Source organism: Bos taurus, chromosome 13 (assembly GCF_002263795.3).
Source record: "Bos taurus isolate L1 Dominette 01449 registration number 42190680 breed Hereford chromosome 13, ARS-UCD2.0, whole genome shotgun sequence".
Taxonomy (NCBI): Eukaryota; Metazoa; Chordata; class Mammalia; order Artiodactyla; family Bovidae; genus Bos; species Bos taurus.
Genome location: NC_037340.1, coordinates 62,499,701 through 62,570,537, shown reverse-complemented (window position 1 = coordinate 62,570,537; position 70,837 = coordinate 62,499,701). Strand labels below are relative to the sequence as shown.

The 70,837-nt window shown below is 46.1% G+C and overlaps 3 protein-coding genes, 1 long non-coding RNA gene and 1 other non-coding gene across 6 annotated transcripts in view; 1 reads left to right on the top strand and 4 right to left on the bottom strand.

Annotated features, from left to right (window-relative positions):
- BPIFA2C (BPI fold containing family A, member 2C) overlaps positions 1–5,475 on the bottom strand; it is a 10,145-nt gene extending 4,670 nt beyond the window's left edge. Inside the window, exons 1-5 of one of the 2 annotated variants that reach the window (XM_005214865.4) lie at positions 5,245–5,475; positions 4,292–4,436; positions 2,916–3,078; positions 1,496–1,603; positions 148–297 (exon numbers count right to left, since the gene is read on the bottom strand). In XM_005214865.4, the coding sequence (XP_005214922.1) occupies positions 148–297; positions 1,496–1,603; positions 2,916–3,078; positions 4,292–4,430 (560 nt within the window). In that variant the 5' untranslated portion in view covers positions 4,431–4,436; positions 5,245–5,475. Of the gene's footprint in view, positions 1–147; positions 298–1,495; positions 1,604–2,915; positions 3,079–4,291; positions 4,550–5,244 lie in introns of those variants that run through there. The other variant, NM_001076503.1, reaches the window with a different exon arrangement.
- A 19,301-nt stretch (positions 5,476–24,776) lies between these two features.
- On the bottom strand, positions 24,777–35,328 carry LOC112441508 (short palate, lung and nasal epithelium carcinoma-associated protein 2A-like). Its single transcript, XM_025001194.2, has 9 exons — positions 35,305–35,328; positions 34,364–34,524; positions 32,469–32,601; positions 31,099–31,203; positions 29,979–30,131; positions 27,543–27,624; positions 26,408–26,471; positions 25,526–25,600; positions 24,777–24,958 (listed from the first exon to the last, which is right to left on the bottom strand). Exons 2-8 carry the CDS (start codon positions 34,509–34,511, stop codon positions 25,566–25,568), a joined length of 720 nt encoding a protein of 239 aa, XP_024856962.1. The 5' UTR covers positions 34,512–34,524; positions 35,305–35,328; the 3' UTR covers positions 24,777–24,958; positions 25,526–25,565.
- A 2,854-nt stretch (positions 35,329–38,182) lies between these two features.
- Positions 38,183–38,255, top strand: TRNAC-GCA (transfer RNA cysteine (anticodon GCA)). The gene has a single exon. It is a non-coding gene; the product is annotated as a tRNA-Cys (tRNA).
- Positions 38,256–47,357: 9,102 nt separating this feature from the next.
- Positions 47,358–51,919, bottom strand: LOC132346951 (uncharacterized). The gene is made up of 3 exons (XR_009496978.1): positions 48,846–51,919; positions 48,141–48,212; positions 47,358–47,535 (listed from the first exon to the last, which is right to left on the bottom strand). It is a non-coding gene; the product is annotated as an uncharacterized lncRNA (long non-coding RNA).
- Positions 51,920–56,316: 4,397 nt separating this feature from the next.
- On the bottom strand, positions 56,317–66,856 carry BPIFA2A (BPI fold containing family A, member 2A). Its single transcript, NM_174803.3, is given in 9 exon segments — positions 56,317–56,498; positions 57,066–57,140; positions 57,947–58,010; positions 59,082–59,163; positions 61,518–61,670; positions 62,641–62,745; positions 64,011–64,143; positions 65,902–66,062; positions 66,842–66,856. Coding segments are annotated over 7 exon segments (720 nt in total). The 5' UTR covers positions 66,050–66,062; positions 66,842–66,856; the 3' UTR covers positions 56,317–56,498; positions 57,066–57,105.
- Between the last annotated feature and the right edge of the window lie 3,981 nt (positions 66,857–70,837).

The following is a 70,837-nucleotide window of genomic DNA, read 5'->3' as shown; positions in this document are numbered from 1 at the left end:
CATAAGTTAGTGGCAAAGCTAGCTTGTCTCCAGAGTTTCATCTCTTTTTCACCATATTCTGCTCCCTCCCAGATATAGGAATAGGGCTGAAATTAGGGATTCCAACTCCTCTGGGGGTCCCGCTCTGCTGAGATATCTGGGCCTGACCTGTTCACGAAGGGGAGTGATATCTTGGCTGGTGTGTAGGTGCATTCTCCCAGGACCACCATTAAGGTACCAGCTTCATCAATTTTAAAGCTGATACTTCTCTGTAGGACAAAGTTGAGGGTCAAGTCAATGACCGCACCCAACAGAGGCCTGTAGGGAATAAGATGCACAGTTAACAGAGGTGGAGAAATCCTTTCTTGTGGCTCACTTGAGTCCCCTTCTCTGTGGACATTACATGGGGTGTCTATGGACAATGTCAATATTGTCTGCATTCTTTACAGAATCTACATTCTTATATTAGGTTTTTCTTCTCCTGGCCACAAGGGTTTCTCTCATGTGAAATTTCTATGCAGTATTACACTGATGATTAAAATAAATATAATAGTCAACATTTCTTTAGCACAAATTCTGTGTTAGGTATTTCAAACAAAAATATTTTACCTGGATTAATCCATTTAATCATGACAGCAGTACCATGACAGAAAATTACTATCTCTATTTTCAGAATGTGGAAACACAGAATGTGGAAACATTTGGTATAGAGGTTAAGTAACTATCCCCCAAGATCTCATAGCTAATAAATGATGAAATCATAGTGCATTAATTGATAAAGACTCTTCTACACATCTTCATTTTATCTCTTTGTATCTTTAAAGTAATTAAAACACTTAGAAATTATAGTTTCCATATAATTTCATATGCTCTTCATTACATACTGACAATACTATGTGGTCCATACTGGTCACCGTCATTTAAAGAGAATCTTGAGAGACAAAGTGATGCTGCAGGAAACTTTATCAAAGAGTTATAAATGTTTGATCTTCTCAGTTTTCAAGTTTTATAATTAGATAAGCATGATGATTTTGGGCATATATTTCATGGAGGATTTTTTAACAAAAAGCTTAATTATGGCCGGTGTTTCTTAGAACATTTTAAATGTTAAGATTTCAGGTGTGTTTGGCTCTTTGCAAGCCCATGGACCGTAACCCACCAGGCTCCTCTGTCCATGGAATCCTCCAGGAAAGAATACTGGAGTTGGTAGCCACTCCCTTTTCCAGGGGATCCACCCTCTGAGCCACCAGGGAAGCCCAAGAATGCTGGAGTGGGTAGCCATTTCCTTCTCAAGGGGATCCTTCCAACCCAGGGGTTGAACCCAGGTCTTCCACGTTGCAGGCAGATTCTTTACCATACGGAGCCACCAAGGAAGCCCATAGACCTGGAAAGGTCTCCTTCTTTTACAGACTGGGAGACCAAGTCAGAAGCATGGAAAGGTACCTGATGCCAGATTGGAGATCTATTGGCATACCGCACTGCATCTCTCAAACCTCAGATTCTAACCAATACTCACAGGGTCAGGGTGACCTTAGCAGTGATGGAGATACTCAGGTTAATGCTTGTGCCTCCAGGAGTCACTTGGAATGTGATATTCCCGATGCTGATGCTCCTGATTGTCAACCTGTGCAAAAACCACAATTCACCCTTGTCATTCCTCATGCAGCCATTGCTGAGCTCTTCTCTATGCCAGTCTCATGCTTAGTGTTAGAGCCTGACTGACTTTGCCTGCTTTGGTCTTCATGACAGCCCAGTTCAGAGGTTGGATTCTCTCCACTGGATGGCATGGAAGGAGACAACTCTAATTCCCCAAGACTCCAGAGTGAATATGTGCCAGAGTCAGAATTTGGTTTCTTAAAAATTAAAGTATAGTTGCTTTACAATGTTGTGTTAGTTACAGGTGTACAGCAAAGTGATTCAGATGTATATGGACAGATAGATTTGTGTGTGCTAGTCACTCTAGTCATGTCTGACTCTTTTCGACCCTACAGACTGTAGCCCATCAGGCTCCTCTGTCCACCAGGCTCCTCTTGATTCTCCAGGCAAGACTACTTGAGTGGGTTGCCTTTTCCTTCTCCAATAGATGGATGTAGATATAGGTATATATAGGTAGAGATAGAGATACTTTTCATTCCACATTTTTCCCCTTATAGGTGGTTACAAAATATTGAGCATAGTTCCCTGTGTTGTATAGTAGGTCTTTGTTGGTTGTCTACTTCATATACAGCAGTGTATATGTGTTAATGCCGGACTCCTAAGTTATCTCCCATCCTGCTTTCCCTTTTGGTGGCCATAGGTTGTTGTTTTTTGCCCACCAGTCTGTTTCTGTTCTGTGTAAGTTCATAGCATCATCTTTTAGATTCCACATGTAAGTGACATCACTTGATATTTGTCTTTCTCTGGATTCACTTAGTATGATCAGCTCTACATCCTTCCATTTGTTGCTGCCAACGGCATTATTTCATTCTTTTTTAGCAGAGCCAGATTTTGAACCCGTAACTGCTTGGCTCCCAGACTTCATGTATGGGGCCACCTATGTGGTATGAATTCTAGTTTTCTCTGTCCTGAGGTCATTCAAATTTTTACACTCAGCTATATTCAGGGAAGAAAAGTTTTATTCCTTGGAAAAGCAACTTTACACACCAGCAAATAGGTAGAGACGAGAATGAAGGGAACCTTCATCCTGAACCTGAAATCACATGAGAAGAAAGCCTAGACCTTTAAGTCCCTTGATAGGTCCTGCAGCCCTGCCTCTAATTTTCCCAAACTCTAGAAGAGCTGGCCTCACACCAGTTGCACTCTCAGGGATGCACAAGGGTTTTTTTTTGGTTTTGTTTTTTTTTACTTTTCTGTCTTTGATCTTAAACTTACCTCCCCAAAGACATGTATTCTCTTTTGGGACAAAGACCTTCAATGTGAACTCAACATCAACTCACCGTAAACACCTGACAAGTAGCTGACGATTGTTACTCTTGTCCTTGTCCAACACGATCTCAGCATCCTGGATCTTCTCGGGAAGTACCTCCTTCACAGCCATCATCTCCAAACATGTGAAATCCTGGAGCAACTCAAAATCAGCCTTCACTTTCTCAAGGACAGCTGCAAAAGCAATCTCCATTTAGTGTGATACACAACTTACGAAGCAGCTCCTGTGCACAGGCGCTAAATGAGACTGTTTGCCTCTGTTATTTCATTCAGTCTTTACAGCTCCATAAAGTTGGTGTTCCTTTTATCTGCACTTTCATATGAGGAAATAAAAGATCAAAAGGTTAAGATATGGGCCTCAAGTCCCACAGCTAGGAGACCTTGTTTCTTCTATGCTGGCTTCATACTCATGTATACTCACCATTCATCAACAAAACAATCAATCCACTTTGTAGGCAATAGATATTGATTGAACACCAGCTTCTCATAGTGAAGCTCTAATAAGATACTCAAACAAATGAAATAAATTTGGAATAAACTAAGAAATGGAAAATCTAGAATCAAGGAAAAATTATGGCTCCAACTCTTGAAAGTGGCAAATAGGACTCCCTGGAACAGTCTTGCAGCAGGCCTAGAAAGAAGTGACTCGTACAGGAGAAGAAGGACAGCGTGTCCTAAGGGGGGCCCTTCAGGGAAAAAGGGATTTGACAGAGTGATGGTAGATGTAGAATGGCACATTTGGAAAGAATTAAGAATATATGTTTCAAGAGTAAGTCAAATGAGAAACAAGGCAATAGCTAGCTCAAGGGAAAACAAAAGGCTACAGGAAAAGATATGTAATCATAGTAGTGCTACTTGGCTCTGCAACACAGAATCACCTAATGATAATGGTGCAGACAGAGATGGAAACTACATCTGGTCCTGTAACCTACTAGGTGACCTTGATTCAGACCCTCTGTTTCCGAGATCAGTTCTATCAGCAATGAAACTGGAAAGTATATTTTTGAAGGTTGCCTAAGTCCTGGAAAGGTTTAAAAGGCAGTCATTTTCAGAAGTTAGTTTCTCCTATAAAGAATGTTTGTCAGTGTGCTGGTAATGTTTCCAGGAAATGAGAAGGCCAAGTTCTCTTAAGAAATCAGAATTAAAAAGTGATATGACTACCTGGAAAAGTGGGGAGTTTTAAGCCTACTTAGGTTTGGTAGGGATTAATTTCCAATTAGATAATACAAATTATCAAGAAGATTGAATGACCCAACAGAAGAGTATGCTTCAAATATAAATAAAATATTTAATTTAAATAATGTAGATGACAAATAAAAGATGAAAAATTGAATTTTTTCAAAATTAGAGAAACAGGTGCCTCTGGTCATCCCGCTTTCTGACTCACGTTTAGATGCACTGTCATCCGTCTCGAGCTCCTTTCTAAGAGCAGATTGCAGCTCTCTCACAACGTTGTTGTCAAGAAGAGACGCTGACGTCCCAGTGAGCAGGCCACACAAGAGAACAAGTCTCCAAAGTGGAAGCATATTGTCCTGGACAGTCACGGGAGGAACAGGAGTGAGAGTCACCCACAGGGAAGTGGGATCTTTAATGAGCACCTATCAGTCTTACACTCAGCAGTCCTTGAAGGTAGACGTGGCTATCTGCTCTCTGACAGGTGGGCAGCCCAGGTCAGGAAGCTAGAGCAGCTTGCACAAAGATACACAACCACTGAGTAGAGGAGGTACTATTTGAAAAGTCACGCTTGACTCCAGGTCAATGCTCTTTACACAGAGGTCATTTGCATTTTCTGGCTTCTCTGCCTGGAACATTTCCCTCTTCTTTGCATTTTTGCATGAGTCACTTCTTCTTGAGTCTCCAGCTTCAGTAAGACATCATATCCTCTACAAAGCCCACTCTAGGCCCCTTCCCGGGGTCTAGGTCAGGGGACCCCCCTCTACCATCTTGTTGCTTTCATTCTCTGATCAGAGTCCTTGGTACAGTTAGTGATGACTTGTCTCCTTTCTCACCAGGCTGTAAACTCCTTAGATATGGACTGTGACTTTGTGAATTCCCAACTGAGAGTAAAAAACCTGCACCTAATACAGTACAACAAAATAAAAGTTTGCAGAATAAAAGTATAAACACATAAACGGGCACCACATCATGACCCCACATTGCTCACCAGTTTGAGACTTCTCCTAATGTAACTGATTTCTTAATTTGCTATACTGACAATATTAGCTAATTCACGTGGCCCTATCCCTCTGCCTCTTGACCCCAGAGCCTTCTGAAGCTCTCCATGTGGGGTCACATTTAGGGGGAAGCCCACCATTCACAGGTTTGGAGGAGAATACTTACAAAATCCTTGCTCCACTGAGCAGTCTCCTGGAATTCTGGGTGCTGATGGCCCTTATATTGTGGTGATGGGTGGGAGGCTGCCCCTGGCAACAGGCCCTGGGTCCAGGGCCATCCAAGGAGACTCCAAAGAAAATAATCCTTGTCTAGAATGAACAGAGAGAGACTTCCAGTGCAAAGGTCACCCAGGACGCTTGAATTGAAATGGGTGGATATGGAGAGGACTCTGTGCCAAGATTAAGAGTAGGTTCTCACGGAAATTCCAGCTGCCAAGATAGTGGCCACTGTAGGTGGGGTTTGGGGTAAAGACTGAGAATGGATGAATTGGAGAATGTTGTGATAGGAGGACCCATAGTGATCATCCAGCCTAATTTTGTCATCATTTGGAAACTCAGTTCAAGAGAAGGAGAGCAACCAGCTTGAGGTCACCCAGTAAGACATGGACAGAGATGTGCTAGAATTATGCCCCATGGAGTCAGGGTCAGGGACTAGTGAGGTAATTTTTTCCAACTCTTCTCTGATTTTTGAGTGCTCTCCACCACATCCTTCACAGTGGAGCCAGCCTCAGGGCAGATGTTTGTAATGATGCATTGCTCAATACCATCCTCTGAAGTCTGCCTACTCATTTAATTGGCAGAGTCCCCCCTGAGAGACAACAATATCTGCCTGCAAAATACCTTCTTATATGCGGTCTCCCTCTGCACACCTGCCCTCAGTCCCTCTACCCTCAACGCAGCAGCCAGAGGGGTCTCATTCGGTGTAAAACCGAAGTCCCCATCATGGTCCCTGTGTCATCTGCTCACTGCTACTCCAAACCATCTCCCTCTCCTTCCATGGCCCCTACTGTCTTCCTTCTGTTCTAGAAAGATTCAAGCCTCTTTGCTGCCTTGGGACTCTGCACAGACCATTCCATCTTCCAAGAACTCTCCTCCCTGACTGTCACTGGCTCTCGACATCACCTCACGAATTCTGTGACTGTTCACCTGAGGTGGTCCCTCCCTTTCCCCCTGACTCATCTTCTGGTTGGCTTTTCACAGGAAATTATCATCATTTGACTTTTTCCTCTTGTTCTCTGCCCTCAGCAACTTGTTACCATCCTTTGCTCTGTGGCTTTCCTCTCACATGGGTCCCCCAAACCTTGACCTGCCCATAGAATGCTCCAAGCCTCTCTGGAACATCCTATAAAGTCATCTACTCCCTGGGAAGATGGTAAGGGTCCCATCACCAGAAATGCTCAGGATCTTGACCAGATGGCTGCTAAGATCCTGTGTGACTTGATGTAACTGTGAGCCATGATTCTAAACTTCCTCAGTCTCTGCTAAACCACTGTTACACATTTGTATGACTCTTCTTCCCAGATTTTTTTTTCTCCCTGAGTCTGGCTCAGGGAGAGCTGTGGTTCTGAGCTATGGGAACATGGAGCTATGGTTCCCTCAGGCTTCCTGCCTCTTTCTTTTTCTCAACCTCCCTGCAGTCACAGTGGCTGGTGCTGTTTCTCATCATGGACCACACCCAGGACAAAGCCAGCTTCTGGCACTGATATCAGCCTCCTCTCATGGCTGAGCTTTGAGGTGAAATGATCTTCATGCTTGATCCTTGATGGTGAGTCTGGGGCTGGCACACAAGTTTCTACTTTCTAAGGAGCCATGTTCTCATGGCGACTCACTGCTTTAGTGGTTGCTGGCTCTAATTCACATGAAGACAGAACTTCACCATAATCAATGTCCCCATCTGCTAAAGCATTTGGGGGACTCCCTGGTCTAGTGCACACTAAGCTAAATCTACCAAAGTGGAGAGAAACCATGTCTTCCTTCTTTCTGAGGTCCTCTATCCTCTGCTCCCTACAGTGTGTTTGGAACTCTTGAAGAACCATATTCATACTTACACATGTGAACATTCAACATGCATGCATGCATACCTGCGAGACAAGACAGCATCATTAGATTCAAGGAGAAAACACCTAAATTATCCCCCTATTTTAGGGGCACTTTTACAGAATCATGGAGTCCATGTTACCAGAGTTCTGGTGAAAAAGCTCAGTACGCACAAAAGGGGCTATGGGTCTCCACAGATTGCCTGGGTTTGTTTTTGTCCTTAGAGATACAGTTAAGATACAATTCTCTGACAGAGTTCACTAGAAAATGAAGCCATACAAAGGGAAACGAGACACTGTATCCTTTCAGTGCCTGGGTCCAGCTGTGCCTGATGTCCTCTGTGCCCTAGATTTTCCAGTGCAAATACATTTCTCCCTCCCTATCTTTTTTGTTTGAAGTCAGTGTGAATTGGGTTCTGCTATTCAAACCCATAGTAAGTCCTGGCTCGGCACACTTGTAGACTCACATCTGCTTCCTCCCTTCTGATGACTACTAGAGGGTGACATGACCACACTGGAAACATAACAGACTTCAAAGCCTCAGCAGATCTTAGAATTCATCAGTTTAACCTCTTTGCTGAAAAGTCTTGGGAGCTGTGGCCCAGAGAAGGAGAAAGACTCATCCAAGACTACATCCAAGGGTTCAAAGTGATTTGAACCCCACTTACTTTCCTCTTTCATTTCATCTCTTTTGGTTTTGATGACATTTTCTACTTTGGGCATTAACTTAGGGGAAAAAAGAAAAAGATTAACCAGAATCACCTAGTAAGTTTTTTTAAATTATAGATGCCTGGGCCCCTCCCTAGGTACTTAGGCTCAGGGGCTCCATGGTGGCTGACCAGAAATGGAAGTAACTGGACTAGACGGCTCGAAGGTACTTTCTACCTTGAGTTCTATGAGCTGTGACCCCCATGCCATTCTCTGGAACCTCAGCTCTGCCTAGACATGACCCTCACAACCCAATATGCTAATGCGGCTTCATCTTCTTTCCTCTTCTCAGCAACCATGTAGAGGGTGTTACTGCCCCATTTCCCAGCTGAGAAACGTGAGGTTTAGGAGGGCAGGATGACTTGTTCAAAGTCACACAGATGGGAAGGGGCAGAGTGGATAGTGACCCAGTTTTGTGCCTTCTCCCATTGAGGTCGGCTGTTCCAGCTCCCATCCTCTGGGGGCAGCAGCGAGTTGCATTCTTTGGCCCAGATGTCCAGCACCCAGAAAGGCCACGGGTGAATGGCTGACCCTGGGCTTGGCCCCACAGGTCTGCTTTCGCCATTGGTGCTCACAACCCCATGAGGAGACTTGGAGCCCCATTTTCCAGTTGAGGAAACTGAGGCTCAGGGAAGAGAGGTGACTCACACAGGTCTCACATGGACAGGGCCCAGCATTTGAGTCACCAGGGAAAGACCTTTCACCCAGATCACATTGAGGGCAACTGGTTTGGCAAGAGCATCTTTGGGCTTGAATACCTTGTTTATTCCTCGAATTCTGCTGTTTGATTTGGTTGTAACGCCTGGTGCATTGGGCCTGTGTCAACCTGGAACACCCGGTCCAGGAAGCACAGATGGGCGCCCACTTGACATCAGACTGGGAGCACCGGCAGAGATCTCTGGGTCATCCAGGGTTTGCTCCTCCGTTCTTCCACCTGCTTCTCAGTAGGAACCTGTAAGTCTGTCCTGGATATGACTATGGCCAGGGCCGAATAGGGGTAGGGCTGGAGGCTTGGGGAGCTAGTGTTCCTCACGCTGACTGTGATCCCGCCATCAGAGCACAGAGCAGGTGCCTAAGCTTGGAGTTCGGATGTTGAGGAACTCATCCAGCAGAACCTTGGGCCCGTCAGCAGACCACCCTCCCAGACTGTCTGTGTCCAGTTCTGCAAACACTGGGGTCCCTCTTCCCCTGGTTGTGGGCACAGAGCAGAGGGCTGTGCTAAAATCTTGTGAAGAGAGTTTTCCCAACTCAGGAACACAGGCCAAGGGCCTGAGTGTGATGTAGTGAATTCAACCCGGTTTTTGCCCCAGGCTTCACCTTTTAAAATGGGAAAACAACTCTGTGCTTGGATTCTGGCGGCAAAAGGAAATTAAGAGCACGCGGAGGGGGCGGTGCTCATGCCCGGCCTTCAGTGCTAGGCCAGCTGTGTTTGAATCCTCTCTCTTCAGTTGTTACAGGCTGTGCAGCCTGGACAAGGAGCTTCATCTCCCTGAGCCTCAGGTCCCCTGTGTGTGAAACGGGACTAAAGATGGGATTCTCCTCCAGGTGTGTGGTGCGGAGGCGGTGGGATAATGTGCATGAAGGGCGGAGCATGACGTAGGTCCCTGATATGCAGTGACACCAGTGCTGAATGATGATGACAGTTGCTCCTGTTGTCTGGTCACTTCAGTCCCCTCCACCTCAAGTCTCCCATCTACACTTGGCCCTACCCCAGGGGGTTATAGGAAAGATCAAGTGAGAAGATAAAGGATCCAGTATGCTCAATGCTTAATCAGTGGCTAATGCACCTCTTATTTTCGAGTGCTGGATAAGATAAAATGGTCTCAGGTCACCAGTATACCAGTGTCCACAAATTCCAGCTCCCTTGGGTGATGGTGTATCACCTTCCTTGGCAGGTGCGCTTCCTCATAAGCCTCAGTTTCCCTTCTGGGGCTGAGTTAGCAATGACAGTACTATGGTCCCAAATACGATCTGATTGAGTATGGGAGCTCAATGAAGCTTTCTGGTAAGAATTCCTCGCAGGCAGCTCCTGGACTTGGAGGGAAGGATTGATTAGTGATGCCTGCCACAGGTCAGGAGGGGAGCACGGAGGCAGTGTGTCTTTGCCACTGCTCAGTTCAGTTCAGTTCAGTTCAGTCGTTCAGTCGTGTCCGACTCTTTGCGACTCCATGAATCGCCACTGTTGGCCCAGGTCATATCCAAGAGGCCCTTTATCCAGCGATGGGCACACCAACACCACATGTTCATGGAGGGTGGGACTCTGAGACCTGCCTGAACTGGCAGAGGAGAAGGAGACCCCTATCTGGGTTCCAGTCTTGGCTCTGTTGGTAAGCTGCTTTGTGACTCTGAGTGTGATGTTTGTTTTCTCTCAGCGTCTCTGTTTCCTCTAACTGCAAAATGAACAGAGGTTTTCTGCTAGACGACTGACCCCTCAGGGCTTTGAGAGGTGTTCAGGAACACCTGGTGGCTACTCGCTACATTCCCACCAGCTGGGGCACCCCACGCTCTTGCCCTGAGCATGAATCCCACCAGCCCCTGGGCACAGTGATTACAACCCATTCTCTCAAGCCATGAGTCAAGACCACCATCTTCATGCCCAGGGCCTGACATAGAGTAGACAGTCAAATATTTATTATAGCTTGCAGAAGCATTTTTCTTTAATGCTGATTAATTAAAATGTATACATTTAGAAACCATGCATTTCCTTATAATAAGACAGAAGCTTTGGCTAGAGTCAGCCTTGGGTGTGCATCCCAGATTTCTCCCTTGTTGACTGTGTGACAGCAGGCAAGTGACCTAACATCTCAGCATTTTTTTAACTACGAAATTAGAACTAGAGCGTCCTCTAACTTAGAAGAGCTGCTGGGGGGACTAAATAAGGAAATGTCAGAAGAGAGCCCACGGCAGTCCTGGCTGGAGAAGGTGCTCCATGAGTAACAGTGATCTTCATCACTGCTGGTATTGCGATACATAGTAGTGAGGTGACCTAAGCAGCATTAGGAGCCCAGGAAAACGGGGAGGGTGACATGGGGCAGTGCGTGCAGTTCTTAAAAGTGTGATAGGCCTGGGCTCAAGTCATGGCATTGCCACTTACTAGCCTTGTGAGCTTTCCCTCTCAGAGACTCAACTTACTCACCTGTACTTTACAGGGCACAGTGGGTTCACCCGAACCGGTCTGAAGTGTACACAGTTAGCACGTGTAAGCCTGGACGCGCATCCCTAAAGATGTGCTTTCTTCCTCTTCCACGGGAGTGGGGGCCTCACGAGGCAGGGATCTTATCTGTTTTGTGCCCTGACATGTCCCCTGTGTCATAACGATGTGATCGTCGCTGATGAACGTGTCTCCTGACATGTTGCATTTGCTGTTATTATAGCACATAGACCAGGGACCCTGCCCATGGGTGACTTCCCTGAGGGAAAGCACATTGCTCTGTTTTCAAGTACTTTCCATGTCTGCCTTTCCACAGACACTGGGACTTCTATTGCATTGAGACCCACCCCTACCTTCTCTCTGGGCCATCCCTGTTCAGATGACCACAGGTATTTGCAGTGGCCAAAGGTGTGGGCCTGACTGGCCCGAGGTTTCTCCCCTACACATGTTACTTCAACTAGTGGGGATGTAGCCAGTAGTCCGCAGATATTCCTGACCACCTCTCAGAGCCCTGAGGGTTCAGCTGTGTAGGAGGAAATCTCTGTTCATTTTCTCATTAGAGCAAATGGAGACTCTGGAGAAAATAAACATCTTACTCAGAGTCACAAAGCAGGTTATAAACTGAGCCAAGACTGGAACCCAGATCAGGGTCCCTCCTCCATCCCACAGCACTAGGCAGGTCCCAGAGTCCCACCCTCTATGAACGTGTGGTGTCCACATGCCCATCACTGGTCGGAGGGGCCATTAGGGATGACCGGTCATGCCCTGGCAAGCATGTAGTCATTCCACTCTTCCCTCTGAACTTGTGGCAGACATCACTAATCAATCCTGCCCTCCAAGCCCAGGAGTGCCTAGGAGAGCTTCTCTGCAGAAAGCTCCATCCAGTGTCTACAATCGATGAGGTGTACTTGACACCATAGTTCTTAGAGTCTCTAACATGGTCCTGGATGGGAAGATGAGGCTTAGTGAAGCCTACACTTTCCAACAAAGGGAGTCAGAATTTCTAGACACTGGTCTATACACCAGTCAGCAAGGGAGTCAGAATTTGTAGATGCAAGTCTACTGGAAGTCTGAGCCCATCTAGCTCATGTGGTCTTTATAGCACACAAATATAAGAAATGTAGTTGCCTTTGATTAAGCGTAAAGCATATTGGATGCCTGATCTTCTCACCTCATCCTCTCCATAACCCTGTGCAGTGGGGTCATTGCAGATAGGGGATCTGAGGTGGGAGGGAGTGAAGTGACCAGACACCAGAGATAATTACAGTCATCATCACTGTTGTAACCATGTATCAGGGCCTACACACATGATCCCTCCACATCCTCAAGCACACCTGGGAGGACAGTCCCATAGTTAGCTCCATTTCACACTAGGGGACCTGAGGCTAAGGGAGATGAAGTCCCTAGTCCAGGTACCACAGCCGGCAACAGGCAAAGAGAAGATTCAAACCCAGTCTGCCTGACCCCAAAGCTGGGTCTGACAACCACGCCCTCGGTATGCATTTTATTTACATTTTGCCACCAGGATCCAGGCACAAGGTTTTACTCATTTACTTACTCACATTTTACAATGGGGCAGCTGAAGCCTGGGCCAACACTGTGTCTGAATTCACTCAGACAGTTCCACTCAGAGAGTTGAACTCAGTCAACTCAGAGAGTTCACACTCTCTCTGGAACCCCTGGGCCATGGTTCTGAGGTGAGAAAAAGTCTCTTCACAAGATTTTGGCACAACCCTCAGCTCTGTGCCCACAACCAGGGAAAGAAGGACCTCTGGTATTTGCAGAACTGGCTACAGACACTGAAGAGGGTGGTCTGCTGACAGGTTCAAAGCTCTGCTGGATGGGGTCCTCCATGTCCCAGGCCCAGGCTTGGGCACCTGGCCTGCCACCATCTCCCTGCTCTGTGCTCTGATGGCAGGACCACAATCAGAGTGAGGAAGGCTAGACTCTCAAGCCTCCAGCCCAGCTCCTACTTTGTCCTGGTGGCGTTCATCCAGACCCTGTGAGATGCAGCTGGGGGACCCGAGGTGATGGGCCCTGGATGACCTGGAACTTTCCACCTGTGCTCCCAGCCTGTGCCAAGTGGGCACCCCTCTGGGCTTCCTGGATTGGATGTTCCGGTTGACAGGGGCCCAATGCATCAGGTGTAACAACCAACTCAAACAGAAGTGGTCAAGGAATAAACAAGATATTCAAGTCCATGGATGATCCTGCCCCACCAGCTGGCCTCAATGTGATCTGGGTGAAAGGTCCTTCCCCTTGAGCCCCAATTCTGGATTCCTGTCCTTGTAAGACCTGAGCGAGTCACCTTCCTTCCCTGAAACTCAGTTTCCTCAATTGGAAAATGAGGTCTTCCAAACCTTATAAGGTTGTGGTGAGCATCAGTGGCAAAAATGGATGAGCAGTGTCAAGCCTAGAGCCATGCATTCACCTGCACCTCCTGAGCGCTGGACACTGGGGCCAACAACGGGGACTTCTGCTGCCCCCAGAGATGGAAGAGCTGACCCCGATGGGAGAGGGTGCAGAAGTGGGTGCACTCTCCAGCTCCGCCCCTTCCCATCATGTGGCTGTCAGCAAGTCATCCTGCCCTTCTGAGCCCCACGTTCCTCAGCTGGGAAATGCGGCAGTAGCACCCCCCTCATGGTTGCTGAGAAGATGAAGCAGGACAAGCATGTAGGTTGTGAGGGGCATGTCTAGGCAGAGGTGGGGCTTAGAGGAAGGAGTGGCATCTCAAGCTCTTAGAACTTAAGGCAGAAAGTACCTTTGGTCCATCCAGTCCAGTTGTTGCCATTTCTGGCCAGACACCCCAGGGCAGCCTGTCTGGGAGCTGGTAACCCTAAGTATCTAAGAAGTGGCTCAGGTATCTATCATTTAAACAGACTTATTAGATAACTTTGTTGATCTCTTTTCTTTTTTTAAAAGCAAAGCTTAACATATGTGAACAGAAGAAGATAAGTGGGGTTAAAGTCACGTGTACTAGTCACGTGTACTTTGAACCCTTCTCTGGGCCATAGTCTCCCTAGACCTTCCAGCAAAGAGGTTAAAATGATGATCTCTAAGCTTTCCTATGGCTTTCATGTCTGTTATGTTTCCAGTGTGGTCGTGTGACCCTTGAGTAAGTTTCAGAATGGAGAAGAAAGATGTGAGTCTATAAATGTGCTAAGTCAGGATCTACTTACTTGGCTCCCGAATGGCAGGATCCAACCCAAACTGACTTCAACAAAAATAAAAAATAGGAAGGGAGAAATGTATTTTAACTGGAAAGTTTAGGGCATGGAGGACTTCAGGCACACTTGGATCAAGGCACTGAAGGAATACATTCTCTCATGCCCTTGGTATAGGTTCTTTTCTAGTGAATTTTGCCAAGTAATTGTGTCTAAATTCTATCTTTGAGGACAAAAGCAGACCCAGGCAATATGTGAAGACCTAAAGCTCCGTTCATGTGTCATGGGATCTAGCTAAGGGCTTTTCAATTTCTTTTACATTTTCAAACAATAAACAAAAAGCTTTACCAGCAGTAGAGCAACTTCCCCCACTGTGCTGGCACAGGAAAGCTAATTGCTGAGTGCAGCCTGTAGCCTGTTCAACTACAGAACTTAACCAGAGCACATGGGAAGCTGTGTAGCCCATTCAACAGTCTTAAGTACTGAAGCCCTTGAAGACAGCACAGCCAGTGACTTCGCTTGTTTGCAAAGCAAAACTCATTGCTTCATGGCATGGGATTCAGGATACTCAAGCTTTCAAAGAATAAATCTAGAGGTTGTGGGTCCAGTCCTGCAACATATTGTACTGCATATAACATCACGTCCCTGAATATCTAATAAGTCTGGCCAGAGAATCCAGGCAACTGCAGAGCTCATTCTACAGCCTCACCTAATTAGGGACTCAAGCCAACGTTTGGATCCAAATGTCTTCAGGCAGAGGCACACCCCTATCCTCATTCTCAGAGCTCAAACCATTGCCTCACCGGGCTCCTCTATCCACGGGGATTCTCCAGGCCAGAATACTAGAGTGGGTTGCCATGCCCTTCTCCAGGGGATCTTCCTGACCCAGGAATCAAACTGGGTCTCCTGCATGGCAGGAAGATTCTTTACCAACTGAGTTACCCGGGAAGTCCCCATTTGGCCTATAATGTTGTTCAAATCCTCTGTTTCCTTATAGATTCTCTATCTGAATGATCTACCCCGTTTTGAGAGTGGGATAGTAAAGTCCCTAGCTGCCACCGCATTGCTGTTTATTTCTCCTTGTAGCTCTATTTACTTTTGCTTCATATAGTTAGGTGTTCTAATGTTAAGCACACTAACATTTGCTATTGCTAAATCTTCCTGGTGTATTGACCCCTTTATCACTTTATAATGAGTCTCTTTGTTTCTTTTTATCATTTTTAATTTAAAGTCTATGTTGTCTGTTTTAAGTATGGCTAACCCTGCTGTTGATTTATTTGTTAACATTTTCTTGAAATGTCTTTTTCTATCCCTTTACACTCAAACTCTGTGGGTACTTAGTGTTAAAGTGAATCTCTGGTGGGCAGTATATTTTTGGACCTTGCCTTTTATTTATTAAGCCATGCTATGTATTTTAATATGATAATTTAATCCGTTCCCATTTAACTTAATTTTTGATTGGTAAGGACTTACCATTGCCGTTTTGTTAATTGTGCTTTTTTGTGGATCCATTGTTTCTTATTTCTTGTCCTGCTGTCTCTTTTTGTGTGTGTTTTAGTATCCTTTTGTTTCAGTATGATTTAAATTCTTTATGTGTTTTTTTATGTAACAACTGCAGGGCTTTCTCCTGTGATTGTTATTGTTCAATGGCTCAGTTGTGTCTGACTCTTTGCGACCCCAGGGACTGCAGACTGCCAGGTGATGATGAAGGACAGGGAAGCCTGGTGTGCTGCAGAATTCTATAAGTGGTGAAGCACAAGCTGTCCTTCAGAACCAAAGAAGGGATAAAACTATTCTGAACAAGTAGAAGCTGAGAGAGTTCATTCTTTGTCTGGCAGTTCATAGATCTCCATTTCTTGAGGATCAGTTATTAGAGCTTCTGTAGTTTCCTTTGGTGGTATCATAGTTCACTTCTGTTGTGTGATCCTTGATTCCTTATACTGGAATCGCACATTTGAGTAATCAGGCTCCTCTTCCAGATTTACAGGTTTCCTTTGGCAGAGACAGTTTTTCACCAGTCAGCTCAACTTCGTATTCTGGGTGTGTCTCTGGTGATGTGCTTGGCCAGATGGAACCTGCTATTTCGGTCTATTTGGAGGTGAGGCAATGGTTTGAGCTCTGAGAATGAGGATAGGGGTGTGTCTCTGCCTGAAGACATTTGGATCCAAATGCTGGCTTGAGTTCCTACTTAGGTGAGGCTGTAGAATGAGCTCTGCAGTTGCCTGGATTCTCTGGCCAGACTTATTAGATATTCAGGGACGTGATGTTATATGCAGTACAATATGTTGCAGGACTGGACCCACAACCTCTAGATTTATTCTTTGAAAGCTTGAGTATCCTGAATCCCATGCCATGAAGCAATGAGTTTTGCTTTGCAAACAAGCGAAGTCACTGGCTGTGCTGTCTTCAAGGGCTACAGTACTTAAGACTGTTGAATGGGCTACACAGCTTCCCATGTGCTCTGGTTAAGTTCTGTAGTTGAACAGGTTACAGGCTGCACTCAGCAATTAGCTTTCCTGTGCCAGCACAGTGGGGGAAGTTGCTCTACTGCTGGTAAAGCTTTTTGTTTATTGTTTTAATTGAAACTGACTCACACCCCAAGTTTCCTGGGTGAGTAGTCCTTAGCTTTGCTTTGCGAACTTTGGGCTCTGCCTGCTTTTTTCTTGTTTTGTGCTTGGTAAACATAGTTTCCAATAGTTGCCACCAGCCCTTCTGGTTAGATGAAACCACAAGACATTCTTCTTGGGGGAGGAAGCTGGGACTCCCCTCCCTGACTGTTCATGGACAAACTGAGCTCTAGGGCCAGTAAACTCCTTGTTTGAGGATGTGGGTCAAACAGACTTGCTTCCCACCAAGTTCTCTGCTCAGCGTGCACCCCCAGTTCAGTTCTGCAACTGGGTGAAGGCACTGGTTGTGATTACTACTTGATCGCTGCAGGTATGAACTTGGTCTGCCAACACATCCATGTGTTGCTTGTTGCAAGCCCCTCCTTCTCTGTCATTGTCAGTATCCCAGTGGTGAGCCCTCACAGGTTCCCTGGCAGTCCCTATGCTGTGAGATCATAATCGGGGCATCCCACAAATTGATCACAATGCCGAAGGTGCTCTGATTGCCTCCCAGGGTTCTCTTCTCTCTCTGGAGGATCAGAGGAAGCCTCTCCTCATGGTGCTGTACTGGCCTAGAGGAGTGACATGTGGAGCTTCTTTCTTACCCTTCTAAGGTGGTCTGTTCTGGTTCTCTGTGTTGAGGGGGATGCTTCAGTTTCACCCTTGTATTCTAGGATCCTCTCTGTGGTGTTTTGTTCTAATAATCATTAGCTGTTCTTACCAGGGGAGCAAAGTCAGGAAGGATCTTAGTCTCCATCTTGGTCACAGCACTCCCTTAATTTTCTTACCATCTCTGCCCCACCAGCTTGTGAGGTCCTTGAGGGCTGGCACCTCCCTCTTCTAAGAAACCCCATTACCAAGCAGAGGACCAGATGCAATACAGGCACTAACTGGTGTGGAATGGATGAATGCACTTCTTTTTGACTGTACACAATGAGACTGTATTCTCAGGATAGCTGAATGGGTGGTGAACTGCAAAACGCTAGCAAGGAGATTCCTTGTACCCTGGAGGTGAAGGAAGAGGCGGGATGCCCAAGGAGGAGGGAAGAGGGGGTGCGAGGCTTGATTGCTTCTCTTTCTGGGATTATATGGACAAACCAGCCTGTCTCAGATAGCCACAGAGTGTACTAACGGCCCCACACAATGCCAGCACCATCTGTGTGCCCCTTGTACACAGGCCCTGCAGGGTTTGAAGAGTTGAATCACTCAGCATGGTGCCAGGCCAGGCTGGGTTCTTCTTACCCAATGTTACAGCAGAATAGAGGAGCCTGAGACTCACAGTAATATCCAGAGTGGCTGTGTAGGGGCTGTGAGTGAGGCCTTGGCAGGCTGAGGGCTTTTCTGCTCAGCTGTGGGCCACTCTGAGCCAGTTGCTTCTCTGCTCTGGATTCTAATGCCTTGCTCAGTGCACGTGGGGTGCATCAACACCCTTGCCTGCCCGAACACTCTCCAAAACTGGAAGAGTCTGGGTTAGAGGGACATGCAAAGGGCAGGGAGCTTGGTACCCTTGGACAAGAACCAGTTAGGTGTGTCAAGGTCACCCATAGATTAGTGAACTAGAAGAAAACATGGACAAGTTAAATAAAATTAGGAAAACAAGACATGAATAAAATTAGAAGTTCAACCAAGAAATAGCATTCGTAAAAAAAAAGCAAACAGATCCCACATTGAAACTACAATGCCCGAACTGAAGAACTCAATGGAAAGTTTCAAAAGTTTTAATCGACTTGACCATACAGAAGATAGAACTATCTACCTGGATGATAGGACATTAGAAACTACCCAGTCAGAAAAGCAAAAACAAAAAGAGTAAAGAAAGCCTATGGGAATTTTATGGGACAGGATGAAAAGAAATAATATTCATTATGGGAATTCCAGAAAGAGAAAACAACAAAAAGTATAATTAAAGCAACGATGGCTAAAATCATCCCAAACCTGGGAAGAAATGTACATCCAGATCCATGAGGTCCAAAAAACCCCAAATAGATTGAATCTGAATAGGTCTGCACCAAGACACATCATTATTATCTTCTCAAGAGTCAAAGAAAAAGAAAGAATTGTAAGAGCAGCAAAAGGAAAAAGAGAAGTTGCATACAAGGGGACCCTGTAAGATTATTGGTTGAGTTCTCAACAGAAACTGTTCGGACCAGCAGACAATGGAATGAGATATTCAAAATACTGAAAGAATATAACTATCAACCAAGAATTCTACAGCTGGTGAAGCACAAGCAGTCCTTCAGAAACAAAGAAGGGATAAAGATTTTATGAACAAGTAAAATCAGAGAGAGTTCATTACCATCAGACCTGACTTATAAGAAATGCTAAAGGAAGTTCTTTGAGTAGAATAAAAGTAGGCTAATTAATAGCATAAGAACATTAAAAGTAGCATAAATTTCACTGGTAGTGGTAAGTATATAGTCATAGTTAGATTCCAATATGGCAATATTGGTGCATAACTCACACAAGTTTAATTAAAAGTTAAGAAAAGAAAGAAGAAAGATAGTCATAACTATAATAATCTATTACTAGTTTTATGATATGAAAACATGTACATTGTAAAAATAACCTAAAATGTGAGGAAAAGATGAAGTAAAAGCATAAAATTTATTGATTCTACTGAAGTTGAGTTGTGATCAGTTTAAAATAGGATATTTCAAGCATAAAATGTTTTATGTTATCCTCACAGTAGCTGGAAGAGTTATTACATAAAAATAACAAGAGTTATTACATAAAAACCCTGTAGTTATTACATAAAAGAACACGGAAAGAATTCAAAGCATATGTAAGAGTTATTACATAAAAACCCTGTAGTTATTACATAAAAGAACACGGAAAGAATTCAAAGCATATGTAAGAGTTATTGCATAAAAACCCTGTAGTTATTACATAAAAGAACACGGGAAGAATTCAAAGCATACTGAAACCAAAAGACACTAAAATACACACAGAAAAGATAGCAGGATAAGAAATAAGGAGCATTAAATCTAGAGAGGAGCAGAAAACCATTCACACAATGGGGATAGTAAGTTCTTTCCAATCAATAGTTACTTTCAATGTAAATGGATCAAATTCTCCAATCAAAATACTTAGAATGGCTAAATAAATTTAAAAAACAAGATTCAAAAATGCATTTCCAAGGGAGTGGATCCAGATGGTGGAGGATTAGGACAAATTCTCACCTTTTCCCACAAATTCATCACAATACATCTACATGTGGAACACTTCTTGCAGAAAACTACTGATCTCTGGAGGAAGACCTCAGAGTGAAAGAAGAACAAGAAAATCTCTATATATCTGGGTGGTGGTGGTGGTTTAGTTGCTAAGTCGTGTCCGACTCTTGCCACCCCATGGACTGTAGCCTGCCAGGTTCCTCTGTCCATGGGATTCTCCAGGTAAGAATACTGGAGTGGGTTGCCATTTCCTTGTCCAGGGGATCTTCCCAACTCAGGAATCAAACCCGGGTCTCCTACACTGCAGAAGATCCTTCACCAACTGAGCTGTGAGAGAAACCCATTATCTGGGTAGGACAAAGCAAAAAAGAAAAAGAAAGAGAGAGAAAGGAGTGGGAATGGAACCTGTGCCCCCGGAGGGAGCTGTGAAAGAGGAGAGGTTTCCACACACTGGGAAGTCCCACCATTGGCAGGGAGATCAGCCAGGACAGAGCGGGAGCTTTGAAGCCTCAGAGGAGAACATGGCCATTGGTTTCTGGAGGGTCAGTTGGAAAGAGACCTGCACAGGTGGTTGTCATTGCTGCCAGACTCCCCAGCCTGAGATGCTCCTCTGTCAGCATGGGCGAGGGCTAGCTGCTGAGGTTTGGGCTTCAGAAGTCAGCTTGGAGAATGGACATAGATTAGGCGCCTAGAGACAGCCTGAGGGGACAAGGGTGTGGTTCTCCACAACCAAGGGGGTATGGGAAGAAGGGAAGAAGCCTGGGCCCCAATGAGGCGAGGCCCCATTGTTGGGAGGCCTTGAGGAGGGCGGTGGGATTGCCTCAGGACCTTCTTTCTCCATGAGTGTGCCCCTCAGGTGGCAGGGCACCAGCCCCGTGAACTCCGGGGGTGGGTGCAAGCCACTGCTTCCATCTCAGTCTCCAGAGGTGGGTGCGGACTGCTGATGCCATGAGGATCCCATGATTGGGCACCAGCTGCGGCCCCCACCTCCCCAGGCACTCACCCTGTCAAGGGAATAACGGCCAACATATGCTGAGGAAAGAGACAGCAAGCATCCAACCTCCAAACGTCCCTTAGGCCAGGGAAAGTTAGGCTCACACAAGCTGCACGGGGACACTCCCGTATATAAACAGTACGGGAGTGTATATAAACATTTCAAAGTCTTGCAACCTAGAATACTCTACCCAATAAGATTAGCATTTAGAAAGAGAGAGAAATAAATAGTTTCTCAGGGAAGCGAAAACTAAAAGAACATAGCAGTACTAAACCTATCTGAAAAGAAATATTGAAAGATCTTCTCAAAGTAGAAAAGAAGCAAGAAGGTACAGGAGGTAGGAAATCAAAATCGGAAGTTAAATCACTTTAAAAAGCCAATATACAGACCAAAAATAAAAATGAAACTATTTGTGAAAGCGAAGATAAACTAAGCTCAAAGTTAACAGAAGAAAGAACCTAATAAAGATCAGAACTGGAGTAAATGAAACAGTGAAGAGAAAAATTATAGAAAATATTAACCAAACTGGTAGTTGGTTCTTTGAAAAGGTAAATGAAGTTGATAAACTCTTGCTAGACTAACCAGGAAAAAAGAGAAATGACACAAATGAACAGAATTACAGGACAGGAAGGGAAGGGGATGACAGAGGATGAGATGGTTGGATGGCATCATCGACTCTATGGACATGAGTTTGAGCAAGCTCTGGGAGCTGGTGATGGACAGAGAAGCCTGAAGTGCTGGGGTCCATGGGGTCACAAAGAGTTGGACATGACTGAGCGACTGAACTGAGCTGAAGGACCTACTGTATAATACAGGGAGCTATACTCAATACTCTGTATGACCCATATGGGAGAAGAATCTAAAAAAGAGTGGGGGTATGTATAAGTGTAACTGATTCACTTTGCTGCACAGCAAAACTAGCACTGTAAATCAATTATACTCCAATACATTAAAAAAAAATTTTAAGCGAAAAAGGAGACATTACAAGAGATTCTATAGAGATTCAAAGAATCCTAAGAGGCTACTATGAACAGCCATAATCTTAACAAACCGGACAACCTGAAAGAAATAGAAAAGTTCTTAGAAACATACAATTTTCCATGACTGAATCAGGGAAGAATAGAAAATGTGAGTAAACTGATTACTAGTAAGGAGATTGAATCAGCAATGAAAACTCTCCCAACTAACAGCCCAAAGCCATATGATTCAGCAATTTTATCAATACTTCTGGAAATACTTCCAAAATAAATGAAATCACGGACTCAGAAAGATCTCTGCGCCCCTATGTTTATAGCAGTATACTTGGAAACACTTAAATATACATTGATGGATGAATGGATAAAGAAATTATGGTATATATAATCTATCTATCTATATATATGTATATATATATATACACACATATATACACACACACACAGAGAATATTATTTAGTCATTAAAAATGATGAAATCTTACTTTTTGTGACTACATGGCTGGCTCTTAAAGGCATTATCCTAAATAAAGTAAGTTAGAAAAAGACCTATACTGTGTGATCTCATTTATAATTAGAAACTAAAAACAAAAACAAATTCATAGAAAAAGAAATCAGATGTGATAACCAGAGGTGGAGAGTAGGAGAAGAGGGAATTGGAAGAAGATGGTCAAAAGTACAAACTTACAATTCTGAACATATGAATACTGGGGATGTAATGTACAACATGACAGCTAGAGCTAACAGTGATGCATGATATACAGAAATGTTGCTGACAGCAAATCCTAGGAGGTCTCATCACAATGAAAAAATGTTTTTCTTTTTTTCTGAATTTTTTATTGTACCTATAAGAGAAGATAAATGTCATAATCATTTCATAATACAGAGAAATCAAACCAATGCCTTCAATTTATATAGTGATGAATGTCAATTATTTCTCACTAAAAATGGGGAAAAAAAGATTGTTAAAATGTGTAAACCATTATTATGAGAGCTGACACTTCCTGCACCCTCTGTCTGTATGAGACAATGATGACAAGGTAGCTTGGGTAGACCTACCAGCTGGAAAACATGGTCTCTTAGTTGGGGAAATGTTGAGGAGTGGCCCCCACTTACCAGGAGACAGCTCCTGAGCAGAGTTGTAGGGCTGAGGATTGAAACAGATGGAGGGAGAGAAGGAGTGATGTTCCAGCTGGTGGAACAGCCTGGACAAAGGCTCAGCACTGACCCAAGTGGGTTACTGCTCAAGAGAAGTTCTGAATTGTGAGACCTCCTTGTGCACTTTTGTGGGAGTTAGTTCAGTTCAGTTGCTCAGTCATGTCTGATTCTGTGACCCCATGAACCGCAGCACGCCAGGCTTTCCTGTCCATCACCAACTGCTGGGGTCTACCCAAATCCATGTCCATTGAGTTGGTGATGCCATCCAACCATCTCATCCTCTGTCATCCTCTTCTCCTCATTCCCTCAATCTTTCCCAGCATCAGGGTCTTTGCAAATGATTCAGCTCTTCGCATCAGGTGGCCAAAGTATTGGAGTTTTGCTTCAACATCAGACCTTCCAATGAACACCCAGGACTGATCTCCTTTAGGATGGACTGGTTGGATCTCCTTGCAGTCCAAGGGACTCTCAAGAGTCTTCTCCAACACCACACTTCAAAAGCATCAATTCTTCAGTACTCAGCTCTCTTTATAGTCCAACTCTCACATCCAGTATGACCACTGGAAAAACCATAGCCTTGACTAGACGGACCTTTGTGACAAAGTAATGTCTCTGCTTTTTAATATGCTTTCTAGGTTGGTCATAACTTTCCTTCCAAGGAGTAAGCGTCTTTTAATTTCATGGCTGCAATCACCATCCACAGTGATTTTGGAGCCCCCCAAAATAAAGTCTGACACTGTTCCCACTGTTTCCCCATCTATTTGCCATGAAGTGATGGGACCGGATGCCATGATCTTAGTTGGTGGGAGTTAGGATTGTCGCAAAATATAGACTGAGAGGAAAACTCTCATCCCTTTGCTATGGCCAGCAGGGGGAAAACCAGCTCTGGAGAAGGCTGACTTCAAATGGAATCCAGCTTTGCCTCTGACCAGCTGTGTGGCCCTGGAGAAGTCACTTCACCTCTCTGAGACTCAGTTGCCACATCTACTCCAAGAACAATTCACTGCATCACTCAGTAGAAATCAGAATCGAGTGAGATAGAGTGTGTAAAGATTGAATATGGGATTTCTCAACACTGTTTGACAGTAATTCCAGTGTGTTGAGGCTGACATTCATCTTGTGCTCACCAGGTCTCAGACTCTGCTTAAGCATTTTCCACACATTGATTCATTCAATCATCACAACAGTGCAACAGGGAGGTTTTCCTGTTAAGTCCATTGGGGAGGTGAGAGAAGTGTGGTTCTAGTAAGTTGCCTGAGATCACACATCGGGACCTGCAGTGGCTGGGGAGAGGTGGTTGAGTACTGGAAGATGGGACATCACTGCTCTGAGCAAGTGATCCCATAGCCACGGCTTTAAATACTAGTCCTGCCACTTGCTACCCTGTAACCTCGGTATGTCACTTGTCCTCTATGAGCCTCAGTTTCCTCATCTGTACAATGGGGACAAGAGCAGAAGTGTGCTGTGAGGAGGTCATGTGGTCAGGTGTGCTGGGGAAGGCAGCCCTCCATCATGGTGGTGCTGTAGGGAAGCAGAGTGAGGCTGTCTCTATGACACCTCAGGTCACTTTCTAGCCCATCCTGGGCCTTAGTTTTCCTGCTTGTAAGACAAGGAGGTGAGGCTGGATAATCCCCAAACTCCCTTCCAACTTCGGATCCAGGTCTCTGCTTACCTGGTTGCACATATCCCACATCCCCCAAAATCCCAATGGAAGAATGCAACGGACCACACAGGAGGTGCTGAAAAGGCTCTTTATTGCTGGGGGTGGAGGGTGACAAGCATAGGGTGTCCCGACTGTGAGCACGAGTGTGTGAGAGTGTCCTTTGACTGGGCTCAGTTGTCACTCCTGGGGGATGGTGGCAGCACCGACCGTCCCAGAGGAAGACGGTACAGAGATTCAGTCACGTCCTGGAACCAGTCTGGAAGGAGACCCTGGTGTGAGGCATGGACACCCCAGGACCCTCACCTGCTCTTGGGTTCACCAGACATGGCTGCAAGAGTACCTTCCCCAAACCCTGGGAGCTCTGAGGCGTGGGGAGGGACTGGCACCTGTGTTTGGGGTCCTTCTCTGGCATCTGGCACTGAGCCCCATTCATCCCCTCACCTTCCCACCTCCCTCACCTTAGCAAAATGGCCAATGTGAAAAGACTGATCAGGGCCCAGAGGAGCCAGGGTTCAGGGCTCAGTGTATGATCAGGATCAGGGATCAGACTGAGGTGTGATCTGGTCTCTATCTGTGACCAGTATCAGGGCTCAATCAACAACTGGAGTTCAAGTTCAGTCTGACTGTTCTGGGCTCAGTCAGGGAGCAGCATCAAGCACAATCTGTGTGTCTGATTAAGGGTCAGGAGTTGGTCTGTGACCGAGATCAGGGCTCAGTCTACCACTAGAGAAAGAGGAGAAGCCAAGCTTGTTTCTGCTTCTCCACAGGCCCCTGTGGGGGGTCTCATCCTCTCTCAGCCCAGGGCCCTGGGCCCAGCCCTCACCAGCAGGCGGGCATCCCAGCGGTTTCCTCATCTGTGCACTTCAGATTTCCTGTTGGGTGGTGACCTGAGGTTCACCTGAGGGAACACAATTAGTAGCAGTTCTCAGGCTCCAGCACTAGAGAGCTGACTACAAATCAGACACCAGTGACTTCCACCCTCCAGCAGGTCAGACTTGACAGCCACGGGACCTCTTGTGTGTCCCTCTATCTCTCTGAGCCTCAGCTAGTTCATCTGTAAAATGCGTATGATGACACTACCCATCCCCACAGGGTCGTTGCAAGGATCCAGTGAGATAATATATAAGAAGCATAGAGCGATGGCCCAATGAACTAGGTCTGTGGCTATTTTCTAGAAGAACTGCCTCCAGGACCCTGATGCTTCACTCATCCCATTTCTGTTGCCCACAGGCCCAGCAACCCCAGCGATGCCAGAGACCCAGGTCCAGGCTGGGGGTGAAACCACATCTCCTCATAAGAAGGGAAATGGAAGGGGCGGTGTTTATCATCAATGCCTACTGGATATTAGGCTTTTTCTTTAACTATTCATCAGCTAAGCTGTGTTCATAATCTCCTTTCACCTTGGAGGAACCTGCGGCTCAGAGAGGTGGAGCCAGTTGACCAGGACTGCACAGTTGCTAAGTAGCAGATCCAGATCTGGCCCGTCCTCTTTCTCACATCATTCTGGGCAGCAGGTTCTGCCAGTGGGACAAAGGAGGGCAGTTGAAGCTCTCGAAGACCGACAGAGACCCTCAGTCTGCAGGGACCCCTTCAACCACACTCCTCCAGGGTCCCCTGGCCAGACCTGCTGGTGCTGTAGGTATAGAGTGGCATACCAGCCCCTGTGAGGCTGCAGAGGGAGCTGCTTCCCCAGGCTGTGGCTTACCAATGAGTTTCTTAATACACTCTGTATCCAGGCTTTCAAGGAGTTCACGGATTCGTGGGCACAGCTGAGGGTCACACAGAGCCAGGGTCACACAGAGAGAAATGGAAAGAGGGAAGAAAAGAAACAGGTGAGGAGGTGAGGAGGGAGAAGAGAGATGGGAGAAGTTAGAGGACTGGTTATTACCTGCTATGAGCACCCTGCCCGCCACCCATGCTCACTACTTGGGGCCTCAGAACTTCTGACCCTTAGGAGTCTGCTGCTGCTGCTAAGTCGCTTCAGTCGTGTCCAACTCTAGAGCCATGAAAACTTAGAAGGCCCATATCTGAGATCCAGAGGACACTAGAATCCTAAAAACCTCAGAACATTAGAATCCCAGTACCTTAAGTATCTAGACTATAAGCATCCCAGATCCCTGTGCTCTTAGAAACTTTGTCCTTTGGACTCTGAAACCTCAAGGGTCAAATGGGGCCCTGGGTACCGTAGAGAAGTGTTTTTCACAATTTTGTGTGTATACAACTCCTCAAGGATCTTGTTAAAATGCATTAATGAGCAGCAGGTCTGGAGTGGGACCTAAGGGTCTGCATTCTAAAAAATGCCCAGGGAAGGTCAGTGCTGCTGGTCTGACACCCACAGTTAGAGCAGCGATCCTCCAGTTCAGTAAATCTCAGGGCCTCCTGGAGGATAAAAAAAAAAAAAGCAACACAACAACCCAGATTCCTAGCCCCCTTCCAGAGTAAATAATCTAGAATCTTTGGAATTTAGGGCACATGGTACATACAGTTTTGTATATGATACATAGGATCTGACCTATGGTGTATGTAGTTTTGGTATTTAAATAAATTAAGTAAAGTTGTACTGAAATAAGAAAAATATTAGCTAAAAGGCCTACTGGCAGTCCATGGGTATGAACAATGGTCAAGTGTGGGACCCAGTGATTTCAGCTCATGTTGGGCCCTCTTCTCCTCCCCAGGCCAGGCTGAGCGAAGCAGGGTGGGGGGAATGGGTAACAACTGACAACTCAAAGGGAAGTTGGCCCCTCAGAAAGGAAGGTGCCCAGAGAGTACAGCCCACCCATGGAATGTCACAGCTGCCACCACCAGGCCTGACTCTGCAGCCCCAAGAGTGGGGGACTCACCTCATGCTGCACTACAGAGGACACCAACTGTCTTACAAGATTGACTCCAAAGTCCACAACATCGTTGAGCAGTCCAGGGCGCCTGGAGAAGAGAGGAAATTGATAAAGGTTGGTGAATGGTAGAGCACCTTGAAGTCAGGTGACTTGAGCCTCTACCCAGGGGGATCATCACTTAGAACTCCATGGTTGACCAGCAGCCCACCCAGTAGCTCATTAGAGTCTCATCACACACCTCATCCTTCCATCCATCTATCCATCCATCCATTCTTTTATCCATCCATCCATCTAGCCATCCATTCATTTATTCCTCAGCACATATTTACAGCATACCAAATGTGCTGGGAACCCAGCCTGACTGGGGCACAGTGATGAACGAAGCACAAGCAGCTCTATTGTGATACCTAAATATTAGAGCCCAAAATGCTCGTTCTGAGTTTCCTGTAACATCTTATGGAGAACCCCAAATAAATTTTTTGGCCAACCCCATATTAAACAAGCTTCCCTAAGGCTGGCTCCTTCCTACCTCAGCATACCTCTCACCACCTGAGGGCAGGCCTCCCTGACTGCTTGCCTAAGGAAGGACTTTGCAACACTTTGTACTATAGCATTCTGTTAAGCGTGCTGCACTACTCAGGGATCTTTGCCATCTGAAATTCCCCGTGTGAGCCCTTTATTGCTGTACTGAATGCTCTCCTGTCTGCCTTCCCCTCAAGAGACTAAGCTCCACGAGAACAAGCTCCTTGCCTGCAGTCACCAACAAATTCCTCAGAGCTCAGAATGGCGGCTGCCTCACGTGGAGCAGCTGCTCCACACATTTTTGGCTGGAAGAATAAATGAAGTAAACATATGATTGAATATATAATGACAACTTGTGACAGGTATTCAGAAGGGGGAGAGTAGATCTGGAAAGAGAAAATAAGAGGAACCTAGTTTTAGACCCTGAATGATGAGATGTACATAGAGATGGATGGGGGATAGGTGTTCTAGGTGCCAGAGCAGCCCATCAGAGGTCTTGAGTGGAAGGAGTTTTTCTGAGACTCAGAGCAAAACTAGCGTGTTTAGGGCAGAGTGGCCAAGAGGGAGAGCACAGTGATATGAGGGTGGACCCCGATCAGGCAGAGCCTAGATGGCCCTGGGAAGGCCTGAGATTCCACCCAAAGTGGAGAGAAAGGCCCCCTGAGGGTTTGGAGCAGCAGAGTGGAATGCCATTTCAGAGATACGGTCACTGAGACCCAGAAGGATATGATTTCCTTGGTGCTGCAGGCTGGGCAGTGTCCAGCAGAGCTCAGGCATTTGGACTTACAGTCTTTCCAAGTGATGGCAGGCTGCAGAGCCTATCTTTGGTTTTGGAGGGTTTCTAGGCAATCTATGATCAGACCCCTTCTTAGAGCAGGATGGACTGACCTCTACTCATGGCTCAATCTTGACACCTGCCAAGGCCAACCTGCCCCAGTCTTCAGCTTCCAGACCACTTCTCCTCTCCCTGCCAGGACCAGGATCGGCCCTTTTCTCTCTACCTTCACCCCTGGACTAAGCCTGCTCTTTCAAGCACACAGTTTAAGATCTAGATTTTGTTGGTTACTGGAGAGCAGTGATTTAAATGGAGAGAATTAATTTTTCACCATCTCATTTTGGGAATCTTCCATTGAGTGGAAGATGATTAGGGCAGTCTGAAATTAGAGCCCAAGGCAGAGATTACTCTTCTTGCCCACTCTTAACTAGAGGCAAGAAGGTAAACACAGTATATTATCATTATTATTTTTTGAGGGACAGTGTATAATAAGAGAAGGGTCAGTTCTTCAAGTAGATGTAACAATGCTAAATGTGCATGCAAAGAGTATCAAAAACCATGAAGCAAAACAAATAAAGCTGAAAGGTGAAATACACAAATTCATAGAAATGGTTTGAGAGGTCGACACTCCTGTCTTAGTAATGGGAAGAACCAAGTGACAGAAAATCAGGATGGATATTATTATTACTGAAAGCTTAGTATGTGCTTGGCCATATATTCTCTGAGTATGCTAAACACTTGCATTTTCTCATTTGGTCAACATAGTAGCCTATGAGTTAGGTAATGTTGCCAACTTTAGTATACAGATGTGATCCCTGAAGCTTCTATAGGCTAAATTGATTACAAAGACCCACGTGAGTGGGGAAGGAAATGGCAACCCACTCCAGTGTTCTTGCCTGGAGAATCCCAGGGACGGGGGAGCCTGGTGGGCTGCCGTCTATGGGGTCGCACAGAGTCGGACACGACTGAAGCGACTTAGCAGCAGCAAGTGAGTGGCAAAGCTAGCTTGACTCCAGAGCCTGAACTCTCTCCTTTTTTTTTTTTTTTAACCATACTCTGCTCCTTCCAAGGTTAGAAATAAAGCTGAAATTATGGGTCCCAGCTCCTCTGGAATTCCTTGCTCTGCTGAGATGTGTGGGCCTCACCTGTGCAGCACCGTGAGTGAGATGCTTTCTGGGTTGTTGGGGCATTCTCCCACGACCACCCTGGAGTCACCAGTCTCAGCATCTGTTTCAATGCTGACACTAGTTTGGAGGTCCACATTGAGGTCCAGTTTGACAATCTCACCCAACAGAGGCCTACAGGGAATAAGATTCACAGTGAACAGAGGTGAAGTCTCTTCACATTGCCCACATGAGTCTCTCTCTCTAGATGGCCATTGCATGGGATGTCTATGGATAAAGTCAATAGTGTGTACATTTTTTATGGATCCTGCATTCTTACATTAGGTATTACTTCTCCTGGCCACATGGGTTTGGCTTGTATGAAATTTCTATACAGTATCACACCAATAAATAAAATAAAAATAATAGTTTACATTTCTTGAGCACAAACCCTGTGTTAGTATTTCACAAAACTATTTCACCTCGATTAAGGCTGTTAATCTTGAGTGCAGAACCATGAGAGAGAAACACTATCATTATCTCTACTTTCAGCGTGAGGAAACGTTTGGTATAGAGAGGTTAAGTAACTATTCCAAGATCTCATATGATAGTTAAATGATGAAATCACAGTGCACTTAATTTATAAAGACTCTTCTACACATCTGCATTTTCCTTTCTCTTTCTATTTATAAAGTAATTAAAATACTTGGAAATTATAGTTTCCATATAATTTTCTCATGCCCTTCATTACGACCTGTACACTACTATATGGCCCATACTGGTCACTGCTACTTAAAGAGAATCTTGAGAGGAAAAAATGATGCTAGAGGAAACTTTGCTGAAGTGTTAAAAATGTTCATGTCTTCTCAAATTTTCAACTTTTATCATTAGATTAAGTTTTATGATTTTGGAAATATATTTCCAAAAAAATATATTCCAAAAAATATTCCAAAAAAAAATGGAGGATTTTTTAAAAAAGATTTCATTCTGGGCAATGTTTCTTAGAACAATTTAAAGGTTAGGATTTAGGAGTTGCAAAGGCCTCCTTATTTTACTGATTGGGAGACCAAGGCAGCAGGGTGGAAAAGTGCCCGATTCCAGATTGGACCTATTGGCCATACCTCACTGCCTCTCCCAACCCTCAGATGCCAAGGCTACTCACAGGCTCACGGTGACGTCAGCGGTGATGGGGATCGACACGTTAGCACTGTTTTCAGAAGTCGCTTCGAATGTGATATCCGGGACCTGGACGTTCCTGATTCGCACCCTGTGTAAAAACCAGAGTTCACACCTGTCACTCCTGCTGACCACCTTTGCTGGGCTCTTCTCTGCCAGCGTTGTGCTGAGTTTTGAGCCTCATGGACCTTGCCTGCTTTGGTCTTCATGAGAGCCCTGCCCAGGGGTTGGATTCTTTCCAACCCCTGGATGGATGGCGTGGCAGACTGAGGCTCAAACGGCTGTGATTTCCCTCACAACGCCAAGAGTAAACGTGAGGCAGAGCCAGAATTTTTTTTTAATTGGCGTATAGTTGCTTTAGAATGTTGTGTTAGTTTCAGGTGGGCAGCAGAGTGATTCAGATAGAGCTACGTATATTTATAGAGGTAATTTTATTTCAGGTTCTTTTCCCTTATAGGTTATTACAAAATACTGAGTATGGTTCCCTGTGCTATATAGTCGGTCCCTGTTGGTTGTTTACTGTATATAGAGTAGTGTGTATATGTTAATGCCTGGAGTAGGAAATGGCAGCCCATTCCAGGATTCTTGCCTGCACAGTCCTGTGGACAGAGGAGCCTGGCGGGCTATGGTCCATAGGGTTGTAAGGAGTTGGACATGACTGAAGCAACTTAGCAATGTTAATGCCAAACTCCTAATTTCTCCCCCACATTGCTTTCCCTTCTGGTAACCATGAGTTTGTTTTTATGTCCACGAGTCTGTTTTATATAAGATCTTTTGTATCATATTTTAGATTCCACATATAAGTGGTATCATATGGTACTTGTTTTTCCTTTGTCTGACTTACTTCATTTAGTATGATAACCTCTATGTCCATCTTTTTGTTGCTGCAGATAGCCTTATTTCATTCTTTTTATGCAGAGACAGATTTTCAACCCAGAACTGCCTGACTTTAAGACATTATGTGTGGAGCCACCTCTGTGGTGTGAATTCTAGTTTTCTCTCTGCTGAGGCCATTCAGACTTTTATACGCAGCTATATTCAGAGAAGAAAAGTCTTATTCCTTAGAAAAGGAACTTTAGGCATCAGCAAACAGATAGAGGTGAGAGAGAAGAGAACCTTCACCCTGACTCTGAAATCACAGAATGGGAGGGTCCAGACCCATGAGATGCTCACAGGCCCTGCAGCCCTGACTCTAATTTTCCCAGGCTCTGGTAGAGCTTGCCTCAGACTGCTTCTGCTCTGCAAGAACACACAAGGTTTATTCATCTTTCTTTCTTTTATATTAAACTTACCTCCCCAGAGATATGTATTCTCTTTTCTGGGAACAAAGATCTCCAACATGAAGCATCAACTCACCCTGTAAGCCTGTTCACTACTTGAAAAATTCTAGAAATGAGTCCTTCCAACGAATTCTCAGTTTGCTGGGTCTCCTCCACAACATCGTTCAAACACCTGGATTCCAATTCAGTCTTCAAATTCTGAAAGATAACTGCAAAAGCAATCTCCATTTAGCGTAGTATACAACTTAAGAAGCAGCTCCTGGGCAACAGGCACTAAACGAGACTACTTGCCTATGTTATTTCATCTTATAACACCTCCATAAAATAGATATTACTATTATCTGCACTTTCAGATGAGGAAATAAAGGATCAAAAGATTAAGAAATGGACCAAAGTCACACAGCTAGGAGACCTTGTTCCTGGTATGCTACCTTCATGCTAATATATGCTCATCATTTCAACAAAGCAATCAATCCACTATTGAGCAGGCAATAGATATTGATTGCACATCAGCTTCTAGTAGTGAAGATTAAGGAGATGCTCATACAAACAGAATAAACTGAGAATAAAATAAGAAATGGAAAATGTAGAGTCAAAGAAAAAACATGGCTCTAAATTATTAAAGTGGCAAGTAGGAGCCCTGGATAACAGGCCTAGAAAGCAGTGATTCATTCAGGAGCAGGAGGACAGAGTCCTAACAGAGGGTCTTTCAGAGAAAAGAGGGATTTGATAGAGGAAGTGGCATGGCAGATGTAGAATGGCACAGTTGAAAAGAGTTCAGAATATACATGTAGAAAGGAATTCAAATGAGAAACAGGAAGGCAACAACGAGCTCAGAAAAAACCACACAAAAGGCTACAGGAAAGGATATGTAATCAGAGTACTCCACTTTGGCTCTGCAATGGACAATATCTACCTAATTATAATGATGGAAACAGAGGCGGAAACTCCGTCTGGTCCTATAGATAATCCAGACACTTCTGCTTCTGAGCTCAGTTTTGTCAGCACTGAAACTGGAAAGCGGGTCCCTCCTATATCTTTGACATTTGCCCAAGCCCTGGCAAGGTTTGAAAGGCTGTCATATGCAGAAATTAGTTTCTCCTATAAAGCATGTTTGTCAGGGTGCTGGGAATGTTTCCAGAAATTGAAAAGAAGGCCAAGTTCTTTCAAGAAATCAGAATTACAAGGAAATGTGATTAATTAGAAAGGTAGGTAATTTTACAGCTATCTAGGCTAGGTAGGAATCCTTTTCCAATTAGTTAATACAAAGTACTAAGTAAATTGAATGGCCCAGCAAAAGAATATGGTATAAATATAAGTAAAATATTTAAGTAATTAGCCATAATTATGAAATTATGAAAAAAAATGAATGAATTCTTTCAGAATTAGAGAAAAGTTAACTGACATGAATTCTAACCTTTCATCTGTGAGACTGGCAAAAAATTCAGTTGTTCAAACCAGTGCTGTCAGGGAAGTAGAAAAAAAGGTAATCTCATAGGCTATTGGAGAAAATGTTAGCATCGGGTATTATTATTTGTCAATATCTGCTGTAACTTCAAATATGCATAGTTTTGAACTTTTGAAATGTCACTTTTAAGAATTTATCCTATGAACATATTAGGAAAGTTTACTGTGATAGAAGATGGCATCACCGACTCAATGGACATGAGTTTGTGTAAACTCCGGGAGTTGGTGATGGACAGGGAGGCCTGGCATGCTGCAGTTCACGGGGTCGCAAAGAGTCGGACACGACTGAGCGACTGAACTGAACTGAACTGAAGATGTAAAGTGATATTCAGTTAATCTTTGCTTGTTTCTAGAAAAATAATAAACAATGACCCAGGCACCAATTAGTCATCTCTCTTAGTAAACAACCGATAAAGAGAGGCCCTGCTACAGCCTCTGGTGATATAGGCACAGTATTTAGCAGGAAGCTCCAGGCGCCACTGACCGTCCCTGTTGTTAACTCACTTTCAATTGTACTGTCAAAGGTACCAAGTCCTCTCTCAAGACCAGATATCAGCCTCCTCAGAACATCGTTGCCACGAATGTCAAGAAGAGATTCTGAGGTCCCAGCGAGCAGGCCGCACAAGAGAACAAGTTTCCAAAGCTGAACCATCTTGTCCTGACACCTGGACAGTCATGGGAGGAACAGGAGTGAGAATTATCCATAGGGAAACGGGATCTTGGATGAGCACCTTTGACTCTTACACTCAGTGCTTGGGTTGTTTCCTCTCTTTCAGATGGGCAAACCAGGTCAGAAAGCTAGAGCAACTCACCCAGAGATAAACGACTAGTGAATGAAAGAGCTACTATTTGAAAAATGATGCCTGACTCCAGGTCAGAGCTCTTTACCACATGCTGGCTTCTCTGCCTGGAACATTTCTCTCTTCTTTTCATTTTTACCTGAGTCACTTCCTACTGACTCTGCAAATTCAGTAAGATATCATGTCCTCTAGGAAGATCACTCTAGACTCTCCCCAGCGTCTAGGTTAGGGGCCCCCACTCCACCATCTTGCTGCCTTCATTGTCTGACCACATCCTGGGTACCAGTTAGGGAAGACTTGGCTGCCTTTCCCATCAGGCTGTGCACCCCTTAGAGGAGGGATTGTGACTTATATCACTATTGAATTCATTACACATAGTAAAAACCCTGCTCCTCGCTCAACACAACAAAATAAAGTTAGCTGAATAAAAGTATGAACACATAAACGGACACCACATCATGAGTCAGCTTTTCATGTCAGTTTGGCACTTCTCCTAGTTGAATCCATTTTTCAATTGACGCTAGTCAAGATAATTGAGTTAGACCGATCCCTCTGCCTCCAGCCCCCAAAGCCTTCTGAAGGCCTTAGGTGGGGTGACATTAGGTGGAAAGCCCGCCAGTCACAGGTTTGGAGGAAAGTACTTACAGAGTCCTTGCTCCCCTGCACAGCCTCCTGAATTCCGCTGGGTGCTGAGGCCCTTATATCTCCCGATGGCGGTGGGGTGGGAGGCTGCCCCTGGAAACAAGCCCTGCATCCAGAGCCATCCAAGGAGACTCCAATGAAAATAACCCCTGTCCAGAGTGAATAGAGAGAGACTTCCGAAGCAAAGGCCACCCAGGATGATTGAATTGGAATAAGTGGATATGGAGAGGACTTTGTGCCAAGACTAAGAGCATATTCTTGTGCTGCCAAGAAGGCAGCCATTGTAAGTGGGGGCTGGGATAAAGACCGAGAATGGATGAAGTGGAGAATGTTCTGGTAGAAGGACTTATGGTGATCATCCAGCTTCAGTCCATCAGGATTTGGAAACGCAGGCTCAGAGGGAAATTATGATACTATTCGATCAGTATTTGGAAACCAGCTTGAGGTCCCCCAGTAAGACAGGGATAGATATGGGGCTAGAATTGTGGCCCACAGAGTCAGGGTTGGTGACCAGTGAGGTCATTCTTCCCAAACCTTCTCTTATGTCTGAGTGCTCTCCATAAAATCCCTCACAGTGGAGCCAGCTTTGGAGCAAATGTTTTCAGTTCAGGACCACCCACCGCTGTCTGCCTACTCCATTTAGTCAGTAGAGTTACTCCTGTGAGTGAACAAAATCTGCCTCCATATATACCCTCATGTATGCAGGATTCCTATGCACACTTGCCCCCAACACATCTACTCTCAGTGCAGTGGCCAGAGGTCGAAGCACTCAGCTTCAAAACAACATCCTTATCATGGCCTTGTGGCACTGTTCACTGCCACCCCAGACTCATCTGCCTCTCCTTCCATGGTCTTATTGTCTTCCTTCTGTTCCAGAAAGATGTCCCTTTCTGACTTTGACCTCTACACAAACCATTCCCTTTTCCCAGAACTCGCCTGCTTAGCTGTCCCTGGCTCTCGACATCCCCTCGCAATCTCTGTGACGGCTCACCTGAGGTGGTCCCTCCCCATCTTCCCCGAGCTCCGCTTCTTGCTGGCTTCTGTCACAGCAGATCATTATCATTTGACTTTTCCCCTTGTTCTCTGCCCTCAGCAAGCTGTTACCACCCTTTCCTCTAGGGCTTTCCTCTCATGTGGGTCCCAAGACCCTGTCCTGGCTCTAGAATGCTCCAAGCATCTCTGTAGCATCTTATAAGGCCATCCACTCCCTCATAAGGTGGTGAGGGTCCCATCCTTAGAGATGCTTGGTAATTTGACCAGATGACCGCTAATATCCTATGTGACTTGATGTGACTGTGAGCCATGATTCAAAATTTCCTTGGTCTCTCAATTGAAGATCATTGTGGCACATTTGTATGACTCTTGCTCCTAGCTTTTTTTTCCTCCCTGAGTCTGGCTGCCCCATGGGTATATGGTTCCCTCAGGCTTCCTGCCTCTTTCCTTTTCTCACCAGCCTGTCCTCCCAAGACCCACATCCACCTGGCCATGGACTCCTGGAGTCACACTGGCTGGCACTGGCCAGTTTTCATCACAGACCACACCCAGAACAAAGCCAGCTTTTTTTGTCCTCTGGGGGCAGCAGTAAGTGGCATTCATCAGCCATGATGCCCAGCTCCCAGTAGGGGCAGGTGAGTGCCAAGGCCTGGGCTTGGCACTGCAGGTCCACTTTCCCAACTGGTGCTCAGGACAACTCTGTGAGGAGGTTCAGAAAGCCCAACTTTCCAGTTGAGGAAACAGAGGTTTAGGGAAAGGAGGTGACTGGCCCAGGTCTCAGGGCCCAGAATTTGGGTCCCCAGGGAAGGACATTTCACACACATCACATTGAGGCCAGCTGGTGGGTCCTTGGACTTGAATACCCTGTTTATTCTTTGACCTCTGCTGTTTGAGTTGGTTGTAATGCCTGGTGCATGGGGCCCCTGTCAACCTGGAACACCTCGTCTGGGAAGTGCAAATGCATGCCCACTTGGCATTAGGTTGGGAGCACCTGCTAGTCACCCAGGGTCATCTCCTCCATTTGCCCACCTGCATCTCAGTAGAAACCTGGAACCCTGTCCTGGACATGATAGCAGCCAGGAGAATGTAGGGGTAAGTCCAGAGGTTTTGGGAGTTAGCTTTCCTCACCCTGACTCTGGTCCCACCATCAAAGCACAGGGCAGGTGCCCAAGCCTAAGCCTGGGTCATGGAGAACCCTATCCAGCAGAGCCTAGGGCCCGTCAACAGACCACCCTCCCAGACTGTCTGTGCCCAGTTCTGCAAATATCTGAGGCCCCTCTTCTCCTGGTTGTGGGCACAGAGCTGAGAGCTGTGCAGAAACCCTGTGCAGAGAGTTGTCCCTGCTCAGGACACAGCCCAGGGGACTGAGTGTGATATAGTGAGCTCAGACCTGGTGTTGGCCCCAGGCTTCAGCTGGTAAAATAGGTAATCAACTTGCGTTTGGATCCTGGTGGCAAATGGAAATTAAAAGGGTAGCAAAGGGCTGCTGCTCATACCCCGGCTCCAGTGCTGGGCAAGCTGAGTTTGAATCCTCTCCTCCTGTTACTGGCTGTGCAGCCTGGACAAGGAGCTTCATCTCCCTGAGCCTCAGGTCCCCTGTGTGTGAAATGGGACTAAAGATGGGATTCTCTTCCAGGTGTGTGGTGAGGATGTGGTGGGATAATGTGTATGAAGGGCTGAGCTTGAAGTAGGTACCTGATATGCAGTGACACCAGTGATGAAATGATGATGTCAGTTGCTCCTGTTGTCTGGTCACTTCACTCCCCTCCACCTTAAGTCTCCCATCTATATGTGGTCTAACCCCAGAGGATTATGGAAGAGACTAGGTGAGAAAATAAAGCCCTCAATACGCTTAATCTTAAGCAATGACTACTGCATTTCTTGGGCTTCCCTGGTAGCTCAGACGGTAAAGCTTCTGCCTGCAATGCAGGGGACCTGGGTTCGATCCCCAGGTCGGGGAGATCCTCTGGAGAAGGAAATGGCAACCCACTCCAGTACTCTTGCCTGGAAAATTCCATGGATGGAGGAGGATGGAGGTTACAGTCCATGGGATCACAAAGAGTCAGACACGACTGAGCAACTTCACTGACTGCATTTCTTATTTTTGTGTGCAATAAAGACTGAATGAGATAAAATAGGCTCAGGTCTCCAGTATACAAGTCTCCACAAATTCTGGCTCCCTTGGGTGATTGTGTATAGCTCTTGGCAGATGTGCTTCCTCTTAAACCTAAGTTTCCCTTCTGGGGCTAAGATAGCAGAGACAGTACTATGGTCTCAAATACGATCTGATTGAATATAGGGATTGGATGGGGCTTTATGTTAAGAAGCCTGCAGGGTGGGAGACCTGGGTTCGATCCCTAGGTCGGGAAGATCTGCTGGAGAAGGAAATGGCAACCCACTCCGGTATTCTTGCCTGGAGAATCCCATGGACGGAGGAGCTTGGTGGGCTACAGTCCACAGGTCGCGAAGAGTCAGACACGACTGAGCGACTTCACTTTCACTTTATGTTAAGAAGCCCTCGTTGGCAGCTCCTGAACTTGGAGGGAAGGATTGATTAGTGATGTCTGCCACAAGTTCAGGAGGGGAGAGTGGAGGCATTGTGTGTCTGCCACTGTCATATGACCTGTGTTGGCCCAGGTCATATCCAAGAGGCCCTTTAGCCAGCAATGGGCACACAAACACCACACGTTCATGGAGGGTGGGACTCTGGGACCTGCCTGGTGCTGGGAGAAGGAGATGAAGACCCTTATCTAGGTTCCAGTCTTGGCCAGTAAATAACCTGCTTTGTGACTTTGAGTAACATGTTCATTTTCTCCAAAGGTCTTAGTTGCTTCTAACTACAAAATGAACAGAGGTTCCCTGCTACATGGCTGACTCCTTGGGGCTCTGAGAGGTGGTCAGGAACATCTAAGGGATACTTGCTACATACCCACTTGCCTGGGCACCCCACACTCTTGTTTTGAGCATGAATTCCACCAACTCCTTGGGCACAGTGATAACCGCCCCCTCTCTGAAGCCATAAGGGCGAAAACCACTGGCTTCATGCCCAGGCTCTGACACAGAGTGGATTTGCAATAAATATTTATTAGAGCTTGCATAAGCATTTTTAATGCTGATTAATTAAAATGTCCCCACCCAGTAATCCGTGCTTTTTATTTGTAACAGTACAATAAGCTTGCTCTTAGGTCATCCTTGGGTGTGCATCCCAGAAGTTTTCCTTGTTGGTGGTGTGACAGCAGATAAATGTCATAACCTCTCTGAGCCCTGTTTTTTTCCTTTCAACCATGAAAACGAGCACTAGAATATCCTCTACCTTAGAAGAGCTGCTGGGGGCACTAAATGAGGAAATGTCAGTGGAGAGCCCAACCCAGCCCTGGCTGAGGAAGTTGGTCCATGAATAACAGAGGTCACCGTAATTACTATTTCTGCAGTACATGGTAGTGAGTGGTGACCTAAGGCAGCATTCAGGAGCCCTGGAAAATAGGGAGGGAGACAAGGGGGAGTGTGCGCAGTTCTTGAAAGTATGATGAGGCTGTAGGCAAAGCAGAGTGCTGCCACTAACTAGCCTTATGATCTTTCCCTCTTAGAGACTCAGTTTACTCACCTGTGAATAGGGCAAATGGGTGTACTACACCACTGAACTGGTCTGAAGGGTACACAGTTAACATGCATAAATCTGGACCGCGGTCCCTAAAGATTAGCTCTCTTCCTCATCCACCGGAGAGGGAGCCCCACTAGGCAGGGATCTCGTCTGTTTTGTTCCCTGACATGTCCCCTGTGTCAAAACAATGCCTTGTGATTGTAGCTGATGAACACATGCTCCCTGACGTGTTGTTGTCACTGTTATTATAACACACAGATCAGGGACTCTGCCCATGGGTGACCCTGAGGGAGAGCACGTTGCTCTGTTTCCAAGTACTTTCTATGCACGTCTGCCTCTCCCCAGACATGGGGCGCTTCTGCTGCATTAGAACCACCCCCCCCTTCTCTCTGGCCCCACAGGTGACCACAGGTGACCACAGGTATGTGTATTGGCTAATGGTGTGGGCGGGCTGCCCCAAGATTTCTCTCCTACGTATGTTGCTCCAGCTGGTGGGAATGTAGCAAGTAGCCCCCAGACATTCCTGACCACCTCTCAGAACACCAAGGGGTCAGCTGTGTAGCAGGAGGCCTCTATTCATTTTGTAGTTAGAGGAAATGGAGACCCTAGAGAAAATGAATGTCTTTCTCAGAGTCACAAAACAGGTTATAAACTGAGCCAAGCCTGGAATCCAGATCAGGGTCCCTCCTCTACCCCACAGCACTAGGCAGGTCCCAGAGGCCCAACCTCCATGAACATGTGGTGTCCATGCCCCCATCACCGGCTGGAGGGGCCATTAGAGATGACCTGGTCCTGATCTGGCAAACATGCAGTCGTTCCACTCTCCCCTCTGAACTCGGGGCAGACATCACTAATCAATCCAGCCCTCCAAGCCCAGGAGTGCCTGGGAGGGCTTCTCTGCAGAAAGCTCCATCCAGTCCCTACAATTAATGAGGTGTACTTGATACCATAGTTCTTGGAATCTCTAACATGGTCCTGACAGGAAGCTGAGGCTTAGTGAGGAACTGCACCTCCCAAAGCTTATACACCAGTCACCAGGGAGCCAGAATTTATAGACACAGGTGTACTGGAGTCTGAGCCCATCTAGGTCATGTGGTCTTTATAGTGCACAAAATAAGAAATCTGGTTTCCATTGATTGAGGATAAAGCATATTGGATGCTTGATCTCCTCCCTTCGTCCTCTCCATAACCCTGTGCAGTGGGGTCATGTACAGGTGGGACACCTGAGGTGGAGGGGAGCGAAGTGACCGGACACCAGCAATAATTATAATATCATCATCACTGTTGTAACCATGGATTAGGAGCCTACACACATCATCCCTCCACATCCTGAAGGCACACCTGGGAGGAGAATCCTATACTTAGTCTCATTTTGTACACTAGGGACCTGAGGTTCAGGGAGATGAAGCCTCTTGTCCAGGCCATAAGCCAGCAACAGGAAAAGAGAGGATTAGAAAGCAGTCTGCCCGAATCCAGAACTGAGATCTGACCACCATCCCCTTCAGTTCAGTTCAGTCGCTCAGTCGTGTCCGACTCTTTGCGACCCCATGAATTGAAGCACGCCAGGCCTCCCTGTCCATCACCAACTCCCGGAGTTCAATCAAACTCATGTCCATCAAGTAGGTAATGCCATCCAGCCATCTCATCCTCTGTCATCCCCTTCTCCTCCTGCCCCCAATCCCTCCCAGTATCAGAGTCTTTTTCAATGAGTCAACTCTTCGCATGAGGTGGCCAAAATATTGGAGTTTCAGCTTTAGCTTCAGTCCTTCCAATGAACATCCAGGACTGATCTCCTTTAGAATGGACTGGTTGGATCTCCCTGTACTCCAAGGGACTCTCAAGAGTCTTCTCCAACACCACAGTTTAAAAGCATCAATTCTTCGGCGCTCAGCCTTCTTCGCAGTCCAACTCTCACATCCATACATGACCACTGGAAAAACCATAGCCTTGACTAGATGGACCCTTGTTGGCAAAATAATGTCTCTGCTTTTGAATATGCTATCTAAGTTGGTCATAACTTTCCTTCCAAGGAGTAAGCATCTTTTAATTTCATGGCTGCAATCACCATCTGCAGTGATTTTGGAGCCCAAAAAAATAAAGTCTGACACTGTTTACCCATCTATTTGCCATGAAATGATGGGACCAGATGCCATGATCTTCGTCTTCTGAATGTTGAGCTTTAAGCCAACTTTTTCACTCTCCTCTTTCATTTTCATCAAGAGGCTTTGTAATTCCTCTTCACTTTCTGCCATAGGGTGGTGTCATCTGCATATCTGAGGTTATTGATATTTCTCTCGGAAATCTTGATTCCAGCTTGTGCTTCTTCCAGCCCAGCGTTTCTCATGATGTACTCTGCATATAAGTTAAGTAAGCAGGGTGACCATATACAGCCTTGACGAACTCCTTTTCCTATTTGGAACCACTCTGTTGTTCCATGTCCAGTTCTAACTGTTGCTTCCTAACCTGCATACAAATTTCTCAAGAGGCAGGTCAGGTGATCTGGTATTCCTATCTCTTTTAGAATTTTCCACAGTTTATTGTGATCCACACAGTCAAAGGCTTTGGCATAGTCAATAAAGCAGAAATAGATGTTTTTCTGGAACTCTCTTGCTTTTTCGATGATCCAGTGGATGTTGGCAATTTGATCTCTGGTTCCTCTGCCTTTTCTATAACCAGCTTGAACATCAGGAAGTTCACGGTTCACGTATTGCTGAAGCCTGGCTTGGAGAATTTTGAGCATCATTTTACTAGCGTGTGAGATGAGTGCTATTGTGAGGTAGTTTGAGCATTCTTTGGTATTGCCTTTCTTTGGGACTGGAATGAAAACTGACTTTTCTAGTCCTGTAGCCACTGCTGAGTTTTCCAAATTTGCTGGCATATTGAGTGCAGCACTTTCACAGCATAATCCTCAGAATTTGGAACAGTTCAACTGGAATTCCATCACCTCCACTAGCTTTGTTCGTAGTGATGCTTTCTAAGGCCCACTTGACTTCACATTCCAGGATGTCTGGCTCTAGGTCAGTGATCACACCATCGTGATTATCTGGGTCATGAAGATCTTTTTTGTACAGTTCTTCTGTGTATTCTTGCCACCTCTTCTTAATATCTTCTGCTTCTGTTAGGTCCCTACCATTTCTGTCCTTTATCAAGCCCATCTTTGCATGAAATGTTCCATTGGTATCTCTTATTTTCTTGGAAAGATCTCTAGTCTTTCCCATTCTGTTGTTTTTCTCTATTTCTTTGCATTAATTGCTGAGGAAGGTTTTCTTATCTCTCCTTGCTATTCTTTGGAACTCTGCATTCAGATGCTTATATCTTTCCTTTTCTCCTTTGCTTTTCACTTCTTTTCACAGCTATTTGTAAGGCCTACACAGACAGCCATTTTGCTTTTTTGCATTTCTTTTCCATGAGGATGGTCTTGATCCCTGTCTCCTGTACAATGTCACGAACCTCCATCCATAGTTCATCAGGCACTGTATCTAACAGATCTAGTCCCTTAAATCTATTTCTCACTTCCACTGTATAATCATAAGTGATTTGATTCAGGTCATACCTGAATGTTCTAGTGGTTTTCCCTACTTTCTTCAATTTAAATTTGAAGTTGGCAATAAGGAGTTCATGATCTGAGCCACAGTCAGCTCCTGGTCTTGTTTTTGCTGACTGTATAGAGCTTCTCCATCTTTGGCTGCAAATAATATAATCAATCTGATTTTGGTGTTGACCATCTGGTGATGTCCATGTGTAGAGTCTTCTCTTGTGTTGTTGGGAGACAGTGTTTGCTATGACCAGTGCATTTTCTTGGCAAAACTCTATTAGACTTTGCCCTGCTTCCTTCTGTATTCCCTTGGTACCCTTTTAATTTCCATTTTGCCACAGGGATCCAGGTACCAGGTCATTTATCCATTTTGCAATGAGGCAGCAGAAGCCTGGGGCCAACTCCAGGTCTGAGTTCATTACATCACTCTCCACCCCCTGGGTTGTAGTCTTGAGGTGAGAACAAGTCTCTCCACAAGATTTTCCTCACATCCCTCAGCTCTGTGCCCACAACCAGGGGAAGAGGGACCTCAGGTGTGTATAAACCAGGCTCAGACAGTGTGGAGGGTGGTCTGCTGATGGATCCAAGGCTCTGCTGGATGTGGTCCTCCATGTCCCAGCACCAGGCTTGGGCACCTGGGCTGCTACCTTCTCCCTACTCTGTGCTCTGATGGTGGGACCATAGTTGCGGTGAGGAAGGCTAGCTCCTCAAGCCTCTAGCCCTACTTGTACTTTGTCCTAGCTGAGTTCATCAGGTTCCTACTGAGATGCAGGAGGGAGAACAGAGGAGATGGACACAGGTGACCCAGAGGACTCTGCTGGTGCTATAAGCCTGTAGCCAAGTGGGCACCCATCTGGGCTTCCTGGACCAAGTGTTCCGGGTTGACATGGGCCCAATGCACCAGGCATAACAACCAACTCAAACAGCAGCAGTCGAGGAATAAGTAGATATTCAAGTCCAAGGTCTTACCCGCCGCACCAGCTGGCCTCAGTGTGACCTGACCTTCCCTGAGGATGCAAATACTGGGTTCCTGTCCTTATAAAGCCTAGGCTAGTCACCTCTCTTCCCTGAACCTCAGTATGCTCAACTGGAAAACGAGGTTTTCCATACCTACTAAGTGTGTTGTCATGAGCACCAATGGTGAAGTGCACCTGCAGTGCCAAGCCATTTGCCCGGGCCACAGTCTCCCTAGACTTTCCAGCAAAGAGGTGAAAATGACGACCTCTAAGCTCTCCTGTGGCTTTGATGTCTGTTATGTTTCCAATGTGGTTGTGTGATCCTCGAGTAGGCATCAGATTGGAGCAGGAAGACTTGAGTCTACAAATGTGTTTTCAGGACTTCTGGAGGATTTGAATGGCAGGAGCTGACTCACACTGGCTTCAATAAAAATAAAAAATAAGAAGCGAGACACATATTTGAACTGGAATTTTTGTGGCAAGGAGGACTTCAGGCATACTTGGATCAAGGCACTATAACAATACATTGTTTTATCCCCTTTGTACAGCTTCTTTTTCTAGTGAGCTTTGCCAAAATATTTGTATATAAATAGTATCTTGAGGACAAAGCAGACCCAGGCAACATGTGAAGACCTAAAGCCCCCTTGTGAGTCATGAGATCTAGCTAAGGGTTTTTCATTTCTTTTACATTATCAAAGCACCAATATTAGTTTGGTTAATATTTTCAATTATTTTTCTCTTCTTATTTAATTTATTCCTGCTGTAATCTTTATTGTAGTCCTTCAGTGGTTACTTAGGGCTTAGTTATTCTTCTTTTGCTAATCCTTTAAGGTACAGAGGTAGATTGTTTATTGGGTTTTTCTTGTTTCTCTATGTAGGCATTTATTGCTATTCTTCCTCACATCTTAGTACTAGGGATATAATGTACAACATGGTGACTATAGCTAGCAGTGATGTATGATATACGGAAACTTAACAGAGAAATTTCTAAGAGTTCTGATCACAAGGAAAAACTGTTTTTTTTTTTATTGTTTCTATATGAGAACTTGAATGTTAACTTAACCTATTGCACAGAATCAAACTGCTGTCTTCAACTTATATAGTGATGAATGTCAAATTTTTCTGACCAATAAATGGGGAAAAGATTACTAAAAAAAATGTAAACTGTTCTTATGAGAGCTGAAGCTTCCTAAACCCTCTGTCTGTATGGGACAATGATGACAAGATAGCTTGGGTAGAGCTACCAGTTGGAAAACATGGTCTCATTGTTGGGTCAACATTGAGGAGTGGCCCCCACTTACCAGGAGACAGGTCCTGAGCAGAATGTTAGGGCTGAGGAGGCTTGAGAAGCTGGAGGGAGAGAAGGAATAATGACCAGGTAGATGGAACAGCCTGGACAAAGGCTCAGCACTGACCCAAGTGGGCTACTGCTCAAAAGAAGTCCTGAATTGTGAGACCTCCTTGTGTACTATTGTGGGAGTTGGTATTGTCACAAAATATAGACAGAGAGGAAAATTTTCATCCCTTTGCTATGCGAGGAGGGAAAGCGCCAGCTCCGACTTTAAATGGAATCCAGCTTTGCCTCTGACAAGCTATGTGGTCCTAGAGAAGTCACTTCACCTCTCTGAGACTCAGTTGCCACACCTCCTCCAAGAACCATTCACTGCATCACTCAGTAGAAATCAGAATTGAGTGAGATACAGTGTATAAAGACTTAATACAGAATTTTTCAACACTGTTTGACAGTAATTCCAGTGTGTGGAGGCTGACATACATCTTGTGCTCACCAGAGTCAGACTCTGGTAAATCACTTTCCACTCATTGACTCATTTAATTCTCACGTCAACACAATGAGGGAGGCTTTACTGTTAACTCCGCTGGGCTGGATTGAGGACTGTGGTTCTGAGAGGGTAAGTAAATTGGCTGAGATCACACAGCTGGCAACAGCAGAGGCCAGGTCATGCTCAGCTCTGTCCAACCTCTCACCTCACGTGTATCAGCAACCCCGGCACAGCCTAAACTGATGTCTCTTGGGAGAGCTGGTCCAAGGGTCCCCCAAGTTGCCCCAGGGGCTCAAGGGCCCCCTGTGGTGACTTGACCTTGTGGGGCATCCTTCAGACAGAAGGCCCTTGAGTGAAGCCGCGCTGGTTCAGGACTCCATGTGTTCACGACTCTCCCTTGAGGACGACAGTGGTTCTTCCCTCACAGAATTGCACACAGCACTGAGATGGTTCATGGTAACATGGGCAAATGTTCCCTGGCCATCTTGGCAGGAAAATCAGATGGCCTCCTGGACAGGAGAGGCGGGGGTCCCTGAGGTGATAGCCTGGGTCAGTCCTCTGCAGAGGTGACACAGCTGTGAGTAAAGGGCTCTGTGCTCCAGACTCCAGGGCAAAGGGGAAACTGAGGGCTTGCATGTTGAGAAGGGCCACAAGAGAATCCTCATCAGTCCTTGGTGGGAGAGATCAAGGCCAGGAGAGCGGGACCTACTGGGGGCTGGGGAGAGGTGGCTGAATACTGGGAGATGGGACGTCTCCTCTCTGAGCAAGGGATCCCATACCTGTGGGTTTAAAACCTGGTCCTGCCAGTTGTTACCCTGTAACCTCAATATGTCACTTGTCCTTATGAGCCTCAGTTTCCTCATCTGTCCAATGGGGACAAGATTGGTGTCTCCTGCAGAAGGGTCCTATGAGGAGGTCATGAGGTCAGGTGTGCTGGTGAAGGCAGCCCTCCAAGATGGCAGCGGTGTTAGCAGAAGCAGAGTGAGGCTGTCTCCACGTGACCTCGAGTCACCTTCTTGCCCATCCTGGGCCTCAGTGTTCCTATTTCTAAGACACGGAAGTGGGGCTGGATAATCCCAAAATTTCCTTCCACCTATGGATCCAGGTCTCCGCTGCCCTGATTGCCCATATCTCACCTTCCCTGAAATCCCAATGGAAGGAATGCAACAGGCCACACAGCAGGTGTAGAAATGGCTTTTTATTGCTGGGAGTGGAGGGTGACAAGCATAGGGTGTCCTGACTGCGAGGAGGAGTATCTGAGAGTGTCCTTTGACTGGGCTCAGTTGTCACTCCTGGGGGATGGTGGCAGCACCAACTCTCCCAGAGGGAGACGGGTCAGAGATTCACTCAGGTCTCTGGGAACCAAATCTGGAAGGAGACCCCAGTGTAAGGCATGGACATCCTGGGCCCTTACCTGCTTCTGCATTCACCAGGTACAGCTGCCAGAGTGCTTCCCCCCAACATTGGGAGCTCTCAGGCTTGGGGGTGGGGGACTGACACCTGTGGTTTGGGGTCTTTCTCTGGCACCTGGCACTGACCCCTCCTCACCCCCTTACCCTCCCACTCCCTCACTAACAACAATGGCGGACGTGAAAAGACTGATCTGGGGCCATGATGAGTCAGGGTTTGGGGCTCAGTATATGATCATGATCATGGATCAGACAGATACAGGACAGGTCTCTATCCATGACCAACATCAGGACTCAGTCAACAACTCGGGTGAAAGCTGTGTCTGACTATGTTCTGGGCTGTCAGGGAGCAGAGTCAAGTGAAGTCTGAGTGTGTGATTAAGGGTCAGGACTTGGTCTGTGACCGAGATCAGGGCTCAGACTGCTACTAGACAAAGAAGAGAAGCCAAGCTTTGCTTCTGCTTCTCCACAGGCCCGTGTGTGTGTGTGTGTGTGTGTGTGTATGGTGGGGGCGGGGGGGCTGTTCATCCTCCCTCAGCCCAGGGCCCAGAGCCCAGACCTCACCAGCAGGCAGGCTTCACAGCTGTTTTCCTCATCTGTTTTATGGGTTTTCCTGTTGGAGTTTATAAACTTCCTCTGAAAGAACAAATTAGTAGCAGTTCTCAGGCTCCAGCACTGGAAAGCTGAATAGAAATCAGACACAAGTGGCTGCCACCCTCCAGGGGGTCTGACTTGACAGTCATGGGACCTCTTGCATGTCACTCCATCTCTGAGCCTCAGTTAGTTCATCTGTAAAATGGGTATGATGGTACTGCCAATACCCACAGGGCCTTCAAGGATCTAATGACATAGCATGTAGGAAGCACAGAGAAATTGCCCAAGGAACTGAACCTGTGGCTATTTTTAGAAGGCCTGTTTCCAGGACCCTGACACTATTACTCACTCCATTTCTGTTGTCCTGCAGCCCCAGCAACCACAGTCTTGCCAGAGACCCAGGTCAAGGAAAGCCCCCAGAGGCTAGAGGTGAAGCCACATCTCCTCATTAGAAGGGAAGGGGAAGGGGTCATGCTTATAAACAGTGCATACTGTTGCAACAATGCAATCTTTCTGCTCTTTCTTTAAATCCACTCATCAACTTGGCAGCATTTATAATCTCCTTTCACTTTAGAGGAAACTGAGGCTCAGAGAGGTGGAGGCAGTTGTTCCCCACCCACTCTTGTTAAGTAGCACATCCAGGATTTGAGCCCAGATCAGGCCCTTCTTTCTCACATCATTCTGAGCATCACTTTCTGCCAGCATGACAAAGGAGGGCAGTTGAAGCTCTCAGAGGGCCACAGAGGCCATCAGTCTGCAGGGACCCCTCTGGACATCCTCTCATGACTTCCTCAGGACAAAGGGTCCTCAGCTTCTCCAGGGTCCCCTGACCAGACCTGCCAGTGTTGCAGGCATAGAGCGGCTTGCGCCCTCCCCCCTCCCCCCGCCCCCGTGAGGCTGCAGAGGGAGCCCCCTCCCCGCTTCCCCAGGCTGTGACTTAACAATACGGTTCTTAACATACTCTGCATCCAGGCTTCAAGGAGGCTGCGGACTAGTGGGCACTCCTGAGGGTCACAAGGAGTGAAAGAGAGAAACACACAAAGAGAAATGGAGAGAGGGAAGGAAGGAAAGAGGTCAGAAGGTGAGGAGGGAGAGGAGAGATGGAGAAGGAAAGAGGACTGGTTATTATCTGCTGTGAGCATCCTGCCTGCCAACCACAGAGATGCTCAATACTGAGGCCTCAGGACTTCTGACCCTTAGGACTCTGGAAGAGTGGAAATCTAGAAGGCCCAAATCTGAGAACTAGAAGACACTAGGATCCTAAAACCTCAGAAATTTAGAATCCTAGAACCTTGAAGAATCTAGACTTTTAACATTCCAGAACCCTATACCCTTAGAAACCTTGACCTCTGGATCCTGAAATTGTAGAGTAAAATAGGGCCCTGGGAATCATAAAGAAGTGTTTTGTGTTTTTCACAATTTTATGTGCCTACAATTCCCTGAGGATGTTGTTAAAATACAAATTACTGAGCAGCTGGTCTGGGTATGATGTGAGTCTCCATTTCCAATGAATGTCCATGGAGGTCAGTGCTGCTGGCCTGAGGGCCACACTTTGAGCATGACTCAAGTTCAGTAAATCATAGAACAGCATGGAGGATTTTGTTTTAATAAAGCCAGATTCCCACCTTCCTTACAGAGTGACTAATATAGAATATTTGGATTTGGGGGCACACTTATATATGGTTTTTATGTGATGCACATGAATCTGAGCTATGGTGTGTATAGTTTTCATATTTAAATGAATTAAAATTGTGTTTAATGAAGAAAAATATTAGCTAAAAGGCCTCCTGGCAGTTCATGGGTATGCTAAATGGTTCAAGTGTGGGACCCAGTGATTTCAGCTCATGTCGGGCCCCTGCTCACCTCCTACCCAGGCCAGGCTGAGTGAACGGGGGAAGGTAGCAACTGACTGCCCCAAAGAAAGCTGTACCATCAGAAAGGAAGGTTCCAGAGTGTACAGCCCACCCAGGGAAAGTCTCATCTGCCCCACCAGGCCTGGCTGCAGCCCCAGGAATGGGTAACTCACCTTGTAGTGCGTTACGAGGGACAACACCTCATTCATGAGGTTGACTGTAGAGTTTACAACCCTGTTGAGCAAACTGGAGAAGAGAGGAAACTGATAAAAACTTGGTGAAACTGGCAGAGCAGCCAAGCAAGAGCAGTGGGAAGCAGGCAGAAGATGGTGGAGCACCGTAAAGCCAGGTGAGTTGTGCTTCTACTCAGGGTGATCATCACTTTGAACCCCATGGTTGACCAGCAGCTCATCCCAGTAGCTCATGAGAGTCTCATCACAAACCTGAAACCTCATCCATCTATCCATCCATCCATCCATCCATCCTTCCATCCATCCATCCAGTCATCCATTCATTCATCAACACATATTTAGAGAGCACCAACTACATGACCGGAACCAAGCCTGACTGCGGACGCAGTGATGAACAAAGCACAAGCAGCTCCTAATGTGGTACCTAAATATAGGGTTGTCTAAAAGGTTCTTTTGGAGTTTTCTGTAACAACTTATGGAAAAACTGAAAAGACTTTTTGGCCAACCCGATATTAAGCACGTTTCTAAGGCTGGCTCCTTCCCACCTTCAGCTCTCAACGTAACTGTCGCCTCCTTGGGGAAGCCCTCATGACTGCTTGCCTAAGGAAGGGCTTTGTGTCACAGCTCCCTGTTAGGTGTGTTGCTCTGCCCAGGGATGATTGCAGTCGAACATTTTCCTTGTGGGCTCTTTACTGTGGACTGAATGCATGTCTGCCTGCCTTGCCCTCCAGATACCAAGGTCCAGGAGTACAAGCTCCTTCTCTGCAGTCACCAGTAAATTCTCCAGGTTTAAGACTGGTGATTGCCTGTCATAGAGCAGCTGCTCCACACATTTTTGGCTGATGGAACAAATGAAGTAAACATATGATTGAATATATAATGACAACTTGTGACAGGTATACAGAAGGGAGAGAGTAGAATACTAAAAGAGAAAAGAGGAGGAAACTTATTTCAGATCCTAAATGATGAGACAAACATGGAAATGGGATGCAGGAAAGGTGTCCTAGGTGCCTGAGCAGCCCGTGCACAGGTCTTGAGTGGAAGGAGTTTGTCTGAGGCTCAGATAAAAGCTAGTGGGTCGAGGGCAGAGTGGGCAAGATGTGGATCCAGATCAGGTAGAGCCCAGATGGCTCCGGGAGGGCCTGAGATTGTACCCAAGTGGAGAGAAAAGCCCCCAGAGGGTTTGGAGCAGCAGAGTGGAATGCCATTTCACAGATACGGACACTGAGACCTGGAAGACAGAATGGTTTCCCTGGGGCTTTGGGCAAGGCAGGGTCCAGCAGGGCTCAGGCATTTGGACTTACAGCTCAGTCTTCTAAGTGATGGTAGGCTGAAGAGCCTATCTTTGGTTTTGGGGGTCTTTAGTTAACCTGTGGAGAAGGAAATGGCAACCCATTCCAGTGTTCTTGCCTGGAGAATCCCAGGGATAGGGGAACCTGGTGGGCTGCCGTCTATGGGGTCACACAGAGTCAGACACAACTGAAGTGACCTAGCAGCAGCAGCAGTTAACCTATGGTCAGATTCCTTGTCGAGGCAGAATGGACTGACCTCTGCTCATGCCTCAAACTTGTACTCTGCCAAGGCCAACCTGCGCCAGCCTTCAGCTTCCAGACAGTTTCTCCTCTCCCATCCAGGTCAGGATCATCCTTTCTCCTTATACCCTCTTCCCTGGGCTAAACATGCTCTATCAAGCACACAGTTTAAGATGTAGATTTGGTGGGTTACCAGAGATCAGCCATTTAAATGGAAAGGATTCAGTTTTCAAGATCTCATTTTGGGAATTTCCAAGCAGGTTGAGTATGGTTTGGGAACAATCTGAAATTAGGGCCCTTGGTAGGCATTTAATGCTCCTCTTGCCATCTCCTAACTAGAAGCAAAAAGGTAAACACAATGAATTATTATTATTATCATTATTATCGTTTAGGGGCATTATGTAATATGCTGCTGCTAAGTCGCTTCAGTCGTGTCCGACTCTGTGGGACCCCATAGACGGAAGCCCACCAGGCTCCCCCATCCCTGGGATTCTCCAGGCAAGAACACTGGAGTGGGCTGCTATTTCCTTCTCCAATGCATGAAAGTGAAAACTGAAAGGGAAGTCGCTCAGTTGTGTCTGACTCCTAGCAACCCCATGGACTGCAGCACGCCAGGCCTCCCTGTCCATCACCAGCTCCCGGAGTTCACCCAGACTCGCGTCCATCGAGTCAGTGATGCCATCCAGCCATCTCATCCTTTGTCCTCCCCTTCTCCTCAGTCATGTCCAACTCTTTGCAAGCCCATGGACCACAATCTGCCAAGATCCTCTGTCCACGGAATTCTCCAGCAAGAATACTGGGGTGGGTATCCATGCCCTTCTCCAGGGGATACACCCTCTGAGCCACCAGGGAAGCCCAAGAATGCTGGAGTGGGTAGCATTTCCTTCTCAAGAGGATCCTCCTGACCCAGGGATTGAACCCAGGTCTTCCATGTTGCGGGCAGATTTTTTACCATCTGGAGCCACCAAGGAAGCTCTTAGACCTGGAAAGGTCTCCTTATTTTACAGATTGGGAGACCAAGTCAGAAGCATGGAAAAGTACCTGATGCCAGATTGGAGATCTATTGGCATACCCCACTGCATCTCTCAAACCTCCGATTCTAACCAATACTCACTCACAAGGTCAGGGTGACCTTAGTGGTGATGGGGATACTCAGGCCAATGCCTCTGCCTTCAGGAGTCCCTTGGAATATGATAATCCTAATGCTGATGCTTTTGATTGTCAACCTGTGCAAAAACCACAATTCACCCCTGTCATTCCTCATAGCAGTCATTGCTGGGCTCTTCTCTATGACAGTCTCATGCTGTCAGTTTGAGACTGACTGACTTTGTCTGCTTTGATTTTCATGAGAACCCAGTTCAGAGGTTGGATTCTCTCCACTGGATGCCATGGCAGGAGACAGCTGTAATTCCCTCAAGACTCCAAGGTGAACATGTACCAGAGTCAGAATTTGGTTTCTTAAAAAATTGAACTATAGTTGCTTTACAATGTTGTGTTAGATACAGGTGTATAGCAAAGTGGTTCAGATATAGATAGATAGATATGTGTGGGTGCTAGTCATTTCAGTCGTGTCCGACTCTTTGCAACCCCATGGAATGTAACCCACCAGGCTCCTTGGTCTATGGGATTTTCCAATAGATAGATAAAGATACAGGTATACATAGGAAGAGATAGAGATACATTTCATTTCACATTTTTCCACTTATAGGTGGTTACAAAATATTGAGCATACTTCCCTGGGTTATATAGTAGGTCCTTGTTGGTTGTCTACTTCATATACAGCAGTGTATATATGTTAATGCAAAACTCCTAATTTATCTCCCAAACTGCTTTCCCTTTTGGTAGCCATAAGTTGTTTTTTATGTCCACCAGTCTATTTTGTATAAGTTCATTGCAACACATTTTAGATTTCACATGTAAGTGACATCAAGTGATATTTGTCTTTCTCTGAATTCACTTAGTATGATTATCTCTACATCCTTCCATTTGTTGCTGCCAATGGCATTATTTCATTCTTTTTTAGCAGAGCCAGATTTTGAACCCATAACTGCTTGGCTCCCAGACTTCATGTATGGGGCCACCTATGTGATGTGAATTCTAGTTTTCTCTGTCCTGAGGTCATTCAAATTTTTACACTCGGCTATATTCAGGGAAGAAAAGTTTTATTCCTTGGAAAAGCGACTTTACACACCAGCAAATATGTAGAGACCAGATGAAGGGAACCTTCATCCTGAACCTGAAATCACATGAGAAGAAAGCCTAGACCTTTAATTCCCTTGATAGGTCCTGCAGCCCTGCCTCTAATTTTCCTAAACTCTAGAAGAGCTGGCCTCACACCAGTTCCACTCTCAGGGATGCACAAGGGGTTTTTTTGTTTTTGTTTTGTTTTGTTTTTAACTTTTCTGTCTTTGTTCTTAAACTTACCTCCCCAAAGATATGTATTCTCTTTTGGAACAAAGAACTCCAATATGAACTCAACATCAACTCACCATTAATACCTGACAAGTAGTTGAAGATTTTCGGTAATGTCCTTGTCCAACAAGATCTCATCTTCCTGGATCTTCTCAGTAACTACTTTCTCCAAACATGTGAAATCCTGGAGTGATTCAAAATCAGCCTTCACTTTCTCAAGGACAGCTGCAAAAGCAATCTCCGTTTACTGTGATACACAACTTACGAAGCAGCTCCTGTGCACAGGCGCTAAATGAGACTGTTTGCCTCTGTTATTTCATTCAGTCTTTACAACAACTCCATAAAGTAGGTATTACTATTAAATGCACTTTCATATGAGGAAATAAAACATCAAAACATTAAGAAATGGGCCTAAAGTCACACAGCTAGGAGACCTTGTTCCTGCTATGCTACCTTCATACTAATATATACTCAACATTCATCAACAAAACAACCAATCCACTTTGTAAGTAATAGACATTGATTGAACACCAGCTTCTCATTAGATCAAATCAGATCAGATTAGTCGCTCAGTCATGTCCGACTCTTTGCGACCCCATGAATTGTACCACGCCAGGCCTCCCTGTCCATCACCAACTCCCGGAGTTCACCCAGACTCACGTCCATCGAGTCAGTGATGCCATCCAGCCATCTCATCTTCTGTCGTCCCCTTCTCCTCCTGCCCCCAATCCCTCCCAGCATCAGAGTCTTTTCCAATGAGTCAACTCTTCGCATGAGGGGGCCAAAGTACTGGAGTTTCAGCTTTAACATCATTCCTTCCAAAGAAATCCCAGGGCTGATCTCCTTCAGAATGGACTGGTTGGATCTCCTTGCAGTCCAAGGGACTCTCAAGAGTCTTCTCCAACACCACAGTTCAAAAGCATCAATTCTTCGGCGCTCAGCCTTCTTCACAGTCCGACTCTCACATCCATACATGATCACTGGAAAAACCATAGCCTTGACTAGATGGACCTTTGTTGGCAAAGTAATGTCTCTGCTTTTCAATATGCTATCTAGGCTGGTCATAACTTTCCTTCCAAGGAGTAAGCGTCTTTTAATTTCATGGCTGCAATCACCATCCGCAGTGATTTTGGAGCCCCCCAAAATAAAGTCTGACACTGTTCCCACTGTTTCCCCATCTATTTGCCATGAAGTGATGGGACCGGATGCCATGATCTTAGTTGATGGGAGTTAGGATTGTCGCAAAATACAGACTGAGAGGAAAACTCTCATCCCTTTGCTATGGCCAGCAGGGGGAAAACCAGCTCTGGAGAAGGCTGACTTCAAATGGAATCCAGCTTTGCCTCTGACCAGCTGTGTGGCCCTGGAGAAGTCACTTCACCTCTCTGAGACTCAGTTGCCACATCTACTCCAAGAACAATTCACTGCATCACTCAGTAGAAATCAGAATCGAGTGAGATAGAGTGTGTAAAGATTGAATATGGGATTTCTCAACACTGTTTGACAGTAATTCCAGTGTGTTGAGGCTGACATTCATCTTGTGCTCACCAGGTCTCAGACTCTGCTTAAGCATTTTCCACACATTGATTCATTCAATCATCACAACAGTGCAACAGGGAGGTTTTCCTGTTAAGTCCATTGGGGAGGTGAGAGAAGTGTGGTTCTAGTAAGTTGCCTGAGATCACACATCGGGACCTGCAGTGGCTGGGGAGAGGTGGTTGAGTACTGGAAGATGGGACATCACTGCTCTGAGCAAGTGATCCCATAGCCACGGCTTTAAATACTAGTCCTGCCACTTGCTACCCTGTAACCTCGGTATGTCACTTGTCCTCTATGAGCCTCAGTTTCCTCATCTGTACAATGGGGACAAGAGCAGAAGTGTGCTGTGAGGAGGTCATGTGGTCAGGTGTGCTGGGGAAGGCAGCCCTCCATCATGGTGGTGCTGTAGGGAAGCAGAGTGAGGCTGTCTCTATGACACCTCAGGTCACTTTCTAGCCCATCCTGGGCCTTAGTTTTCCTGCTTGTAAGACAAGGAGGTGAGGCTGGATAATCCCCAAACTCCCTTCCAACTTCGGATCCAGGTCTCTGCTTACCTGGTTGCACATATCCCACATCCCCCAAAATCCCAATGGAAGAATGCAACGGACCACACAGGAGGTGCTGAAAAGGCTCTTTATTGCTGGGGGTGGAGGGTGACAAGCATAGGGTGTCCCGACTGTGAGCACGAGTGTGTGAGAGTGTCCTTTGACTGGGCTCAGTTGTCACTCCTGGGGGATGGTGGCAGCACCGACCGTCCCAGAGGAAGACGGTACAGAGATTCAGTCACGTCCTGGAACCAGTCTGGAAGGAGACCCTGGTGTGAGGCATGGACACCCCAGGACCCTCACCTGCTCTTGGGTTCACCAGACATGGCTGCAAGAGTACCTTCCCCAAACCCTGGGAGCTCTGAGGCGTGGGGAGGGACTGGCACCTGTGTTTGGGGTCCTTCTCTGGCATCTGGCACTGAGCCCCATTCATCCCCTCACCTTCCCACCTCCCTCACCTTAGCAAAATGGCCAATGTGAAAAGACTGATCAGGGCCCAGAGGAGCCAGGGTTCAGGGCTCAGTGTATGATCAGGATCAGGGATCAGACTGAGGTGTGATCTGGTCTCTATCTGTGACCAGTATCAGGGCTCAATCAACAACTGGAGTTCAAGTTCAGTCTGACTGTTCTGGGCTCAGTCAGGGAGCAGCATCAAGCACAATCTGTGTGTCTGATTAAGGGTCAGGAGTTGGTCTGTGACCGAGATCAGGGCTCAGTCTACCACTAGAGAAAGAGGAGAAGCCAAGCTTGTTTCTGCTTCTCCACAGGCCCCTGTGGGGGGTCTCATCCTCTCTCAGCCCAGGGCCCTGGGCCCAGCCCTCACCAGCAGGCGGGCATCCCAGCGGTTTCCTCATCTGTGCACTTCAGATTTCCTGTTGGGTGGTGACCTGAGGTTCACCTGAGGGAACACAATTAGTAGCAGTTCTCAGGCTCCAGCACTAGAGAGCTGACTACAAATCAGACACCAGTGACTTCCACCCTCCAGCAGGTCAGACTTGACAGCCACGGGACCTCTTGTGTGTCCCTCTATCTCTCTGAGCCTCAGCTAGTTCATCTGTAAAATGCGTATGATGACACTACCCATCCCCACAGGGTCGTTGCAAGGATCCAGTGAGATAATATATAAGAAGCATAGAGCGATGGCCCAATGAACTAGGTCTGTGGCTATTTTCTAGAAGAACTGCCTCCAGGACCCTGATGCTTCACTCATCCCATTTCTGTTGCCCACAGGCCCAGCAACCCCAGCGATGCCAGAGACCCAGGTCCAGGCTGGGGGTGAAACCACATCTCCTCATAAGAAGGGAAATGGAAGGGGCGGTGTTTATCATCAATGCCTACTGGATATTAGGCTTTTTCTTTAACTATTCATCAGCTAGCTGTGTTCATAATCTCCTTTCACCTTGGAGGAACCTGCGGCTCAGAGAGGTGGAGCCAGTTGACCAGGACTGCACAGTTGCTAAGTAGCAGATCCAGATCTGGCCCGTCCTCTTTCTCACATCATTCTGGGCAGCAGGTTCTGCCAGTGGGACAAAGGAGGGCAGTTGAAGCTCTCGAAGACCGACAGAGACCCTCAGTCTGCAGGGACCCCTTCAACCACACTCCTCCAGGGTCCCCTGGCCAGACCTGCTGGTGCTGTAGGTATAGAGTGGCATACCAGCCCCTGTGAGGCTGCAGAGGGAGCTGCTTCCCCAGGCTGTGGCTTACCAATGAGTTTCTTAATACACTCTGTATCCAGGCTTTCAAGGAGTTCACGGATTCGTGGGCACAGCTGAGGGTCACACAGAGCCAGGGTCACACAGAGAGAAATGGAAAGAGGGAAGAAAAGAAACAGGTGAGGAGGTGAGGAGGGAGAAGAGAGATGGGAGAAGTTAGAGGACTGGTTATTACCTGCTATGAGCACCCTGCCCGCCACCCATGCTCACTACTTGGGGCCTCAGAACTTCTGACCCTTAGGAGTCTGCTGCTGCTGCTAAGTCGCTTCAGTCGTGTCCAACTCTAGAGCCATGAAAACTTAGAAGGCCCATATCTGAGATCCAGAGGACACTAGAATCCTAAAAACCTCAGAACATTAGAATCCCAGTACCTTAAGTATCTAGACTATAAGCATCCCAGATCCCTGTGCTCTTAGAAACTTTGTCCTTTGGACTCTGAAACCTCAAGGGTCAAATGGGGCCCTGGGTACCGTAGAGAAGTGTTTTTCACAATTTTGTGTGTATACAACTCCTCAAGGATCTTGTTAAAATGCATTAATGAGCAGCAGGTCTGGAGTGGGACCTAAGGGTCTGCATTCTAAAAAATGCCCAGGGAAGGTCAGTGCTGCTGGTCTGACACCCACAGTTAGAGCAGCGATCCTCCAGTTCAGTAAATCTCAGGGCCTCCTGGAGGATAAAAAAAAAAAAAGCAACACAACAACCCAGATTCCTAGCCCCCTTCCAGAGTAAATAATCTAGAATCTTTGGAATTTAGGGCACATGGTACATACAGTTTTGTATATGATACATAGGATCTGACCTATGGTGTATGTAGTTTTGGTATTTAAATAAATTAAGTAAAGTTGTACTGAAATAAGAAAAATATTAGCTAAAAGGCCTACTGGCAGTCCATGGGTATGAACAATGGTCAAGTGTGGGACCCAGTGATTTCAGCTCATGTTGGGCCCTCTTCTCCTCCCCAGGCCAGGCTGAGCGAAGCAGGGTGGGGGGAATGGGTAACAACTGACAACTCAAAGGGAAGTTGGCCCCTCAGAAAGGAAGGTGCCCAGAGAGTACAGCCCACCCATGGAATGTCACAGCTGCCACCACCAGGCCTGACTCTGCAGCCCCAAGAGTGGGGGACTCACCTCATGCTGCACTACAGAGGACACCAACTGTCTTACAAGATTGACTCCAAAGTCCACAACATCGTTGAGCAGTCCAGGGCGCCTGGAGAAGAGAGGAAATTGATAAAGGTTGGTGAATGGTAGAGCACCTTGAAGTCAGGTGACTTGAGCCTCTACCCAGGGGGATCATCACTTAGAACTCCATGGTTGACCAGCAGCCCACCCAGTAGCTCATTAGAGTCTCATCACACACCTCATCCTTCCATCCATCTATCCATCCATCCATTCTTTTATCCATCCATCCATCTAGCCATCCATTCATTTATTCCTCAGCACATATTTACAGCATACCAAATGTGCTGGGAACCCAGCCTGACTGGGGCACAGTGATGAACGAAGCACAAGCAGCTCTATTGTGATACCTAAATATTAGAGCCCAAAATGCTCGTTCTGAGTTTCCTGTAACATCTTATGGAGAACCCCAAATAAATTTTTTGGCCAACCCCATATTAAACAAGCTTCCCTAAGGCTGGCTCCTTCCTACCTCAGCATACCTCTCACCACCTGAGGGCAGGCCTCCCTGACTGCTTGCCTAAGGAAGGACTTTGCAACACTTTGTACTATAGCATTCTGTTAAGCGTGCTGCACTACTCAGGGATCTTTGCCATCTGAAATTCCCCGTGTGAGCCCTTTATTGCTGTACTGAATGCTCTCCTGTCTGCCTTCCCCTCAAGAGACTAAGCTCCACGAGAACAAGCTCCTTGCCTGCAGTCACCAACAAATTCCTCAGAGCTCAGAATGGCGGCTGCCTCACGTGGAGCAGCTGCTCCACACATTTTTGGCTGGAAGAATAAATGAAGTAAACATATGATTGAATATATAATGACAACTTGTGACAGGTATTCAGAAGGGGGAGAGTAGATCTGGAAAGAGAAAATAAGAGGAACCTAGTTTTAGACCCTGAATGATGAGATGTACATAGAGATGGATGGGGGATAGGTGTTCTAGGTGCCAGAGCAGCCCATCAGAGGTCTTGAGTGGAAGGAGTTTTTCTGAGACTCAGAGCAAAACTAGCGTGTTTAGGGCAGAGTGGCCAAGAGGGAGAGCACAGTGATATGAGGGTGGACCCCGATCAGGCAGAGCCTAGATGGCCCTGGGAAGGCCTGAGATTCCACCCAAAGTGGAGAGAAAGGCCCCCTGAGGGTTTGGAGCAGCAGAGTGGAATGCCATTTCAGAGATACGGTCACTGAGACCCAGAAGGATATGATTTCCTTGGTGCTGCAGGCTGGGCAGTGTCCAGCAGAGCTCAGGCATTTGGACTTACAGTCTTTCCAAGTGATGGCAGGCTGCAGAGCCTATCTTTGGTTTTGGAGGGTTTCTAGGCAATCTATGATCAGACCCCTTCTTAGAGCAGGATGGACTGACCTCTACTCATGGCTCAATCTTGACACCTGCCAAGGCCAACCTGCCCCAGTCTTCAGCTTCCAGACCACTTCTCCTCTCCCTGCCAGGACCAGGATCGGCCCTTTTCTCTCTACCTTCACCCCTGGACTAAGCCTGCTCTTTCAAGCACACAGTTTAAGATCTAGATTTTGTTGGTTACTGGAGAGCAGTGATTTAAATGGAGAGAATTAATTTTTCACCATCTCATTTTGGGAATCTTCCATTGAGTGGAAGATGATTAGGGCAGTCTGAAATTAGAGCCCAAGGCAGAGATTACTCTTCTTGCCCACTCTTAACTAGAGGCAAGAAGGTAAACACAGTATATTATCATTATTATTTTTTGAGGGACAGTGTATAATAAGAGAAGGGTCAGTTCTTCAAGTAGATGTAACAATGCTAAATGTGCATGCAAAGAGTATCAAAAACCATGAAGCAAAACAAATAAAGCTGAAAGGTGAAATACACAAATTCATAGAAATGGTTTGAGAGGTCGACACTCCTGTCTTAGTAATGGGAAGAACCAAGTGACAGAAAATCAGGATGGATATTATTATTACTGAAAGCTTAGTATGTGCTTGGCCATATATTCTCTGAGTATGCTAAACACTTGCATTTTCTCATTTGGTCAACATAGTAGCCTATGAGTTAGGTAATGTTGCCAACTTTAGTATACAGATGTGATCCCTGAAGCTTCTATAGGCTAAATTGATTACAAAGACCCACGTGAGTGGGGAAGGAAATGGCAACCCACTCCAGTGTTCTTGCCTGGAGAATCCCAGGGACGGGGGAGCCTGGTGGGCTGCCGTCTATGGGGTCGCACAGAGTCGGACACGACTGAAGCGACTTAGCAGCAGCAAGTGAGTGGCAAAGCTAGCTTGACTCCAGAGCCTGAACTCTCTCCTTTTTTTTTTTTTTTAACCATACTCTGCTCCTTCCAAGGTTAGAAATAAAGCTGAAATTATGGGTCCCAGCTCCTCTGGAATTCCTTGCTCTGCTGAGATGTGTGGGCCTCACCTGTGCAGCACCGTGAGTGAGATGCTTTCTGGGTTGTTGGGGCATTCTCCCACGACCACCCTGGAGTCACCAGTCTCAGCATCTGTTTCAATGCTGACACTAGTTTGGAGGTCCACATTGAGGTCCAGTTTGACAATCTCACCCAACAGAGGCCTACAGGGAATAAGATTCACAGTGAACAGAGGTGGAGAAGTCTCTTCACATTGCCCACATGAGTCTCTCTCTCTAGATGGCCATTGCATGGGATGTCTATGGATAAAGTCAAGAGTGTGTACATTTTTTATGGAACCTGCATTCTTACATTACGTATTACTTCTCCTGGCCACATGGGTTTGGCTTGTATGAAATTTCTATACAGTATCACACCAATAAATAAAATAAAAATAATAGTTTACATTTCTTGAGCACAAACCTTGTGTTAGTATTTCACAAAACTATTTCACCTCGATTAAGGCTGTTAATCTTGAGTGCAGAACCATGAGAGAGAAACACTATCATTATCTCTACTTTCAGCGTGAGGAAACGTTTGGTATAGAGAGGTTAAGTAACTATTCCAAGATCTCATATGATAGTTAAATGATGAAATCACAGTGCACTTAATTTATAAAGACTCTTCTACACATCTGCATTTTCCTTTCTCTTTCTATTTATAAAGTAATTAAAATACTTGGAAATTATAGTTTCCATATAATTTTCTCATGCCCTTCATTACGACCTGTACACTACTATATGGCCCATACTGGTCACTGCTACTTAAAGAGAATCTTGAGAGGAAAAAATGATGCTAGAGGATACTTTGCTGAAGCGTTAAAAATGTTCATGTCTTCTCAAATTTTCAACTTTTATCATTAGATTAAGTTTTATGATTTTGGAAATATATTTCCAAAAAAATATATTCCAAAAAATATTCCAAAAAAAAATGGAGGATTTTTTAAAAAAGATTTCATTCTGGGCAATGTTTCTTAGAACAATTTAAAGGTTAGGATTTAGGAGTTGCAAAGGCCTCCTTATTTTACTGATTGGGAGACCAAGGCAGCAGGGTGGAAAAGTGCCCGATTCCAGATTGGACCTATTGGCCATACCTCACTGCCTCTCCCAACCCTCAGATTCCAAGGCTACTCACAGGCTCACGGTGACGTCAGCGGTGATGGGGATCGACACGTCAGCGCTGTTTTCAGAAGTCGATTCGAATGTGATATCCGGGACCTGGACGTTCCTGATTCTCACCCTGTGTAAAAACCACAGTTCACACCTGTCACTCCTGCTGACCACCTTTGCTGGGCTCTTCTCTGCCAGCGTTGTGCTGAGTTTTGAGCCTCATGGACCTTGCCTGCTTTGGTCTTCATGAGAGCCCTGCTCAGGGGTTGGATTCTTTCCAACCCCTGGATGGATGGCGTGGCAGACTGAGGCTCAAACGGCTGTGATTTCCCTCACAACGCCAAGAGTAAACGTGAGGCAGAGCCAGAATTTTTTTTTGATTGGCGTATAGTTGCTTTAGAATGTTGTGTTAGTTTCAGGTGGGCAGCAGAGTGATTCAGATAGAGCGACGTATATTTATAGAGGTAATTTTATTTCAGGTTCTTTTCCCTTATAGGTTATTACAAAATACTGAGTATGGTTCCCTGTGCTATATAGTCGGTCCCTGTTGGTTGTTTACTGTATATAGAGTAGTGTGTATATGTTAATGCCTGGAGTAGGAAATGGCAGCCCATTCCAGGATTCTTGCCTGCACAGTCCTGTGGACAGAGGAGCCTGGCGGGCTATGGTCCATAGGGTTGTAAGGAGTTGGACATGACTGAAGCAACTTAGCAATGTTAATGCCAAACTCCTAATTTCTCCCCCACATTGCTTTCCCTTCTGGTAACCATGAGTTTGTTTTTATGTCCACGAGTCTGTTTTATATAAGATCTTTTGTATCATATTTTAGATTCCACATATAAGTGGTATCATATGGTACTTGTTTTTCCTTTGTCTGACTTACTTCATTTAGTATGATAACCTCTATGTCCATCTTTTTGTTGCTGCAGATAGCCTTATTTCATTCTTTTTATGCAGAGACAGATTTTCAACCCAGAACTGCCTGACTTTAAGACATTATGTGTGGAGCCACCTCTGTGGTGTGAATTCTAGTTTTCTCTCTGCTGAGGCCATTCAGACTTTTATACGCAGCTATATTCAGAGAAGAAAAGTCTTATTCCTTAGAAAAGGAACTTTAGGCATCAGCAAACAGATAGAGGTGAGAGAGAAGAGAACCTTCACCCTGACTCTGAAATCACAGAATGGGAGGGTCCAGACCCATGAGATGCTCACAGGCCCTGCAGCCCTGACTCTAATTTTCCCAGGCTCTGGTAGAGCTTGCCTCAGACTGCTTCTGCTCTGCAAGAACACACAAGGTTTATTCATCTTTCTTTCTTTTATATTAAACTTACCTCCCCAGAGATATGTATTCTCTTTTATGGGAACAAAGATCTCCAACATGAAGCATCAACTCACCCTGTAAGCCTGTTCACTACTTGAAAAATTCTAGAAATGAGTCCTTCCAACGAATTCTCAGTTTGCTGGGTCTCCTCCACAACATCGTTCAAACACCTGGATTCCAATTCAGTCTTCAAATTCTGAAAGATAACTGCAAAAGCAATCTCCATTTAGCGTAGTATACAACTTAAGAAGCAGCTCCTGGGCAACAGGCACTAAACGAGACTACTTGCCTATGTTATTTCATCTTATAACACCTCCATAAAATAGATATTACTATTATCTGCACTTTCAGATGAGGAAATAAAGGATCAAAAGATTAAGAAATGGACCAAAGTCACACAGCTAGGAGACCTTGCTCCTGGTATGCTACCTTCATGCTAATATATGCTCATCATTTCAACAAAGCAATCAATCCACTATTGAGCAGGCAATAGATATTGATTGCACATCAGCTTCTAGTAGTGAAGATTAAGGAGATGCTCATACAAACAGAATAAACTGAGAATAAAATAAGAAATGGAAAATGTAGAGTCAAAGAAAAAACATGGCTCTAAATTATTAAAGTGGCAAGTAGGAGCCCTGGATAACAGGCCTAGAAAGCAGTGATTCATTCAGGAGCAGGAGGACAGAGTCCTAACAGAGGGTCTTTCAGAGAAAAGAGGGATTTGATAGAGGAAGTGGCATGGCAGATGTAGAATGGCACAGTTGAAAAGAGTTCAGAATATACATGTAGAAAGGAATTCAAATGAGAAACAGGAAGGCAACAACGAGCTCAGAAAAAACCACACAAAAGGCTACAGGAAAGGATATGTAATCAGAGTACTCCACTTTGGCTCTGCAATGGACAATATCTACCTAATTATAATGATGGAAACAGAGGCGGAAACTCCGTCTGGTCCTATAGATAATCCAGACACTTCTGCTTCTGAGCTCAGTTTTGTCAGCACTGAAACTGGAAAGCGGGTCCCTCCTATATCTTTGACATTTGCCCAAGCCCTGGCAAGGTTTGAAAGGCTGTCATATGCAGAAATTAGTTTCTCCTATAAAGCATGTTTGTCAGGGTGCTGGGAATGTTTCCAGAAATTGAAAAGAAGGCCAAGTTCTTTCAAGAAATCAGAATTACAAGGAAATGTGATTAATTAGAAAGGTAGGTAATTTTACAGCTATCTAGGCTAGGTAGGAATCCTTTTCCAATTAGTTAATACAAAGTACTAAGTAAATTGAATGGCCCAGCAAAAGAATATGGTATAAATATAAGTAAAATATTTAAGTAATTAGCCATAATTATGAAATTATGAAAAAAAATGAATGAATTCTTTCAGAATTAGAGAAAAGTTAACTGACATGAATTCTAACCTTTCATCTGTGAGACTGGCAAAAAATTCAGTTGTTCAAACCAGTGCTGTCAGGGAAGTAGAAAAAAAGGTAATCTCATAGGCTATTGGAGAAAATGTTAGCATCGGGTATTATTATTTGTCAATATCTGCTGTAACTTCAAATATGCATAGTTTTGAACTTTTGAAATGTCACTTTTAAGAATTTATCCTATGAACATATTAGAAAAGTTTACTGTGATAGAAGATGGCATCACCGACTCAATGGACATGAGTTTGTGTAAACTCCGGGAGTTGGTGATGGACAGGGAGGCCTGGCATACTGCAGTTCACGGGGTCGCAAAGAGTCGGACACGACTGAGCGACTAAACTGAACTGAAGATGTAAAGTGATATTCAGTTAATCTTTGCTTGTTTCTAGAAAAATAATAAACAATGACCCAGGCACCAATTAGTCATCTCTCTTAGTAAACAACCGATAAAGAGAGGCCCTGCTACAGCCTCTGGTGATATAGGCACAGTATTTAGCAGGAAGCTCCCAGGCGCCACTGACCATCCCTGTTGTTAACTCACTTTCAATTGTACTGTCAAAGGTACCAAGTCCTCTCTCAAGACCAGATATCAGCCTCCTCAGAACATCGTTGCCACGAATGTCAAGAAGAGATTCAGAGGTCCCAGCGAGCAGGCCGCACAAGAGAACAAGTTTCCAAAGCTGAACCATCTTGTCCTGACACCTGGACAGTCATGGGAGGAACAGGAGTGAGAATTATCCACAGGGAAACGGGATCTTGGATGAGCACCTTTGACTCTTACACTCAGTGCTTGGGTTGTTTCCTCTCTTTCAGATGGGCAAACCAGGTCAGAAAGCTAGAGCAACTCGCCCAGAGATAAACGACTAATGAATGAAAGAGCTACTATTTGAAAAGTCCTGCCTGACTCCAGGTCAGAGCTCTTTACCACATGCTGGCTTCTCTGCCTGGAACATTTCTCTCTTCTTTTCATTTTTACCTGAGTCACTTCCTACTGACTCTGCAAATTCAGTAAGATATCATGTCCTCTAGGAAGATCACTCTAGACTCTCCCCAGCGTCTAGGTTAGGGGGCCCCACTCCACCATCTTGCTGCCTTCATTGTATGACCACAGTCCTGGGTACCAGTTAGGGAAGACTTGGCTGCCTCTCCCATCAGGCTGTGCACCCCTTAGAGGAGGGATTGTGACTTATCTCACTATTGAATTCATCACACATAGTAAAAACCCTGCTCCTCGCTCAGTACAACAAAATAGTTTGCTGAATAAAAGTATGAACACATAAACGGACACCACATCATGAGTCAGCTTTTCATGTCAGTTTGGCACTTCTCCTAGTTGAATCCATTTTTCAACTGACGCTAGTCAAGATAATTGAGTTAGACCGATCCCTCTGCCTCCAGCCCCCAAAGCCTTCTGAAGGCCTTAGGTGGGGTGACATTAGGTGGAAAGCCCGCCAGTCACAGGTTTGGAGGAAAGTACTTACAGAGTCCTTGCTCCCCTGCACAGCCTCCTGAATTCCACTGGGTGCTGAGGCCCTTATATCTCCCGATGGCAGTGGGGTGGGAGGCTGCCCCTGGAAACAAGCCCTGCATCCAGAGCCATCCAAGGAGACTCCAATGAAAATAACCCCTGTCCAGAGTGAATAGAGAGAGACTTCCGAAGCAAAGGTCACCCAGGATGATTGAATTGGAATAAGTGGATATGGAGAGGACTTTGTGCCAAGACTAAGAGCATGTTCTTGTGCTGCCAAGAAGGCAGCCATTGTAAGTGGGGGCTGGGATAAAGACCGAGAATGGATGAAGTGGAGAATGTTCTGGTAGAAGGACTTACGGTGATCATCCAGCTTCAGTCCATCAGGATTTGGAAACGCAGGCTCAGAGGGAAATTACTGATACTAATTCTATCAGTATTTGGAAACCAGCTTGAGGTCCCCCAGTAAGACAGGGATAGATATGGGGCTAGAATTGTGGCCCACAGAGTCAGGGTCAGTGACCAGTGAGGTCATTCTTCCCAAACCTTCTCTTATGTCTGAGTGCTCTCCATAAAATCCCTCACAGTGGAGCCAGCTTTGGAGCAAATGTTTTCAGTTCAGGACCACCCACCGCTGTCTGCCTACTCCATTTAGTCAGTAGAGTTACTCCTGTGAGTGAACAAAATCTGCCTCCATATATACCCTCATGTATGCAGGATTCCTATGCACACTTGCCCCCAACACATCTACTCTCAGTGCAGTGGCCAGAGGTCGAAGCACTCAGCTTCAAAACAACATCCTTATCATGGCCTTGTGGCACTGTTCACTGCCACCCCAGACTCATCTGCCTCTCCTTCCATGGTCTTATTGTCTTCCTTCTGTTCCAGAAAGATGTCCCTTTCTGACTTTGACCTCTACACAAACCATTCCCTTTTCCCAGAACTCGCCTGCTTAGCTGTCCCTGGCTCTCGACATCCCCTCGCAATCTCTGTGACGGCTCACCTGAGGTGGTCCCTCCCCATCTTCCCCGAGCTCCGCTTCTTGCTGGCTTCTGTCACAGCAGATCATTATCATTTGACTTTTCCCCTTGTTCTCTGCCCTCAGCAAGCTGTTACCACCCTTTCCTCTAGGGCTTTCCTCTCATGTGGGTCCCAAGACCCTGTCCTGGCTCTAGAATGCTCCAAGCATCTCTGTAGCATCTTATAAGGCCATCCACTCCCTCATAAGGTGGTGAGGGTCCCATCCTTAGAGATGCTTGGTAATTTGACCAGATGACCGCTAATATCCTATGTGACTTGATGTGACTGTGAGCCATGATTCAAAATTTCCTTGGTCTCTCAATTGAAGATCATTGTGGCACATTTGTATGACTCTTGCTCCTAGCTTTTTTTTCCTCCCTGAGTCTGGCTGCCCCATGGGTATATGGTTCCCTCAGGCTTCCTGCCTCTTTCCTTTTCTCACCAGCCTGTCCTCCCAAGACCCACATCCACCTGGCCATGGACTCCTGGAGTCACACTGGCTGGCACTGGCCAGTTTTCATCACGGACCACACCCAGAACAAAGCCAGCTTTTTTTGTCCTCTGGGGGCAGCAGTAAGTGGCATTCATCAGCCATGATGCCCAGCTCCCAGTAGGGGCAGGTGAGTGCCAGGGCCTGGGCTTGGCACTGCAGGTCCACTTTCCCAACTGGTGCTCAGGACAACTCCGTGAGGAGGTTCAGAAAGCCCAACTTTCCGGTTGAGGAAACAGAGGTTTAGGGAAAGGAGGTGACTGGCCCAGGTCTCAGGGCCCAGCATTTGGGTCCCCAGGGAAGGACATTTCACACACATCACATTGAGGCCAGCTGGTGGGTCCTTGGACTTGAATACCCTGTTTATTCTTTGACCTCTGCTGTTTGAGTTGGTTGTAATGCCTGGTGCATTGGGCCCCTGTCAACCTGGAACACCTCGTCTGGGAAGTGCAAATGCATGCCCACTTGGCATTAGGTTGGGAGCACCTGCTAGTCACCCAGGGTCATCTCCTCCATTTGCCCACCTGCATCTCAGTAGAAACCTGGAACCCTGTCCTGGACATGATAGCAGCCAGGAGAATGTAGGGGTAGGTCCAGAGGTTTTGGGAGTTAGCCTTCCTCACCCTGACTCTGGTCCCACCATCAAAGCACAGGGCAGGTGCCCAAGCCTAAGCCTGGGTCATGGAGAACCCTATCCAGCAGAGCCTAGGGCCCGTCAACAGACCACCCTCCCAGACTGTCTGTGCCCAGTTCTGCAAATATCTGAGGCCCCTCTTCTCCTGGTTGTGGGCACAGAGCTGAGGGCTGTGCAGAAACCCTGTGCAGAGAGTTGTCCCTACTCAGGACACAGCCCAGGGGACTGAGTGTGATATAGTGAGCTCAGACCTGGTGTTGGCCCCAGGCTTCAGCTGGTAAAATAGGTAATCAACTTGCGTTTGGATCCTGGTGGCAAATGGAAATTAAAAGGGTAGCAAAGGGCTGCTGCTCATACCCCGGCTCCAGTGCTGGGCCAGCTGAGTTTGAATCCTCTCCTCCTGTTACTGGCTGTGCAGCCTGGACAAGGAGCTTCATCTCCCTGAGCCTCAGGTCCCCTGTGTGTGAAATGGGACTAAAGATGGGATTCTCTTCCAGGTGTGTGGTGAGGATGTGGTGGGATAATGTGTATGAAGGGCTGAGCTTGAAGTAGGTACCTGATATGCAGTAACACCAATGATGAAATGATGATGAGAGTTGCTCCTGTTGTCTGGTCACTTCACTCCCCTCCACCTTAAGTCTCCCATCTATATGTGGTCTAACCCCAGAGGATTATGGAAGAGACTAGGTGAGAAAATAAAGCCCTCAATATGCTTAATCTTAAGCAATGGCTACTGCATTTCTTGGGCTTCCCTGATAGCTCAGATGGTAAAGCTTCTGCCTGCAATGCAGGGGACCTGGGTTTGATCCCCAGGTCGGGGAGATCCTCTGGAGAAGGAAATGGCAACCCACTCCAGTACTCTTGCCTGGAAAATTCCATGGATGGAGGAGGATGGAGGTTACAGTCCATGGGATCACAAAGAGTCAGACACGACTGAGCAACTTCACTGACTGCATTTCTTATTTTTGTGTGCAATAAAGACTGAATGAGATAAAATAGGCTCAGGTCTCCAGTATACAAGTCTCCACAAATTCTGGCTCCCTTGGGTGATTGTGTATAGCTCTTGGCAGATGTGCTTCCTCTTAAACCTAAGTTTCCCTTCTGGGGCTAAGATAGCAGAGACAGTACTATGGTCTCAAATACGATTCTGATTGAATATAGGGATTGGATGGGGCTTTATGTTAAGAAGCCTGCAGGGTGGGAGACCTGGGTTCGATCCCTAGGTCGGGAAGATCTGCTGGAGAAGGAAATGGCAACCCACTCCGGTATTCTTGCCTGGAGAATCCCATGGACGGAGGAGCTTGGTGGGCTACAGTCCACAGGTCGCGAAGAGTCAGACACGACTGAGCGACTTCACTTTCACTTTATGTTAAGAAGCCCTCGTTGGCAGCTCCTGAACTTGGAGGGAAGGATTGATTAGTGATGTCTGCCACAAGTTCAGGAGGGGAGAGTGGAGGCATTGTGTGTCTGCCACTGTCATATGACCTGTGTTGGCCCAGGTCATATCCAAGAGGCCCTTTAGCCAGCAATGGGCACACAAACACCACACGTTCATGGAGGGTGGGACTCTGGGACCTGCCTGGTGCTGGGAGAAGGAGATGAAGACCCTTATCTAGGTTCCAGTCTTGGCCAGTAAATAACCTGCTTTGTGACTTTGAGTAACATGTTCATTTTCTCCAAAGGTCTTAGTTGCTTCTAACTACAAAATGAACAGAGGTTCCCTGCTACATGGCTGACTCCTTGGGGCTCTGAGAGGTGGTCAGGAACATCTAAGGGATACTTGCTACATACCCACTTGCCTGGGCACCCCACACTCTTGTTTTGAGCATGAATTCCACCAACTCCTTGGGCACAGTGATAACCGC

Coding starts and splice junctions, on each gene's coding strand:
- LOC112441508 (XM_025001194.2), bottom strand. CDS start 34,511: ATGGTTCAGCTTTGGAAACTTGTTCTCTTGTGCGGCCTGCTCGCTGGG. Junction 30,132..31,098: donor GCTGACGTCACCGTGAGCCT/GTGAGTAGCCTT, acceptor TATTCCCTGTAG/GCCTCTGTTGGGTGAGATTG. Junction 27,625..29,978: donor TCACTCACGGTGCTGCACAG/GTGAGGCCCACA, acceptor TCTCTTCTCCAG/GCGCCCTGGACTGCTCAACG.